At 53.8% G+C, this 72,089-nt stretch overlaps 2 protein-coding genes across 2 annotated transcripts in view; both read right to left on the bottom strand.

Moving 5' to 3' along the window:
- Positions 1–588, bottom strand: part of ATRX (ATRX chromatin remodeler) — an 82,245-nt gene extending 81,657 nt beyond the window's left edge. The window contains 1 exon segment of the mRNA XM_078881121.1: positions 524–588. Coding sequence (XP_078737247.1) covers positions 524–588 — 65 coding nt within the window.
- A 42,180-nt stretch (positions 589–42,768) lies between these two features.
- Positions 42,769–61,989, bottom strand: LOC144951002 (dolichyl-diphosphooligosaccharide--protein glycosyltransferase subunit TUSC3-like). Its single transcript, XM_078881223.1, has 10 exons — positions 61,847–61,989; positions 55,601–55,770; positions 52,636–52,753; positions 51,097–51,237; positions 50,025–50,165; positions 47,938–48,027; positions 47,044–47,107; positions 46,461–46,535; positions 44,168–44,258; positions 42,769–43,503 (listed from the first exon to the last, which is right to left on the bottom strand). The coding sequence occupies exons 1-10, from the start codon at positions 61,955–61,957 to the stop codon at positions 43,488–43,490; spliced, it is 1,017 nt and encodes a 338-aa protein (XP_078737349.1). The 5' UTR covers positions 61,958–61,989; the 3' UTR covers positions 42,769–43,487.
- Between the last annotated feature and the right edge of the window lie 10,100 nt (positions 61,990–72,089).

Raw genomic sequence — 72,089 nt, 5'->3', positions numbered from 1 at the left:
TCACCACCATAACCACGACCAACACTAATAACACTGCCAGACCATCATCTAATCACCCCTATCACCACTATCACCATCCCCACTAACCTCCGACGAATTCTACGGGAGCTGGCCCGGCAAGATTTGCCAAGAAGCAGCTTCCGAAGATTTCTACATCAAACTGGCAGGGCGGTCACCTTCCGAGGATTTCTTTTGGGGCTGGCCCGGCAAGATTTGCAGAGTGGCAGCTTCCGAAGATTTCTACATCAAACTGGCAGGTCGGTCACCTTCCGAGGATTTCTATGGGGGCTGGCCCCGCAAGATTTGGTGAGTGGCAGCTTCTGAGGATTACTACGTGGAGTTGGCACAGCGAGAACCTCCGAGGATTTATTTTGGAGCCGGCCCGGTAAGATTTGCTGAGGTGGGAGCTTCCGAGGATTTCCGAGGGCGGACGTGGTCACATTCGCAGCTTTCATGGGAGAGATTTCCCAAATTCGACCATCTGACATCGCGGTTTGCCAGATTTAATCACCGCATCAATCACGGCACTCGCACCTCCACCAAACGCCCCGCCGCCACCAGGAACACCGCCACCACTACAACCGCCATCACCGCATTGACAACAGCACCCACACTACCTCCACCACACCCCACCACCAGCAGCGACACCACCGTAACCGCCACCACAACATCATGGCACTCACACCTGAATCACACATCCCACCATCACCACCATTACTTCCAAAGGCAAAGATCCCCCCCTATAGCTTTAACCAGCTGTTGGAGCAAGTGCAGTTTGCGAGCACCTATAAAGGCCAGCACAGTGGACTCGCATGAAGAACCGTAGACTCGCACAGAGACCCATTGACTCGCACAGAAACACACAATCACAGAGAGTTTTAGACTCAAAGAGCCATAGACTCGCACAGAGACCCGAAGACCCGCACAGAGACCCACACTCACAGAGAGACTTGTAGACTCAAAGAGCCATAGACTCGCACAGAGACCCGTAGACTCACACTGAGACCCATTGACTCGCACAGAAACACTCACAGAGAGTCTTGTAGACTCAAAGAGCCATAGACTCGCACAGAGACCCGAAGACCCGCACAGAGACCCATTGACTCGCACAGAAACACACACTCACAGAGAGATTTGTAGACTCAAAGAGCCATAGACTCGCACAGAGACCCGAAGACCCGCACAGAGACCCATTGACTCGCACAGAAACACACTCACAGAGAGACTTGTAGACTCAGAGCCATAGACTCGCACAGAGACCCATTGACTCACACAGAAACACACACTCACAGAGAGTCTTGTAGACTCAAAGAGCCATAGACTCGCACAGAGACCGATAGACTCACACAGAAACACACACTCACAGAGAGTCTTGTAGACTCAAAGAGCCATAGACTCGCACAGAGACCGATAGACTCACACAGAAACACACACTCACAGAGAGTCTTGTAGACTCAAAGAGCCATAGACTCGCACAGAGACCCATTGACTCACACAGAAACACACACTCACAGAGAGTCTTGTAGACTCAAAGAGCCATAGACTCGCACAGAGACCGATAGACTCACACAGAGAGACCCATAGAGCCACAGGGACCCATAAACCGACAGAGACCCGTAGACCTGAGATCATAATACGTAACAACGATGGCGACTACAACTATGACGGTGAGGATGATGATGATGCTCACTGATGCCGACGACGACGACAACTACAACGACATCACCGAGCAACGGTGAAGACCACGGCGATGGCTAAAGGCGACAATAACGTTAACAATCACGACGCCAGAGTTGTGTTTTTTGTTTGCATTACGACTGCAGGTATTGTGGTCTATGCAAACATGACTCCTTGTAAAAAAAGGTGTCAGTTTTTTTGCCAGAGAGAAGGGTAAAAAAACAATTATCATATTTTTTCTTCTGGCAAATGAGGTTCCAATGGTGTAAATGCTTCACCCCGAGCTCTCATACTCTGATGGTGCATTGTCTTTGAGTTGTGCGCCTTTTGGCGTCATCTGGTCCAACACCACGTGAGACTAGGCTCTAAGGAAAGCTGTCTCGGGTGTGGACCAATCAACTTCAAGGACAGTGCATACAATATCAGAGTTGTGTTTTTTGTTTGCATTATGACTGCAGGTATTGTGGTCTATGCAAACATGACTCCTCGTAAAAAAAGGTGTCAGTTTTGTTGCCAGATAGAAGGGTAAAAAAACCAATTATCATATTTTTTACTGGCAAATGAGGTTCCAATGGTGAATTACAACGCCGTCCGACCGCCACGTGAACTCAAGACCTTCCGACCCACGCCCCCCCCCCACCACCTTCCCCACCATACGCCACTCACACCCACGATCATCGTGAGCGGGACGGACGTGCGGAATATAACAATTACGGAGTGAATGAGAGAACGAAACGGGGGGCGCGGTAAACCCCCAGGAATGACTGCGCGAGAATTATCAGAGCGGGTCCCTTGCGGCAAAAAGGCGGAGAAGCGCCGTGAGCGGCATTAGACGGCATCTCTCCTTCCTGCCGTTGACGATGTTGTTGCTGTGGTTATCATTTTATTATCGCCATTAACGCAGGTGCGGAGGGGAAAGGAGTCGCGGGGAGAGTAGAGGGGATTGAGGTCGCAAAAATGGGTAGTTTGTGTCGTTATCCAAGCGGACGGGTTCGTGTCGGAGGCACCGTGACGACAGAGAACCCTGGGTTCGAGACCTGAGCGTCTCTCTCTCTCTCAAAGGGTTCATAATGGCCGTGTTAAATGCTGGGTCAGCACTGCTGAGAACTATGAGTTCGAGACCTGGGTCTGGGTGTCTCTCTCTCTCTCAGAGGGTTCATAATGGCCGTGTTAAATGCTGGGTCAGCACTGCTGAGAACCCTGGGTTCGAGGCCTAGGTCTGGGTGTCTCTCTCGCTCTCTCTCAGAGGGTTCATAATGGCCGTGTCAGAGACACCGAGAGGACAGCACTGAGATTACGACCCTCAGTCGAAGGTCTACATGTCTCTCTCAAGAGAGGACGTGGCTCATAACGGCCGTGATGGAGACACTGAACCGGCAAGGTTACGAGTTCGAGTCCCGACTGAGCGAAAATTGAACTTGGGTCACCGGGTTCGAAATTCAGTGCGCTAATCACTGCGTCATCCGCCCACCATGAAGACAAAGATCCCCTACATTGCTTAACAGACTGTTGGGGCAAGTGCTGTTAGCGAGCAGTACCTATGAAGGCCGGCACGGCACACGAGCGGGTTTGGGTGGGAGGCCAGCACCACACCCGGCCACCTTTGTCTCCCCATTGCTGATGTTTGTACACACCACCGCAGGTACTCATTTCAGGCCGGGTTGACCAGAGGTCGCAATCGGGTACCCGATACCCGTACCCTACCCGATTCCCGGCTACCCGTACCCGGCTGGGTACGGGTGTACGGGTAGGCCGTGAGTCACCGGTGAGTCACCGTTTGTCACTCATTTCCCAACGTCTTGTCTCTTCTCACAATTCAAGTTCCTAGAATCAACCCACCCGCGCCTGCAACATGGCTTCATCCCAGAGGTCGCAATCAGGTACCCGATACCCGTACCCTACCCGTACCCGGCCGGGTACGGGTACCCGTTTGCGACCCTGGTGCGGCCGGGTACGGGTACGGGTAAGGAATCAAAACCCGTTTGCGACCTCTGTGTGTTGACCGAGCGCCGAGTCGACACAGACACACGGACGAACGCACGGGACAGGGCACACGGGACAGGGCACGACCATTCCTGCTGGGCAGAGCGATTGGCAAGAGTCAGCCCGCATCCTCCCGGTAAAAACTAACGCTACGGGAGATGTCGGCACAACGGTGAGCAGAGTTCTGAGACAGAGGAGAGTGGACGCAGAGGGGAGGGGGTGGGAGGTGAGGGGGGGTGTGAGGTGGGGGTGTTAGGGAGGTATGGAAGGGTCGAGGCGTGGACAGGAGCGTTGAAAGTTTAATGCGACGGGCGGGATCGAGCGTCAGCGGATATCGTCCCCGAGCGACGGAGCGAGCAGACGAGACGGACGTCGATAAGTTTGATTCCCGATCCGGGGTGGGAGCGGGGGTGGGGGAGGGCGAGGGGTGGGGTGGGCGAGGGGGGTGGGTGAGTTAACGACTCGTGATGGCGGTGATGGTAGTGATGGCGGTGATGGTAATGATGGTCGTGATGGTGAGGAACGGTAGTACAGCGGTTAGCGCGCCGCACGACAGCACACGAGGTGGTGGGTGGCCAGCACCACGCCCAGCCGCCTTTGTCTCCCCGGTGGTGATGTTCACACACCGCACCAGCTACTCATTTTAAGGCCGAGTCGGCTTAGGAGAGGCCCAGGACCGGTTCAGATAATCGTCGCCGGTCTTGGTGGCCGTGAGCGGGAGTCGAACTCGGCTCGCCGGGTCCGTAGCGCTGTACCGACCCGCACGCTCACCCCCCTGGTGCCAGGCCAGGTGCACTTGGAGGCCACGTGAAGTGATGACGGCTCGCCGACAGACCCAAGTGCCGTGGGGTTGACCGACTGGGATGACTGAGATGACTGGTAAGGTGCGCCAGGATGTGCCCCCCGTTACTCTGCCAACTTACCCACCCCACCCACCCCTCTGCAGAGGTCGCAACCGGGTACCCGATACCCGTACCCTACCTGATACCCGGCTACCCGTACCCAGCCGGGTACGGGTACCCGTTTGCGACCCTGGTGCGGCCGGGTACGGGTACGGGTAAGGAATCAAAACCCGTTTGCGACCTCTGCCCCTCTGCCCCCCCCAACCTCAAAAATATAATAAATAAATAATGGCTCACGGGGGGGGGGGGCGGAACCCGGCATTGGGGAGACGCGGCCGAGGATTTAGAATTTACGTCTCGTGTCACCGCTCCGAGCCCGCCCGCTACAATTAGCGCTGCCCATTACGCGTCTGTCGGAGTGCGGTGGCGGGCAGACGGGTAGTCGGGGGGGGGGGGGGGACGTCGCTGTTTAATTAGCGCCGCCGGTGATGAGAAACGGGGACGACGCGGTCACAGCAGTGCTACACGTGTGCGCGTTCAACGCAGTCCGCCCCCTGTAAACCACGCTGGATGCGCGTGCCTGTGTTGAGCTTCTTCCGCACCGCACGTAGCCAACCGTGTCAATCGGAGGTGCGATTATGAAAACAAGCCCCCCTGTAAAATTCTAGATTTGAAGCTTTCGTGACTGCAAGGATTCATGCGGTTGGGTTTTCTCGGTAAAGTCACGTGGGGTAGAAAATAAAATTTTAAAAATTTAAATTCATAAAAGTAATAATAGAATTAAATAAAATAATAAACACGACGTTTCGGAGGCAACGCAAGTCTCCGTCATCAGGTGGGACCGTCACAGCCAGATTTACTGTATCAAGATAAAAACCACTCTGAACGTCAAGTAAGATTTTCTTAGCTCGACGGAGCTCAAGCAAAATAAACGGAGTTCAGTAGCAGCACGGAAATTAGAAAAGTCCTTCAAATTTCGATTTAAAGCTTTCGTGACTGCAGGGATTCTACGTGACTTTACCGAAAGAACCAAGAAGATGAAAAGTCCTTCAAGCGCCGTTTTTTTTTAATTGTTCTCCAAGTTATTTTTGTTAACATGTACGCGTCTGGTCTTCTCTAGCGTGAGTCGCTAATAGCTGCGTAACGACGCGGGAGAGCGTCAATCGTACGGGAACAACTCTGCCAGAGCCACCGTGACCCCCACGTGACACACGGATGGACGTAGGCCTCGGCAAGGTAAGGTAAAAGTGTAAAAACGAGCCTACCTTTACCCCACCTTTTACCTTACCACAATACAATCACTCTACCCTACCTTTTACCCTTTAGCAGGTAAGGTAAAAGGTGAAAAGCAACGAGCCTACCTTTTACCCTACCACAATACAATCACTCTACCCTTACCTTTTACCCTTTAGCAGGTAAGGTAAAAGGTAAAAAGCAACGAGCCTACCTTTACCCTACCTTTTACCTTACCACAATACAATCACTCTACCCTTACCTTTTACCCTTTAGCAGGTAAGGTAAAAGGTGAAAAGCAACGAGCCTACCTTTTACCCCACCTTTTACCTTACCACAATACAATCACTCTACCCTACCTTTAAGGTAAAAGTGTAAAAAGCAACGAGCCTACCTTTTACCCTACCCTTTACCCTTACCCCTTGGCATGTCGACACCTTTACCCTTTTACCCGGTAAAAAGGGTACAATTACCTTACCTTGCCGAGGCCTAGATGGACGGACAGACATCTGTAGGGGTGAGTCGCTAACAGCTGCTTAACGACGCGGGAGCGTCAATCGTACGGGAACAACTCTGCCAGAGCCACCGTGACCCCACGTGACACACGGATGGACAGACAGACATCTCTAGGAGTGAGTCGCTAACAGCTGCGTAACGACACGCACACATACTCGTCACCAGTGGCGGTGGCAATCGAACCTCGGGTTTGCCGGAGGTCCGTAGCGCAGCGCATCGCAAACCGCTGCGCCACCGCTCCCCACTACACCGCCACTACCAGCACAACCATTGCGGTCACTGGATGGACACGTGGGGGGGGGGGTGGGTGGTGGGGGAAGGGTCGATATCTCTCTGTTGTTGTGTTTCTGCTCGCATTGACCCGCAGACACAACGCCCGCCCAGCCGTCTAATCAATTAGTGTCTGCGAGCAGAGGTGAGAGGTGAGCGGTGACAGGGTGAGGGGGTGAGGGGGGGGGGGGCGAGCGTGTGGGGTGACCCTCAATTAGTGGGGGCATGTCATTGCTCACTTGCACCATCTCACTCACTTGCTCGCTCTCCAACTCGCCAAACTAACAACCCGTTCATTCATTCGCCCGCTCACACACCTACCCAATCAGTCACTCACTCCATCTCTCGCCTCTCCTACTAAACCACCGAACACTCCCGCATACACCCCATTCATTAATTCATCGACTCACTCACCAAGCCACTCAACATATCCACTCACTCACTTACACACCCACTAGGGAACGCCATCCACTCCCTTCGCTTACTTCGTTCGCTCACCGACCCGCTCACCAACCCACTCACCAGCCCACTCACCAGCCCACTCACCAAGCCACTCACCAACTCACTCACCAGCCCACTCACCAACTCACTCACCAACCCACTCACCAGCCCACTCACCGGCCCACTCACCGGCCCACTCACCATATCACTCACCAACCCACTCACCATCTCACTCACCATCTCACTCACCAGCCCACTCACCAACCCACTCACCAACCCACTCACCGGTCCACTCACCAGCCCACTCACCAACCCACTCACCGGCTCACTGACCGGCTCACTCACCGGCTCACTCACCGACCCACTCACCAGCCCACTCACCAGCCCACTCACCAGCCCACTCACCAGCCCACTCACCAGCCCACTCACCAGCCCACTCACCAGCCCACTCACCAGCCCACTCACCAGCCCACTCACCAGCCCACTCACCAACCCACTCACCAGCCCACTCACCAGCCCAATCACCAGCCCACTCACCAACCCACTCACCGGCCCACTCACCAACCCACTCACTGCCGCTACCTTCGCACGGCCTTCCCACAATCCCAAAGGGGATGTGGGAAGGGGTGGTGGTGTGGGGGGTAGGGGGGGTTACCCACAATGCACCGGTTACACCCCCCAATGAAATCAAAGTGGGAGGACTAATTAATGAATCTATATATCCGGCGTTATAAAAATGCGTATTATTAATTGGGTTGACTGCCCCTTGCACGATCACTTTCACTCACATCCGGATGTGGATCTGACAGCCGGGCGCCGAGGAGAGGGAGGGCTGAAAGGAGGGAAAGAGGTGGGGGGAGGGAGAGAGGGTGGGGGTAGTAGGAAGAGGGGGGGAGGGAGAGAGGGTGGGGGTAGTAGGAAGAGGGGGGGAGGGAGAGAGGGTGGGGGGAAGGGAGAGAGGGTGGGGGTAGTAGGAAGAGAAGGGGGGAGGGAGAGAGGGTGGGGGGGGTAGTTGGAAGAGGGGGATCTGTAAGGTGGAAGTCGTTGATCACACGGCGATGATTTGGGTTTGATAACGGAGACCTCTGATAATAAATAAGCTTGTAGGAAAATGAGGTCAAGGCGCGGCACTGCAAGTGCTCGTTCGTGCCGCTGCCGGCGGACACCACTCTCCCAAACAAAGATAAAGACCCCCCGTGTAGCCTTAACAGACTGTAGGGGCAAGTGCTGTTAGCGAGCACCTATGAAGGCCGGAACGGTACACGAGGGGGTGGGTGGCCAGCACCACGCCCGACAGACTTTGTCTCCCCAGTGACGATGTTTACACACCGCACCAGGTACTCATTTGAGGCTGAGTCGACCTAGGGGAGGCCCGGGACCGGTTCAGATAATCGTCACTGGTGTTGGCCGTGAGCGGGAATCGAACCCGTGTCGCCGGGTTCATAGCGCAGCGTAGCGCTAACCGCTACACTAGCGCTCTCCCAAACACATGCGCACGCACAGACATGCGTGCGTGCGCACAAAAAACAAAGATCCCCCGCGTAGCCTTAACAGGCTGTTGGGGCAAGTGCTGTTAGCAAGTAGCAGCACGTATTAAGGTCAGCATGGCATATGAGGGAGTGGGTGGCCGGCACCACGCCCGCACGCCACACCAGGTACTCGTTTGAGGCCGAGTCGACCTAGGGGAGGCACCAGGACCGGTTCAGACAATCGGTTTCGAACTCGGGTCTCCTGCCGGGTTCGTCGTGCAGCGCGCTAACCGCTGCGCCACCGCTCATCGACAAAGATTCCCCAAAATCGCCTTAACGGACTTTTGGGGCAAGTGCTGTTAGCAATATTGCATTTTCAATAAAAACACACACAGACAGACACACACACACACAGACACACACACACAGACTGACACTCACAGACACACACACAGACACACACTCACAGACGAGCACCACTATTGATCGCTTGACCCCGATTAACACTTCGCTCTTACCGCCGCCCGTGACGGACGTCCGGTCTACCCCCACATCCACCGGGGGGGGCGGGGGGGGAGCGGAGGACATCACCACCACGACATCACACGGCAACCACACGGTACACACAGCACACACATTACACACATTACACACGGTACACACGGCAACCACACGGTACACACGGCACACACGGCACACACGGCACATATAGTACACACGGTACACACGGTACACACGGTACACACACACAAAGATCCCCCGTATAGCCTGAACACGCTGTTGGGACAAGCGCCGAAGGCCGGCACGGCACACAAGCCGGTAGAGGTGGCCAACACCACGCCCAGTCGCCTGTCTACCCGGTGGCGATGTTAACTACACATCGCACCAGGTACTCGTTTGAGGCTGAGTCGACCTCGGGGAGGCCCAGGACCGGTTCGGATACTAGTCACCGGCGTTAGCCGTGAGCGAGAATCGAACGACGGGCGGCCCCTGGCAGGTTAGCAGCACAGCGCGGGAACCGTTACGCTACCCAACTCCGCACACACACAGAGACCTCTCACAGAGACCTATAACAGAGATAACATTTCAATGTTATCTCCGTATATATGAAAGGCAAAGTTGTGAATGTGTGTGTCTGTTCAAAATGTTTAGCTTAAATTTCGACTTAAAGCTTTCGTGACTGCACGGATTCATCTTCGTGGTTCTTTCGGTAAAGTCAACACGTAGAAGGGAAATAATAAAATAATAAAAATAAAACAATAAAATACAATTCTCACGACGTTTCGGCCACAACGCAAGCAGCCGTCCTCAGGTGAAGAACAGGTCTGTCGGAAAGACAGCGTACTTCCCGACATGCAACAAACTTGAAATTTGCCATGTGGGTACTTTCCAGACTGTACACCATGCAAACATTATACAAATACACTTTTGTTTGTGGGGGGGGGGGGAGCTCAATAATGCATTGATTTTTTGCACAGCAAGTGAGCTGTGACGTCACATCTGTCACGTGACCCGCGCACGTGGAAGCGTAACGCATTGTGGTGTGGTGTAGTGGTTAGCGCTACGCTGCGCTACGAACCCGGCGACCCGAGTTCGATTCCCGCTCACGGCCACCACCGGTGACGATTATTTCAACCGCTCCTGGGCCTCCCCTAGGTCGACTCAGCCTCAAAACGAGTAACTGCTGTGGTGTGTGTGAACATCGCCACTGGGGAGACAAAGGCGGCCGGGCGCGGTGGATCCAAGTCCCGGGCGAAGCCGGGTGGTACGGCTAGCACACTCATATTTTAATTCCTATTTTCTAAATGTACATGCTATATTTAGATTTAAAGCTTTCGTGACTGCAGGGATTCATATTCTTGCTTCAAGCGTACGTACGCAGGTGGGGGGTGAGGGGTGTAAAAAGTACACGTGCATACAGCGAGGGGGGGGGAGGGGTCAGGTTTTGACAGATTGTTGCTACCTACTAAATGCATGGCCCCTAACGGAGAGTTGGGGGTGGGTGGGGGGCGAGAATTGGGGGTGACGCTCAGAGCTGGTGCCTTGCAAAATGTAATTTAGCGTTCCTGCGGAAGGGGGGATTACTGGCCAACCCTCATCATCATCCCTCATCCGATTCGCTCGCTGCTTCCATCTCTTTCCCGCTCTCTCTCCGATCGCTCGCTCTCTCCGTGCGTCTGTGTGCATCTCGCTCCACCTCTCTGCCTCTCTCCCCGATCGCTCTCTGTCTGTCTGTGCCACTCTCTCGCTCTCTGTGCGTCTCTCTGCCTCTCTCTCTCTCAGATCTCTCTGCCTCTCTCTCTCTGTGCCTCTCTCCTTATCTGTGTCTCTCTCTCCCCATCTCTCTGCCTCTCTCTCTGTGCCATTCCCCATCTCTGTGTGCCTCTCTATCCCCATCTCTCCCTTCCATCTCCTACTCCCCCCCCCCGCCGCTATTCTTATCTCACCCCCCTCCCCCCCCTCTCGCTCTCGAGTGATGGGCCCTGTGATTGGTGGCGTGGGGGTGCTGGCTGCGGTGGCGGTGATGGCGGCGTTGCGGGAGTGGTGGCACGGCGGTTAGCGCACTGCACTACGACCCCAGAGAAAACCGAGTTCGATTCCCGCTCACGGCCAACACCAGCGACGATAACACTGGTCACACACTTTTTCTGGCATAAGGTATTCCAACGGTCTTAAGGTACTTTTGGGGTGCCGATTCCAAATCTGGCCTCAGTTTTTGTCTATCACATCAGGTTTTTGAGATATAAAATATTGCATTTTCAATAAAAACTGCAGAAGAAAAATATTAAATGAATGTGGATATCTACATAAAATGATATTATAAACGCACGTATCCTAAAAATACAGCGCCGCATTTTAACACTAAAGCAGTCACCGACTCGCAACAACTTGCAATCACAAGTGACAGAGTTAATTTCGGGTAAAATCAATGAAAATGGGGTATGCCTATTGCATAAAAATGAGATGTGATGGTGCAAATCTGAGATCAGATTTGAAATCAGCACCCTGAAATTAGTCTAAAGTCCATGCGAGCCCAGTGTAATTATTCAATAGTGTACACACCGTGTGTGTCTTTGTGTGTGGGGAGCGGTAGTGTAGCGGTTAGCGCTACGAACCCGTCCACCCGAGTTCGATTCCCGCTCACTGCCACCAACACCAGTGACGATTATCTGAACCGGTCCTGGGCCTCCCCTAGGTCGACTCGGCCTCAAATCAGTACCTGGTGTAGCGGTGCGTAGCAAAACATCGTCACCGGGGAGACAAAGCGACCGTGCGTGGGTGCTTGCAACCCACCCCCTCGTGTGCCGTTCTGGCCTTAATAGGTGCTCGCTAACAGCAGTTGCCACAGCAGCCTGGTAAGGCTACATGGGGGGGTGGCAGCAGCAGCACGGTTGGCTACGTACGGTGCCAAAGAAGTTCAATGCACGTACGCACACACACAACAACAACCGCCATTCGCCACTAAGCAGCGGTGACATCACCACGACGCTTGTGCCAGGCCATGTGCACCTTGAGGCTGCCACGTGAAGTGTCGAACACCCGCTGGCAGGAGGTCACGGGGCAGACCCAGCAGGTGCCACGGGTCGACTGACCGAGATTACCGAGATGACTGGCTGATGCACACACACACACGCACGCACACACACACACGAACACACGCACACACACACACACGCGAACACGTACACACACACACAAACACGCCTCTCCTCTGGCTTCACTGTCAATTTTCACCACTGTCGTGATTTGTACCCCCACCGCGGTGATTTGGTGTCTCGCGGTTTTTTTTTTTGGGGGGGGGGGGGGCGACAAAGAGAGCGCCCTGATAAACGCGTCGCCCACTTTCATCTATTCGTATAATCTCCAGGGTGAGAACCCCACCCCATCCCAACACCCCACCCATCCCAAGCCCTCCCATCCCACCCCACCCCGACCCCACCCATCCCACACCCATCCCACACCCCACCCATCCCACCCCACCCATCCCACCCCACCCATCCCAACCCCACCCATCCCACCCCACCCCACCCATCCCACCCCACCCCAACCCCACCCATCCCACCCCTCCCATCCCACCCCACCCAACCACACCCATCCCACCCATCCCAACCCCACCACACCCATCCCACCCATCCCATCCCCACCCATTCCAACACCACCCATCCCACCCCACCCATCCCACCCCACCCCGACCCCACCCATCCCACCCCACCCATCCCACCCAACCACACCCATCCCCACCCATCCCATCCCCACCCAACCCCACCCCCACCCACTCAATCCCACTCAACCAAACCCCCACCCAACCCCAACGATACTGAAAGACACGGAAAGACGAGCGGAGCTGACGTATCGGCGATTTTCAATTGAGGGTTGAGCCGTAAGGCTTCGCAGGGCTCTGTACACCACCACGGTGAGATGTTAACTACCTCGCCCGGTACACAGGAGGGCGTGGGTTCGATCCCGACCCCTGTATAAATTTCGATTTAAAGCTTTCGTGACTGCAGGGATTCATCTTCTTGGTTCTTTCAGACGCTGTCTTCTCGACAGACCTGTTCTGCACCTGAGGACGGCTGCTTGCGTTGTGGCCGAAACGTCGTGAGAATTATTCTATAATGTTATATTTTTATTATTTTATTATTTCCCTTCTACGTGATTTTACCGAAAGAACCAAGAAGATGAATCCCTGCAGTCACGAAAGAAGCTTTAAATCGAAATTAGGTACTGGTCTTTAAATCTGTGGGACTGTGTACATCTATGGGTATCGGTAAGTCTCTGGGTTTCTCTGTGTGAGTTTATGGATCTCTTTGCGAATCTGTGGGTTATTACATGAGTCTATGCAATTCCGGTACATACATTGTATTTTATTATGTTTCATTTTTATTATTTTATTACTTCCATTCTACGTGACTTTACCGAAAGAACCAAGAAGACGGTTTTACTTTCCCCAAGCGGTTAACCAACCGGGGTGAGGCTAACCGCCACCAGGTTTAGGCGAAAGCAAATATATTTACAAGGGAAAGTAAATTAGCAGACGGGGCCCGACGTTGTGGTATTTACGGGCCCCTGGGAGCACCGGGCGAAGGAAAGGTGAGGGAGGTTAACGGGCTGCATCCCGCTATTTATACTCGGGATACATTATTAGGCCATTATTTTTGTTTGTGCGCAAGCGTGCGTGTGTGCGTGCGTGCGCGCGCGTGTGCGTGTGCGTGCACGCGCGCGTGTGTGTGTGTGCGTGAGAGCGCGCACGTGTGTGCGTGTGCGTGTGTGTGCGTGTGCGTGTGTGTGCGTGTGCGTGTGTTGCATGCAGGGAGCGGATGTGTAAAGGTGAGCGGCGCTACGAACCCACCGACCCGAGTTCGATTCCCACTCACAACAAGGTTAAACCGCTAACCATTCTTGCAACCGGTAACCGATTCCAGTGGAACGCGAGGACCGCAAAGAACGCACCGATGGTACGAACTGCACGACGGCAGGCCCAAGTCACCGCGCGGTACGTCCGCTCCACTCGGCGCAACCGGTCGCAACCGGTTTTTAGGGAGCGTCGTTCCCTGGGCAGCGTGGGTCAGAGGGTCGATTCAGGTGACGTTGGGTTCTTAATTACAGTCACGGTGGGGTGCTGGTGTAGAGTGGGGGGGGGGGGGTGCAGGGTGGAGGGCCTACTAACGAACCATTCCAATCAGCGATAATTGGCTCAACGGAAGCGTCGATGGGAAATCGTTGGCCTAACGAGAGTGGCGGCGGCCGGGACGCGATGCCGACCGGAGCCCGTTTCTCACGGCCGCCGTTAGCCCCCCACTCCCCCAGCCCCCAACCCCCCATCCCCCCCCGCTTCTAAGTGTCAATGTCTAGAGTGCGTGACGTTGGTGGCGCACAACAAGATGGGAGCCACTCAATGCGAGGCATTGAATTTGAGAGCCGAGATGGCGGCGATGGCGGGGAGAGGAGTGACGAGCGGGATGGGCGAGCCATCGAGCGTGTGAGCAGGTGAGGAGGCGAGTGAGAAGGTGAGCGAGCGAGTGAGTGAGCGCTGAGCGAGTGAGCGGGCGAGAAAGTGAGCGGGCGAGTGAGTGAGAAGGTGAGCGAGCGAGGTGAGCGAGTGAGTGAGTGAGAAGGTGAGCGAGCGAGAAGGTGAGCGCTGAGCGAGTGAGCGGGCGAGAAAGGGAGGTGAGCAGGTGAGAGAGTAAGCTAGCAGGTGAGCAAGTGAGCACGTAAGCGAGCGAGGTGAGCGAGTGAGGCCAGTGAGAAGGCGAGCGCGTGAGCGAGCCAGGTGAGCGAGCGCGTGAAAGAGCGCGTGAGCGAGTGAGTAAGCAAGTAAGCGACAAGGTGAGTGAGCGGGCGAGCAAGCGAGAAGGTGAGCGAGTGAACGAGCGAGAAGGCGAGCGAACGAGTGAGCGCTGAGCGAGTGAGCAGGTGAGAAAGGGAGAAGGTGAGCGAGCGAGTAAGCTAGCAGGTGAGCAAGTGAGCACGTAAGCGAGCGAGGTGAGCGAGCGAGTGAGCGAATAAGTGACAAGGTGAGTGAGCGGGCGAGCGAGCAAGCAAGCGAGAAGGTGAGCGAGTGAGCGAGTAAGCGAGAAGGTGAGCGAGAAGGCCAGCGAGAAGGTGAGTGAGCGAGCGAGGCGAGCGAAGTGAGCGAGCAAACGACAAGGTGAGCGAGTGAGTGAGCGAGTAAGCGACAAGTCGAGCGAGTCAGTGAGCGAGCGAGAAGATGAGGGAGCCAGTGAGTAAACGAGCCGGTTAGCGACGGAGCGGGTGACGGAGTGGACGGGCGAGCAGAGGGAGGCACGGCCGGCTTTGTGCATTGCAGAGACAAATGGGTGTTTGCTTGTTTTCCCATCGAGCGCCAGAGTCGTGGGAGCGAGACACGGGGAGGGAGACGCAGAGAGGCACGGGGAGGGAGACGTGGGGGAGGGAGACGCGGGGAGAGAGATGCAGGGAGGCATGGGGAAGGAGACGCAGAGAGACGTGGGGAAGGAGCAACCGGAAGAGAGATGCAGGGATGGAGACGGGGGGAGGCATGGGGAAGAAGCAGCCGGAAGAGAGATGCAGGGAGAGAGACGCGGGGAGGGAGACGCGGGGCAGAGACGGGGGGGGAGGGAGACGCGGGGAGGCATGGGGAAGGAGCAGCCGGAAGAGAGATGCAGGGAGGGAGATGGGGGGAGGGAGACGCGGAGAGGGAGACGCGGGGAGGCATGGGGAAGAAGCAGCCGGAAGAGAGATGCAGGGAGAGAGACGCGGGGAGGGAGACGCGGGGCAGAGACGGGGGGGGGAGGGAGACGCGGGGAGGCATGGGGAAGGAGCAGCCGGAAGAGAGATGCAGGGAGGGAGACGGGGGGGAGAGAGACGCGGGGAGGGAGACGCGGGGCAGAGACGGGGGGGGGGAGGGAGACGCGGGGAGGGAGATGCGGGGGACACACGGAGTGAGACACGGGGCTGCCCTCGTTCACACCGTGCCCACCGCTACCGTCACCACTGCCCACTGTTGGGGCGATTGATAATTATTAAAAAGTGTACACACCGTGTGTGTCTTTGTGTGTCTGTGTGTGGTGCTGGTCGGGCGTGGTGCTGGCCACCCACCCCCTCATGTACCGTTCTGGCCTTCATAGGTGCTCGCTAACAGCACTTGCCCCCGCTCACCTCATTCCGCTGTGAATTCGCCGCCTGGTGGAAAATATCTTATTACGTTTGCGATCTCAGCTGAAACGCACCCCGTGACATTTTACTGTCCTTCATGTTTTTATTGCTCCCGTCTTCTCGCTCTCCCTGCCTCTCTCCCTCCTCTCCTCCTCTCTCTCCTCTCCCTCCTCTCCCTCCTCTCCCTCCTCTCCCTCCTCTCCCTCCTCTCTCTCCTCTCTCTCCTCTCTCTCCTCTCTCTCCTCTCTCTCCTCTCTCTCCTCTCTCTCCTCTCTCTCCTCTCTCTCCTCTCTCTCCTCTCTCTCCTCTCTCTCCTCTCTCTCCTCTCTCTCCCTGATCGCTCTCCCTCGCTCTCCCTCGCTCTCCCTGCCTCTCTCCCTGATCTCTCTCCCTGCCTCTCTCCCTGCCTCTCTCCCCTGCCTCTCTCCCTGCCTCTCTCCCCTGCCTCTCTCCCCTGCCTCTCTCCCCTGCCTCTCTCCCTGCCTCTCTCCCTGCCTCTCTCCCCTGCCTCTCTCCCCTGCCTCTCTCCCCTGCCTCTCTCCCCTGCCTCTCTCCCCTGCCTCTCTCTCCCTGCCTCTCTCCCCTGCCTCTCTCCCCTGCCTCTCTCCCTGCCTCTCTCCCCTGCCTCCTCTCCCTGCCTCTCTCCCCTGCCTCTCTCCCTGCCTCTCTCCCCTGCCTCTCTCCCCTGCCTCTCTCCCCTGCCTCTCTCCCCTGCCTCTCTCCCCTGCCTCTCTCCCCTGCCTCTCTCCCCTGCCTCTCTCCCTGCCTCTCTCCCCTGCCTCTCTCCCCTGCCTCTCTCCCCTGCCTCTCTCCCCTGCCTCTCTCCCCTGCCTCTCTCCCCTGCCTCTCTCCCCTGCCTCTCTCCCCTGCCTCTCTCCCCTGCCTCTCTCCCCTGCCTCTCTCCCCTGCCTCTCTCCCCTGCCTCTCTCCCCTGCCTCTCTCCCCTGCCTCTCTCCCCTGCCTCTCTCCCCTGCCTCTCTCCCCTGCCTCTCTCCCCTGCCTCTCTCCCCTGCCTCTCTCCCCTGCCTCTCTCCCCTGCCTCTCTCCCCTGCCTCTCTCCCTGCCTCTCTCCCCTGCCTCTCTCCCCTGCCTCTCTCCCCTGCCTCTCTCCCCTGCCTCTCTCCCCTGCCTCTCTCCCCTGCCTCTCTCCCCTGCCTCTCTCCCCTGCCTCTCTCTCCCTCATCTCTCCCCTGTCGCTCTCCCTGATCTCTCTCCCCCCTCTCTCCCCCCTCCCTCCCCCTTCTCTCTCCCCTCTCTCCCACCGGTCCTCCCTTCTCTCTTTAATCTCTCCTCCCACTCTCTCTCTGTCTCCCTCTCTCTCCACCTCCCTCATTCACAATCCCCTCCCGAGGCCCTTTTTTGGGAATTGTTGAAAAGGGTCAGGTAAGGTCACGTGACCCCAGAGGAGAAAGAGTGAATGCACCAATTACTTTTTGAGTCATTCATTCACTCATTCACTCGCTGACATGAACACCACCGCCCCGCACAGAGACCCACAGTAAATTTAAACTATTTTTTAGCAGGTAAGGTCCCACTGAGCTACATAGCTCTTTCTCAAAGGTGACGAAGTGGCTTATAATGTGGACATTTATAGCAGCCAAATACTTTAAACGCATGTTGATGCGCAACGCGGATGGAAAAACCGGAGGACCCGGAGAAAGAATCCACGCTACCATGGGGAGAGAGACACGCAAACTCCAAATATACAACAGCCGTACCCGGCCGTACCCGTACCCTACTCGTATCCGGCCGGGTACAGGTACGGGTAGGGTACGGGTACCCGATTGCAGGCACGGGTGGGTTGATTCTAGGAACTTGAATTGTGAGAAGAGACAAGACGTTGGGAAATGAGTGACAAACGATGACTCACCAGTGACTCACGGCCTACCCGTACCCGGCCGCACCAGGGTCGCAAACGGGTACCCGTACCCGGCCGGGTACGGGTAGCCGGGTATCGGGTAGGGTACGGGTAACCGGGTATCGGGTAGGGTAGCCGGGTATCGGGTAGGGGTATCGGGTAGGGTGCGGGTATCGGGTAGGGTACGGTATCGGGTACCCGGTTGCGACCTCTGGCACATACGCTCCCGTCGAATTTCCAAACGGGGGCGGGCGGGCGTCGCCGCTCTTGACGGATAATCGCCATCGACGGAATATAATATCGATCAAACATCTGCCAGCGGTCGGCAATTATAAGGGGGGGGTCCGAGATGACGGGGCTCATGGCGTTTCGTCCATATCTTATCAAACCCAGCGCCCCACCACCCTCCCGTGCGTGTGTCACACACGCAGAGGGCTCTCGGCTTCCCGCGATCGAACTCGTCGCTCCTTTGACTTTGGTCGGTAAGGTGAGAGAGAGGTGGGGAGAGGTGGGGAGAGAGAGGGGAGAGAGGTGGAGAGAGGTGGGGAGAGAGAGGTGGGGAGAGGGGGAGAGAGGTGGGGAGAGAGAGCGGGGAAGATGGGGGTTGAGATGATGTGTTTATCTAGGACAAAAATTAAATTTGATTTTTATAAACATATGAGATTACAATGATCCACAGACTTAATAATGCACATAGACACCCACAGATGAACACAGAGACTAACATAGAGACACAAATAGGCACACACACAGCAACATATGCTTACAGAGAGCAAAATATGAAGAACCACCGTCTAATAGAGACCCAGGCAAACGCAAAGACCCAGAGACATATATACATAAAGATCCACAGAATAGCATAAGAGACCCATAGACATACACAGATCAAAACTCACAGAGAACCCAAAGACTCACACAGAGACCCACAGACTCACACAGAGACCCACAGACTCACACAGAGACCCACAGACTCACACAGAGACCCACAGACTCACACAGAGACCCACAGACTCACACAGAGACCCACAGACTCACACAGAGACCCACAGACTCACACAGAGACCCACAGACTCACACAGAGACCCACAGACTCACACATAGACCCACGGACTCACACATAGACCCACGGACTCACACAGAGACCCACGGACTCACACAGAGACCCACGGACTCACACAGAGACCCACGGACTCACACAGAGACCCACGGACTCACACAGAGACCCACGGACTCACACAGAGACCCATAGACTCACACAGAGACCCATAGAGTTACATACACCCATAGACTTGACTTCGACTTTGGACGGCCGGGTGAGCGAGTGAGTGGGTGAGCGAGTGAGTGAGTGAGCGTGCAAGCGAGGGCGGGTGGGCGGGGGAGGGCGAGAGAGAAAGAGGGAGAGAGGAGAGGGGGAGAAATGTAGAGAAAATGGGGTTGCGGTGGAATTACGTTGATAAATTAAATGCACGCAACATGGGAAGACAGTCACTTAAGCGAGCCTCTCGGGTCTGTCAGGGTGAGGGATTGTACGGGGCAATGCGAGCATGTGTGCATTCAAATGTACGTACCGGAATTGCATAGACTCATGTAATAACCCACAGATTCGCAAAGAGATCCATAGACTCACACAGAGAAACCCAGAGACTTACCGATACCCATAGATGTACACAGTCCCACAGACTTAAAAGACCAGTACCTTTTTTCGATTTAAAGCTTCTTTCGTGACTGCAGGGATTCATCTTCTTGGTTGTTTCGGTAAAGTCACGTAGAAGGGAAATAATAAAATAATAAAAATAAAACATAATAGAATAATTCTCACGACGTTTCGGCCACAACGCAAGCAGCCCTCCTCAGGTGAAGAACAGGTCTGTCGGAAAGACAGCGTCTGAATGAACCCATTTATTTAATATTTTTCATTAATTCAGACGCTGTCTTTCCGACAGACCTGTTCTTCACCTGAGGACGGTTGCTTGCGTTGTGGCCGAAACGTCGTGAGAATTGTATTCTATAATGTTTTATTTGTATTATTTTATTATTTCCCTTCTACGTGACTTTACCGAAAGAACCAAGAAGACCAGTACCTACAGAGATCCGTAAGACTTCAAGAGTCCCATAGGCTTACGCAGAGACTCACGGGACATAAATAATAAGACCTCGATTTGGAGGCACATCCGCCGGCAGTGGCATGAGCGGGAAATTGCGGGGCTTAACCTTTACCATCAAGGTGACTCTCCGTTCTTTCCCTCCCTCTCCCTCTCTCAGGCTGATGACATGTCAATCAGCCCTTGTATATTTAATAACAAATATTGACAAACATTTTCACGATCGCCCACCCCACTCATCCATCCACCCGCCCACAAATCCACTAACCCACCACGGCCACCCACCCACCATACATCGGCCCACAAAATCACCAACCCACCCACACACTCACTCACCCACACACCCGACAACACACTCACCCACCTATACACCAATACACTCACCCACCCATTAAAACATTCACTCACTCATACAACCACTCACTTACACACCCGCTCACTCACTAAATAACCCACCAACTCACCCGCTCAATCACCCACTCACTCACTCACCCACCCACCAGTCCACTCACTCACTCACCCCACCCCCGCCAGTCCACTCACACACTAAATAACCCACCAACTCACCCGCTCAATCACCCACCCGCTCACTCAGCCACCCACTCAGCAAACCCATCAGTCCACTCACTCACCCCACCCCTGCCAGCCCACTCACACACTAAATAACCCACCAACTCACCCGCTCAATCACCCACCCGCTCACTCAGCCACCCACTCAGCCACCCACCCAGCCCCCCGTCAGTCCACTCACTCACCCGCTCACCCCACCCTCGCCAGCCCGCTCAATCACCCACCCACCCACACACCCCACGAGCCAGCTAAGCGATATCTAAATAAACGATGCGTGCGAGAACACGAATCGATGGGAAATTAAACCAAAGCGCGCGACAAAAACAATCACAGCTTAAAAGGAATCGGCTATTTGTTAAAAAGACGCCTTTCTCCCCCCCCCCACCTCTCTCTCGCTTTTTACTTTTTCAGCGGTGGCAAGGCGGGGAGAGAAAAAAAGCACAGACCCGTTGTGTTTGTTTGTTCTTTCTTCTAGCGCACGCAGAATTACCCCGGGGCTTTCAAGCGTGTCGCTTCGCCAATCGAAGAGAGGTCCAGGTACCACCACCCCCCCCCCACCACACACACACAGTACCAAGCAGTACATATGTTCTTGGTTCTTTCGGTAAAGTCACGTAGAAGGGAAGTGATAAAATAATAAAAAATAATAAAAAATATTACGTTTTATTTTTATTATTTTATCACTTCCCTTCTACGTGACTTTACCGAAAGAACCAAGAAGATGAATCCCTGCAGTCACGAAAGCTTTAAATCGAAATTCAAGCAGTACATAATCAACGTTTTTGGGTTTAGATCGCGTTACTTATAAATGTGTCGTAACCCTCCACCACCCGACACGGCCAATCAGCAAAAAAAGTGTCACGTTGACAAAAGACAAAATAGTTCACAGCTTTAGCCCACCGGTGTGTTGAAGCGTGAAACCACAACATTTACAAATTTTGAGTAGCACGACGTTTCGCTGGTAATTGCATCCAGCATCTTCGGGCAATTCGCCAGAATGGTGAGGCTCTGCTCTGTCTCCCGTTCTTATATAGAGCAGCAGCAGCAGCATGGTGAAGTCATCATCAACTCATCAGGTGCAACAATTTTGGTGGTGGAGGATTACGACACATTTATAAATAACGCGTTCTAAACCCAAAAACGTTCATTATGAATAATATTGGTCGCGAAAGCTTGCCACGTGTTTTACCAAGCAGTAACCAAAACCCCTCTCCGCCCGCGAGCTCCCGCTACTCACGAAAAGGTCGCTCACCACCCCGCCCCATCACGAGTACAGAGTTCGTGTAGGGGGGGAGGGCGGCCTTTTACGTTGTTGGCGAGCGAATGTTTTGGACACCGTTTCCTGGGGCTCCCCTAAACCCCTAGGTCGACTCAGCCTTAACCGAGTCACTCCACGCGCGTGCATCCTTACTTGCAGCGTGACTGTCCAGGCCTCCGCTAGGTAGACTCAGCCTTAACCCAGCCACTCCACGTGTGTGTGTATCCTTACTCGTATCCTTGTCCGTATATCCTTAGACGCACCCCGACTCTCCGGGCCTCCTCTAGGTCGACTCGACCTTAACCGAATCATTCCACGCGTGCGTACACGTACCCGCACCCCGACTTTCTGGGCCTCCTCTAGGTCGACTCAGCCTTAACCGGGAAACTCCACATGCGCGTCTTTTGTACTGCATTGTTTTGCTGTTGTTTGTGTGCGTGTTGTTGTTTGTGTGCGTGTTGTTGTTTGTGTGCGTGTTGTTGTTTGTGTGCGTGTTGTTGTTTGTGTGCGTGTTGTTGTTTGTGTGCGTGTTGTTGTTTGTGTGCGTGTTGTTGTTTGTGTGCGTGTTGTTGTTTGTGTGCGTGTTGTTGTTTGTGTGCGTGTTGTTGTTTGTGTGCGTGTTGTTGTTTGTGTGCGTGTTGTTGTTTGTGTGCGTGTTGTTGTTTGTGTGCGTGTTGTTGTTTGTGTGCGTGTTGTTGTTTGTGTGCGTGTTGTTGTTTGTGTGCGTGTTGTTGTTTGTGTGCGTGTTGTTGTTTGTGTGCGTGTTGTTGTTTGTGTGCGTGTTGTTGTTTGTGTGCGTGTTGTTGTTTGTGTGCGTGTTGTTGTTTGTGTGCGTGTTGTTGTTTGTGTGCGTGTTGTTGTTTGTGTGCGTGTTGTTGTTTGTGTGCGTGTTGTTGTTTGTGTGCGTGTTGTTGTTTGTGTGCGTGTTGTTGTTTGTGTGCGTGTTGTTGTTTGTGTGCGTGTTGTTGTTTGTGTGCGTGTTGTTGTTTGTGTGCGTGTTGTTGTTTGTGTACGTGTTGTTGTTTGTGTGCGTGTTGTTGTTTGTGTGCGTGTTGTTGTTTGTGTGCGTGTTGTTGTTTGTGTGCGTGTTGTTGTTTGTGTACGTGTTGTTGTTTGTGTGTGTGTTGTTGTTTGAGGGTGTGTTGTTGTTTGTGTGTGTGTTGTTGTTTGTGTGCGTGTTGTTGTTTGCTGCGGAAGTAACTTGCCGACCCACCACATGCTCGACATCGGTGGACAAAGAGCTTTGCAGCTCTTCTGATTCTGCATCCTTTACCTGCGCAGTGCACCAATCGCCGTGACGTCCCGGACCTCCCTTCACTCCCTCCTCCTCCTCCACCTCCTCCTTCACTTCCTCCTCGGAACTCTGGACCTCGGAAGGCATCACGCTTCTCATCCTGGACCGCCTCAGGCTCCACCACCACCGTGCCTGCAAACCACAAACACAAAGATGAGTTTACGGGTCTGTGTGAGTCTATGGGTCTCTGTGCGCGAGTCTACGGGTCTCTGTGCGAGTCTACGGGTCTCTGTGCGAGTCTACGGGTCTCTGTGCGAGTCCACGGGTCTCTGTGCGAGTCCACGGGTCTCTGTGCGAGTCTACGGGTCTCTGTGCGAGTCTAAGGGTCTCTGTGCGAGTCTATGGGTCTCTGTGCGAGTCTATGGGTCTCTGTGCGAGTCTATGGGTCTCTGTGCGAGTCTACGGGTCTCTATTGGAGTTTATGGGTCTCTGTGTGAGTCTATGGGTCTCTATACAAGTCTATGGGTCTGTGTGGGAGTCTGAGACCCCGGTGTAATCGCTGCGGTTGAGGCTAAAACCTGAATTGAAACTCAGTATCTCAGCGGTGTGATCTCAGTGTCTCTGACACGGCCTTTATGAACCCCCTGGGAGATGGAGACAGACACCTAGACCCAGGATCCGAACCCATGGCTCTCCGCAATGCTGGCTCAACGTCTCTCCGTGCCTGATGAGATAACATTGAACAAACTCTCTCTCCCTCTCACCTTCTCTCTCTCTCAACCCCTCCAGCCCTATCCCCCTCTCTCTTACCCCATCTTATTACCCCCCCTCCTCCATTTCAACTTCTGATTCTCGCTCTCTTCCACTCTTTTTTTCATTTATTTAAACTTTGCTTTATGTAAACCCCCACCTCTCGGTCACCCTCTCGGTCACCCTCTCGGTCACCCTCTCGGTCACCCTCTCGGTCACCCTCTCGGTCACCCTCTCGGTCACCCTCTCGGTCACCCTCTCGGTCACCCTCTCGGTCACCCTCTTGGTCACCCTCTCGGTCACCCTCTCGCTTTCTCTGCCCCCCTCTCACCTTCTTTCTCTCCCCTCCGTTGCACTATCATTTGTGATAGCCACTTCACTTCTGACAAAGAGCTACGTAGCTCAGTGGGGCCTTATTGGTAACAAAAATATATAAAAATAAAAATGTCCCTCTCTCCCTTTGCAATCTGTCTGATTCCCCCACCCATCCCCCCTCTCACTTTCCTTCTCTTGGATATCTCTCTCTGCCCTTGCGCTCGCTTTCATCCCCAGCCCATCTCTCTCCCTCTCACTTTGCCACACTCCAATCAATCAATCGCTCCTCTTATTCGAATTCGTTATTTTCCGTTGCTCTCTTTCATCCACGCGCTCTCGCTAATGGCAGAACCATGACACAGAGACCCGTAAACTCATACGGAGACCTGTAAACTCGCACAGAGACCCATAGACTCTCACAGAGACCTGTAGACTCTCACGGAGACGCGTAGACTCATCACACAAAGACTGTAAGACTCAACAGAGATCCATAGACTCACACAGAGAGCCGTAGACTCACACAGAGATCCATAGACTCACACAGATAGTCCGTAGACTTACAGAGATCCACAGTTTCAGAGATCCAGAGACTCAGAGATCCACAGACTCAGAGATCCACAGACTTACACAGAGATCCAGACTCACACAGAGATCCGTAGACTCACACAGAGATCCAGTCTCAGAGTTCCAGACTCACACAGGGATCCACAGACTCGCACAGACCCATAGACTCACACATAGACCCACAGACTCACACAGAGATCCACAGACTCGCACAGAGACCCACAGAGAGACCCCACACTGCAGAACCAATCTTGAATCTCACCTTCAGGAAGTTCCGAGACATCCATGGAGGCATCAGCGGAATCTTCCGCCTCCTCCTCCTCCTCCTCCTCCGCTGGTCTCTCCTTGTCCCTCCTCCTCCTTCCTCCTCCTCCTCCTCGCCCTCCAACCATGCCCACTCGCCCCTTAGATCCACCACCACCACCACCGCCACCACCACCACGGTCGTTACCACTGTCGTCATCATCATCCACCTCTTGTCCGTCCTCAACATCGTCGTTGTCATCGTCGTCGTTGTTGTTGTTGCCTTGGTCTTTGTTCCTGGCGTCTTCATCTTCGGCCAGATCGTCGTCGTTGTTGTCCTCATCGGAAGCGACGACCTTCACGACGTGCGTGGGCTTCCTAGAGCGGGAGGGAACGGGTGAAGCGAGGGTTTGCCGGTTCGAATCCGGCGTCCCGCCCCGGTTATAACCGCGGTTCGGGCGTAACTAGACGGAAACAAAATTCTATGTTCACCCGTAACGCCGCGTGTCGTTTTTCATAACGCGAATTGGATACAACGCGACGATGAATGTATTACAGATGTAATGTGAGGTTATATCCGGGTCGTTGACGGATTACAACGGGGAGAGAAAGAGACGCAAACTCCAAATATACAGCAGCAGGCATCGTCAGGGTCGGGATCGAACCCACGACCTCCTGTAGACCAGGCGAGGTAGTTAACATCTCACCACGGAGAGAGAGAGAGAGACACGCAAACTCCAAATACACAGCAGCAGGCATCGTCAGGGTCGGGATCAAACCCACAACCTCCTGTAGACCAGGCGAGGTAGTTAACATCTCACCACGGGGAGAGAAAGAGACACGCAAACTCCAAATATACAGCAGGCGTCAGGGTCGGTGTGGCACCCACGACCTCCTGTAGACCTGGCGAGGCCGTTAACATCTCGCCACTGTGTCGTCACCTAAGATCTCATCGGGACACGATCCCCATCATCGGTGAGTTACTCCGGCAGGCGAGGCTGCGTTGGCTGGGTTACGTAGCCCACATGCTCAGCCACGGCATTTCCCAAGCAGCTTCTGTTCGGCCAGATAGATGGGGCTTAACCGGCCCAGCGTGGGCTGCAGAGGAGATAACGCACAGACGGCTGTGGAGCTGAACGAACTTGCCAGCGGGCGGGCGGTACTAGCGGCAGAGGTGGGACAAAGTCATTGTTATGCAAGTCCAAGTCGAGTAGCAAGTCATCAAATTCATGACTCGAGTCTGACTCGAGTCCAAGTCACATGACTCGAGTCCACATCTCAGAGGTGGGACAAAGTCATTGTTATGCAAGTCCAAGTCGAGTCGCAAGTCATCAAATTCATGACTCGAGTCTGACTCGAGTCCAAGTCACATGACTCGAGTCCACACCTCTGACTAGCGGTGTCAAGATCGGCCTCTGTGAAGGAGGAGGCTCGTGAAGGACGCTACTGGGCAGTTGGAGGCAGTCGCCCTCCAACAATAACGGAGGGCGGAGGAGCGACGCTCACAACAACGAGCGGAGCGCCGGGTGGATAAAGCACGGCAAGTTGGTACAGTAGGGGGCACAGGTGGTGCATCAGCCAGTCATCTCGGTCATCTCGGTCAGTCGACCCGTGGCACCTGCTGGGTCTGCCCCGTGACCTCTTGCCAGCAGCGAGCCTTCCACACTCCAAGACTAACCACACGTGGCCTGCTGCTCAACTAGGTCGACTCAGCCAGAACTGAACACACGGTCAGGCCTTCATCTAGGTCGACTCAGCCAGAAGTGAACACACGGTCAGGCCATCCCCTAGGTCCACTCAGCCAGAACTGAACACACGGTCAGGCCTTCCCCTAGGTCCACTCAGCCAGAACTGAACACACGGTCAGGCCTTCCTCTAGGTAGACTCAGCCAGAACTGAACACCCGGTCAGGCCTTCCTCTAGGTCGACTCAGCCAGAAGTGAACACACGGTCAGGCCATCCCCTAGGTCCACTCAGCCAGAACTCAACACACGGTCAGGCCTTCCCCTAGGTCCACTCAGCCAGAACTGAACACACGGTCAGGCCTTCCTCTAGGTAGACTCAGCCAGAACTGCACATCCGGTCAGGCCTCCCTCTAGATCTACTCAGCCAGAACTGAACACAAGGTCAGGCCTTCCTCTAGGTAAACTCAGCCAGAACTGAACACGCGGTCAGGCCATCCTCTAGGTAAACTCAGCCAGAAGTGAACACCCGGTCAGGCCTTCTTCTAGGTCGACTCAGCCAGAACTGAACACTTGGTCAGGCCCTCCTCTAGGTCGACTCAGCCAGAACTGAACACTCGGTCAGGCCCTCCTCTAGGCAGACTCAGCCAGAACTGAACACTCGGTCAGGCCGTCCCCTAGGTCGATTCAGCCAGAAGTGAACAACCCCACCCACCCCGCGGGTGTGAGTGGCGCTTGCTGTATAATTAACGATAAATTATAGCGTTAGGAAATATTCCTCCCGCGCCGGCCGACAGGCAATTAAGGCTCAGCTCGTTAACGAGTTAAAATATTAATAGGGCCGCAGACGTTCAATAATTAACGAGGATGTAGGAGAGGCCCCCACCGATGCATTGGGGGGGGGTGGGGGGAGGGGGGGTGTGGGGGGGAGGGGGTGTGGGGGGAGGGGGTGTGGGGGGGAGGGGGTGTGGGGGGAGGGGGGGGTGTGGGGGGAGGGGGGGTGTGGGGGGGAGGGGGGTGTGGGGGGAGGGGGTGTGGGGGGAGGTCGGATTTTTTTATTCAGAAGCCGCGGTGGTGAGATGTTAACCACCTCTCCTGGTATGCAGGAGGTCATGGGTTCGATCCCGATAGAGAGAGAGACAAAGAGAGACAGAGAGAGACAAACAGAGAGAGAGACAGAGAGAGAGACAGAGAGAGAGAGACACAGAGAGAGACAGAGGAAGAGACAAAGAGAGAGACAGAGACAAAGAGATGCAGAGAGAGAGACACAGAGAGAGAAACACAGAGAGAGACAGAGAGAAACACAGAGAGAGACACAGAGAGACAAAGAGATACAAAGAGAGACAGACAGGGAGAGACAGACAGACAGAGACAGACAGACAGACAGAGACAGACAGACAGACAGACAGACAGACAGAGACAGACAGAGAGAGACAGAGAGACACAGACAGAGAGAGACACAGAGACACAGACAGAGAGAGACAGACAGAGACAGACAGAGAGAGACACAGAGACACAGACAGAGAGAGACAGACAGAGACAGACAGAGAGAGACACAGAGACAGAGAGAGATGGTGAATCTTGTGATTTAAGTCTCGTACCTTCGTGAGCGCGAGGGACCGGCCTGTGGACTGGGAGAACTTGTATCCTGCATCACAAAGAGAGCAGACGCAACTTTGTTATTGTGGTCGTTATAACACAGAACACACAACATTATAACACTCACACACACCATTATAAACACACAACACTCACCATTATAAAGCGCGCGCGGGTTAGCGCGTGTCGAGAAGCTACCGGCAGCATCGCGATGCCTCATTTCAGCGGTGACGCTACGCCGACGTGGCGGCTAGACCGCTCATCCCTACCTCGCGCTCATTCCTACTCATCCAAACGCTCCGATTCTTCTTTGGGTAAAGTCACGTAGATGGAAAAAAGAATAAGAAGAAAACACGACGTATCGGCCGCTATTTTTTCTACCCCACGTGACTGATGCCAATAAATAATAAAATAATTATACAAACTTTCTAAAATTATTCTCACGACGTTTCGGCCACAACGCAAGCAGCCGTCCTCAGGTGAAGAACAGGGCTGTCGGGAAGACAGCGTCATTCTTTCCCTTCTACGTGACTTTACCGAAAGAACCAAGAAGATGAATCCCTGCAGTCTCCAAAGCTTTAAATCGAAATTTTAAAATGTTCTAGAAGCATCCAGCAGCATCCCGATGCCGTGTTGTGCCATGTCGCCCAGCCGAGGCGGCCGCTACAACCGCTCATTCCTTCTCACGCGACGTCTCTCCGTCAGAGGTCGCAAACGGGTTTTGATTCCTTACCCCTCGTACCCGTACCCGGCCGCACCAGGGTCGCAAACGGGTACCCGTACCCTACCCGTACCTGGCCGGGTACGGGTAGGGTACGGGTATCGGGTACCCGATTGTGACCTCTGGGATGAAGCCATGTTGCAGGCGCGGGTGGGTTGAGTCTAGGAACTTGAATTGTGAGAAGAGACAAGACGTTGGGAAATGAGTGACAAACGGTTACTCACCAGTGACTCACGGCCTACCCGTACCCTACCCGTACCCGGCCGGGTATCGGGTAGGGTATGGGTATCGGGTACCCGTACCCGGCCGGGTATGGGTAGCCGAGTATCAGGTAGGGTACGGGTATCGGGTACCCGGTTGCGACCTCTGCTCTCCGTTCACTCGAACGCGCTGCGCCATCCGCGTTATAACAAGTGCCTTCCCCGATACGTTCAGCGCGTTGTGTCATCCGTTTCGCGTCCGCCTTATCAAGAGTGGCGCCTTGCCCGACACGTTGCATCACCCACTTCGCGATGCGCAAACGACGCGGCATTCTAGGAGAACAAAAATGGGCCTTATTGTCGTTTTGTTTTGCGCGAACCCCTGGTCTGGCTTGACAGCGAGGGCCGGTGGAGTGCAGACAACGCAACAGCGGAGTGGGGCTCACCTTGTCTCTCGTCTTGTCCGCAAGAGACGGCGTCTTCGCGTCGGCGTGAGCCTCCTCCTCGTTGCCGTCTACGAAGAGAGAATGCGCACGTCATCATCGTCGTCGTCGTCGTCGTCACGCTCTCATCGTTATTATCATCACCACCACCTCTCATCACCATCACCCTCATGAAAATCATCATCACCACCATATCATCATCACCACCATATCATCATCACCACCATATCATCATCACCACCATATCATCATCACCACCACCCTCTCATCATCACCATCACCATTTTATCATCCCCACCACCACCCTCTAATCAAAATCATCATCATCACCATCACCATCGTATCATCCCCACCTACCCCCCCTCATCACCATCACCACCAACTTCTAATCACCATCCTCTCATCACCATCACCACCACTACCACTACCCTCTCATCACCACCAACCTGGTCATCACCACCACCACTACCACTACCCTCTCATCATCATTACCATCACCCTCATCAGAATCATCATTATCATAACCACCATCTCATCATCATTACCACCACCCTTTCATCATCACCATTACCACCACCCTCTCATCAAAATCATCATCATCACCACCATCTCATCATTACCACCACCGTCTCATCAAAATCATCACCATCACCATTGTATCATCCCCACCACCACCACCCTCTCATCATTTTCACCACCACCCTCCTCTTCGCCCTCATCTCTGCCTGCCGCTCATCTCCAGCCGTGACCCCCCCCCACCGTCCCCCCCCCCAGCCAGAGGTCGCAACCGGGTACCCGATACCCGTACCCTACCCGATACCCGGCTACCCGTACCCGGCCGGGTACGGGTACCCGTTTGCGACCCTGGTGCGGCCGGGTACGGGTAGGTCGTGAGTCACCGGTGAGTCACCGTTTGTCACTCATTTCCCAACGTCTTGTCTCTTCTCACAATTCAAGTTCCTAGAATCAACCCACCCGCGCCTGCAACATGGCTTCATCCCAGAGGTCGCAATCGGGTACCCGATACCCGTACCCTACCCGTACCCGGCTGGGTACGGGTAGGGTACGGGTACGGCCGGGTACGGGTAAGGAATCAAAACCCGTTTGCGACCTCTACCCCCAGCCCTGCTTTGTCAGTCTTGGAGAATTCCATCCAGGAATCCCATCCCATATTCCATTCTCTATTCCCCATTCATTACCTTCAATGACTCTGCTCACCCTTTCCCATGGTGCGCCAAGGGTAGTAAGTTTTTTTTCTATTACGATTATCATAATCACGACTTGCGCCGCTTAAAATATATAGCGTGCGTGCACGCGGCTGCACTTACGACGTAAAATAATCCAATTAAGAAAACGGCACAATCTCTTATTGAGCATCGTAGTAGTAGTCGGTACAATAACACCATAAACCTACAAGATTAGCTTTTATCTTTTTAGTGCAAATAAAGAAACTTTAAGGCCACTTAAATCCGAGCAGATTGGGCTTGTTTACACAATACGGGCGCGCGAGAGTGCCATAAAACCCCGGCTATTGGCACACGGCACGCACCACACCACCACGCACGGCACCACGCACGGCACCACGCACGGCACCACGCACGGCACCACGCACGGCACCACGCACGGCACCACGCACGGCACCACGCACGGCACCACGCACGGCACCACGCACGGCACCACGCACGGCACCACGCACGGCACCACGCACGGCACCACGCACGGCACCACGCACGGCACCACGCACGGCACCACGCACGGCACCACGCACGGCAGCGCAGCCAGACCAGTAGCAAGCACCGTGCATATACCACCTTGTCCTCAAGATGAGTAACAATCATAATCATCATTATTTCAAGCAGTAGCAGCAGCAGCAGTCGATCCGCTGCTGGATGAAGGCCCTCCCCTTCCCCCGATCCCACCGGCACCTCCACTTTCGCACGGCACGCGCTAAAAACTAAACTGTCAACTTAGTTTTTTTAGCAGGTGTAAGAACCATCACTGAGCACTTTGTCATGTCATAGGCGACCTGGCCATCACAAATGGTAGATCAAAGAAGTGGCTTATCATCATCAAGTGGATTTTTTTTACAGCCAAATAACTCCAAAACCCGTGGTGACGTTGACTCAAAACGTGGAAGGGAAAAACTGGAGGACCCGGAGAAGAATCCACGCGACCACGGGGAGAGAGAGAGCGTGTTACGGAAACTACAAATATACAGCAGCAGGCGTCAGGTTCGGGTTTGAACCCACGACCTCCTGTAGACCAGGCGAGGTAGTCAACATCTCACCACGGAGAGAGACACGCAAACTCCAAATATACAGCAGCAGGCATCGTCAGGTTCGGGATCGAACCCACGACCTCCTGTAGACCAGGCGAGGTAGTCAACATCTCACCACGGGGAGAGACACGCAAACTCCAAATATACAGCAGCAGGCATCGTCAGGTTCGGGATCGAACCCACGACCTCCTGTATACCAGGCGAGGTAGTTAACATCTCACCACGGGGAGAGACACGCAAACTCCAAATATACAGCAGGCATCGTCAGGGTCAGGATCAAACCCACGACCTCCTGTATACAAGGCGAGGTAGTTAACATTTCCTAGCCACCGTGGCTGATTTCATTGTGACTCCATCTCCTCCCCAGATAGTCCTCACCGACATTGGCTTGAGTTGGAAAATCTAATTCAGGTCATCGCTGGGTACGTAGCAGAAATGCGCTGACCAGGACGCCACCACGCCACCCCAGGGCTTAGCTCAACTTATTTTGCTTACACAAAGACAAAGATCCCCCGTGTAGCCTTAATAAACTATTGGGGCAAGTGCTGTTAGCGGGTAGCACCTATGAAGGCCGGCACGCACACGAGGGGGTGGGTGGCCAGCACCACGCCCGACCGCCTTTGTCTCCCCAGTGGCGATGTTTACCACACACCGCACCAGGTACTCATTTGAGGCTGAGTCGACCTAGGGGAGGCCCAGGACCGGTTCAGATAATCGTCACCGAGGTTGGCCGTGAGCGGGAATCGAACCCGGGTCGCCAGGTTCGTAGCGCAGCGTAGCGCTAACCGTTACACTACCGCTCACCACACACACAGACAACCGCATCGGCATTGCAACAACAACATCACAACCGGTGACCAAAGACCAATTTATACCGTGAGCCACTTTCTGCTTTCCAATATCCCCAGCGGCGCTGAGATCCAAATTGAAAAGGAACTCCGTTAAAAGCCTCGACGGGAGGGGAATAGAAGACGCGCGAGTGTGTGTGCGAGTGTGCGCATGCATGAGTGTGCGCGTGTGTGTGCGTGCGAGTGTGTGCGTGCGTGCGTGTGTGCGCATGCGTGCGTGTGTGCGTATGCGTGTGTGCGCATGCGTGAGTGCGCGTGCGTGTGTGTGCATGCGTGAGTGTGTGCATGTGTGTGCGTGAGTGTGTGTGTGCGCGCATGCGTGAGTGAGCGTGTGTGCAGGAGGCTCGTGAAGGACGCTACTGGGCAGATACAGGCAGCCACCGTATGCCCAATCAGCTTCTGTTTGGCCAGAAAGAAAAAATGGGGCTAAACGGGGCGCAAGCACGTGCTGGAGAAGAGACGGACTGACACGGTACGGGAGGATGTGGAGCTGATTGGGCTTGCCGGTGACCGATGCCAGCGGTGTCAAGATCGGCCTCTGTGGAGGAGGAGGCTCGTGAAGGACGCTGCTGGTCAGTTGGGAGGCAGTCGCCCTCCAATAACAACAGAGGGCGGAGGAGCGACGCTCGCAACAACGAGCGGAGCGCCGGGCGGATTTGGTGACACAGCTGATTCATCTGCCAGTCATCTCAGTCAGCCGACCCACGGCGCCTGCAGGGGCTGTCCCGTGACTTCCTGATGAGGAGGCCTCCACGCTTTGCGTGATGGCCTCAAAGTGCACCTAGCCTGGCACAACCGCTGTGGTGCCGATACCGGCATTAAATGGTTGTTGTTGTACCTGAGGGGAGCAACCCATGAATGTCGGCACAGCAAACAAGGGGGTATGTGATGCAGCCAATACCCCACCCAGCCATCTTTCTTTCCCCGGTGCGCTGATGTTTAATACGCACTCCACAATGTGAACTCATTTGAGGTTCAGTCGACCCAGGGGAGGCCCAGGGCCAGTTCAAATAATCGTCACTGGTGTTGGCCGTGAGTGGGAGTTGAATTCAGAGCACCGGGTTCGTAGCGCAGTTTGCGAACCTCTGTGCCACCACTCCCCACAACAGAGACAAAGATCTGCGTATAATGTTTGCATGGTGTACAGTCTGGAAAGAATCCAAATGGCAAATTTCAAGTGTGTTGCATGTCGGGAAGTAGGCTAAACATTTTGAACAGACACACATAATCACAACTTTGCCTTTTATATCTATGGAGATGACTTGTAGCTTTCGTGACTGCAGGAATTCATATTCTTTGGGTCTTTCGGTAAAGTCGCGCAGATTGATGCAAATGAATAAAAAATAATAAAGATAAAATAAACAAAAAACTACGACGTTTCTATCACAAACTACAACAACACAAGCGATCGAAACGTTGTAGTTTGTTTATTTTATTATTTGTATTAACGTGTTCCTATCTACGTGTGTTTGCATGTTCATCACAAGCACCGTGCGTGGTTACTGCAGTAACCCGATTCCTTGAAAAAGGTTTAAATTTGGTGTTTTAACATCTTAACACCACCTGTTTTATTGCCAGAATAGGTTAAACCTATTCTTATTTTTTCGTATTATCACAATATACTACTTGTTTGTATACAATGAAATCACAAATATTATTTTAATTCATAGGCCTGCCCTTGCCTAGATCGCCTGCCTGGTTTGAGTGACCTCTTACGGCTGTCCATTCAGGCAAGAGTGGAGGGCGGGAGTCATGTTCTGGGCCTACCAATCACTCGTTTATAAATGAACACATTCATGGGCCATATTTGACTGAAAAGGCTCTGGCCTTGATGCAAACCAGAGCAAGGAGGTATTAACCCCTCAAATGATCTTCTCACTGGCTCATCAACCCATAAACATTTGCTCACTCACCCACCCACCTACCCACAAAGTCACTCAAACCACGAACTCATCCACTCACTCAGCCACCGGCCCACTGACTCATTCGCCCGAGCACACTCACCGCCTCGTCTAGCTCAACCACCCACCCACCAACTCGTGCACTTACCCAAGAACCTACCACTCACCAACTCACTCAGCCACCAAACCTACAAACTCAACCACCAACCCATTCATTTACTCACTCACACACCGACTCCCCCCCCCACCTACTCACTCATCCACTGACTCAAGCATCAATGCACAGAATCACTCCATCACCCACTCCTTCAGTAAACCACTTGCCAAACGCCTCACTCAGTCGCTCAACCACCTACTCACCGACTAACTCACTCACCGACTCGCCCACCCATTAAACTCAGACTCACTCATTCACCTACCCACTCAACTACCTTATCACCCACTCACCCAATGAATCGCCCAACCACGAACATCTAAATCACCTACCCACAAACTCACTCATTCACCTACCCACTCAACTACCTTGTCACCCACTCACTCAATGAATCGCCCAACCACGAACATCTAAATCACCTACCCACAAACTCACTCATTCACCTACCCACTCAACTACCTTATCACCCACTCACTCAATGAACCGCCCAACCACGAACATCTAAATCACCTACCCACAAACTCACTCATTCACCTACCCACTCAACTACCTTGTCACCCACTCACTCAATGACCCGCCCAACCACGAACATCTAAATCACCTACCCACAAACTCACTCATTCACCTACCCACTCAACTACCTTGTCACCCACTCATTCAATGAACCGCCCAACCACGAACATCTAAATCACCTACCCACAAACTCACTCATTCACCTACCCACTCAACTACCTTATCACCAACTCACCCAATGAACCGCCCAACCACGAACATCTAAATCACCTACCCACAAACTCACTCATTCACCTACCCACTCAACTACCTTGTCACCCACTCATTCAATGAACCGCCCAACCACGAACATCTAAATCACCTACCCACAAACTCACTCATTCACCTACCCACTCAACTACCTGTCCCACTCACACAATGAACCGCCCAACCACGAACATCTAAATCACAGACCCACAAACTCACTCGCATGCTTACCCACTCGATCATTTACTCACCGACCTCACCCAAACACTCACTAAATCACGAATACACTCACTAAGCCTCCTACCTCCCAACTAAGTCACTCAACCGCGCAATCACTCGACTACCTTGCAATCAACTCACTCGTTCACTTAACGAGTAGCTCAACAGCTTATCAAATCGCCTACACACCAACTAACTCGCTCGCTCACTTACCTCCTCTCTCAACGACCTTATCATCAAATCATTCACTCACTCGTAATAATAATAACGACGATGATGTCAACTTGCAACATGCCGCACAGTACTCGCTCACTCTCGTAGAGAGAGAACGACTCCGAGGTGACAGGAGGAACCAGACGAGCGGAAAGGCGGCATCCATGCGCTGAGCTGGCACGACATTTTTCCTCCCCCAAGCTCTGTGGTCCTCTATATATATAGGAATTATCGGCCAAGTAAACACATTCCTCCTACTGGTAGGAACGTTGGGTTGCTTGGTCAATGGCCTGCAGGGTCAACGGCGGCGTGGTGTATTCCGCAAATATGCCCGACTGTGAGGGCGGGCACAAGCCGGCGTGAGTAGGTGAAACGTTGAGTTTTATAAGGGCACCACGGGGTGACCAGCCCCTCCCCACCCAGCCCCTCTCCACCTTCCCCACCCAGCCCCTCCCCACCCTCCCCTCCCCACCCAACCCCACCCTCCCCACCCAGCCCCTCCCCACCCAACCCCACCCTCCCCACCCAGCCCCTCCCCACCCAGCCCCTCCCTCCCCACCCAGCCCCTCCCCACCCAGCCCCTCCCCACCCAGCCCCTCCCTCCCCACCAACAGCCCCTCCCTCCCCACCCAGCCCCTCCCCACCCAGCCCCTCCCCACCCAGCCCCTCCCTCCCCACCAACAGCCCCTCCCTCCCCACCCAGCCCCTCCCTGCACGACGGACGGACAGACACAATAATCCCCTGTGGGCTGGTGTAACCAGGAGGTTCCTACCAGCATCAGCGTTTTTGTGCAGGAGGAAACCGAAGCACCCGGAAAGCGCCCGTACGTGCAAGGGAGCAACGCTCGATCTCATACAGCTCGAACAGACGGGAGCCCACATTTGCTCTACGGCATTCTCCTGGCGAAGTCAGGGTACGGGCTCCTCATCGATGCCCACGGGAAGATGGGGAGCTTCGTGACGTTTGTGTACGGGTGATCCAACAACCCCGGCTACTGCCGCCACGCGCGTAGCCACCGCTCACCCACTCAACAACGCCCGCCATTAGCCACTAAGTGATGGTGACGTCTCCACGACGCTTGTGCCAGGCCAGGTGCACTTTGAGGCCACGTGAAGTGTCGAAGGCTCGCTGACAGGAGGTCACGGGACAGACCCAGGTGCCATGGGTCGACTGAGATGACCAGCTGTGCCCCCCCTCTACTGTGACAACACGCTGCATTTTAGCCGCCCGGCGCTCCGCTCGTTGTTGTGAGCGTCGCTCCTCTGCCCTCCGTTGTTGTGTGGAGGGCGACTGCCTCCAACTGCCCAGCAGCGTCCTTCACGAGCCTCCTCCATCCATCCACTCACTCACCTACCTACCTACCTACCCAATTAACTCACCTCCCCATTCAGCCGCTCGCTCACCCACCACCAGCTCACACACTCACCGGAGCCCATGATTTCTGCCTCCGCCTCTTCCTCGCCGACCGACTGAGTCATGAAGTCCTGCAGCTTCTGCACCAGGGAGTCGAGCTTCTTACTGCAAGCGCACAGAGACACAAAGATAAAATGCCCTCCCCCACCATGTAACCTCAGACTGTTCGGGGCAAGTGCTATTCGCGAGTAGCACCTATGAAGGCCGGCACATCGCACGAGGTGGTGGGCGGAGAGCACCACGCCCGGCCGCCTTTGTCTCCCCAGTGGTGATGTTTACATGCCGCACCGGGTACCAGAGGTCGCAATCGGGTACCCGATACCCATACCCTACCCGATGGCCGGGTACGGGTACCCGTTTGCGACCCTGGTGGGGCCGGGTACGGGTACGGATAGGCCGTGAGTCACTGGTGAGTAACCGTTTGTCACTCATTTCGGGTAGGGTACGGGTAGGGAACGGGTACCCGTTCCCTACCTAGCCGGGTACGGGTACCCATTTGCGACCCTGGTGCGGCCGGGTACGGGTACGGGTAAGGAATCAAAACCCGTTTGCGACCTCTGCTGAGATGACACAAAGACACCCCGCTTAGGATGAACAGACTGTTGGGGCAAGTGCTGTTGGTGAGCACCTATGAAGGCCGGCACGGCACACGAGGGGGTGGGTGGCCAGCACCACGCCCGGCCGCCTTTGTCTCCCCAGTGGCGATGTTTACACACCGCATCGCGTATTCATTTAAGGTCGAGGCGACCCACAATTGGGGAACAAATACTGTTCCCGAACACCCATGAAGGCCGGCACGTGTCACACGAGTGTGGCGAGTGGTTTGTATGCCAGCAACAGCCCCGGTCGCCTTTGTCTCCCCCCCCTCCCCACCCCAGTGACGATGTTGAGTACAGTGCATAACCGCAACAAGTTGAGGTGGAGTCCATCCCCGCTCTACACGCTACTCACTCCACACGCTACTCTACTCACTGTACACTCCTCACGTTACACACTGTACACTCCTCACGTTACACACTGTACACACTGCACACTCCACACGTTACACACTGTACACTCCTCACGTTACACACTGTACACACTGCACACTCCACACGTTACAAACTGTACACTCCTCACGTTACACACTGTACACACTGCACACTCCACACGTTACAAACTGTACACTCCTCACGTTACACACTGTACACACTGCACACTCCACACGTTACAAACTGTACACCCCACACGCTACACACTGTACACACCACACGCTACACACTGTACACACGTTACACTCCACACGTTACACTGTACACTCCACACGTTACACACTGTACACTCCACGCGTTACACACTGTACACTCCACGCGTTACACACTGTACACTCCACACGCTACACTGTACACACCACATGTTACACACTGTACACACTCCACTCGTTACACACTGTACACGCTACTCACTGTACACGCCACATGTTACACACTGTACACGCTACACTGTACACACTACTCGCTACACACTGTACTCCACACGTTACACACTGTACACTCCACACGCTACTCACTCCTCACGTGCTCACGCCAGCAACTGCACATGCAGCGATCCACTCACGTTACAGGCACACAACACAACGCACTCGTAGCGGCGATTACAAAGCGGGCGGAAATTACGGACACGATATATTGCAATTAACTTACAGAAGTTAACCTATATCGTTAATATGTATGCACACACACACGCGCACGTAGCAATTGCAATGGCGTTGACAAGACACCCAACACGCACATTCAACGTTAAATTAACCAAAATATAACAAAAATCCCCACAAAGGGTGACGTCACTCGCCCTTGCAATTCCCACCCCGCACGCGCTTTCCGCGCGACCCCATTGGCCGCGGCCGCGTCACGTGGGGCCCGGTACACCAATGGGGAAATGCGCGCGCGCGCTCGTCCGCTTATCCGCTCTAGCATTTTCGAGCAGTGGGCCCCAATTTCCCCCCCCTCACCGATGAAATTTTTTTTTGTTTCTTGAGGCAAAATTCTTTTAATTTTTTTACAACAAAAATTCCGTGAAGAGTGTGCGTGGAAGAGTTTAACAAAATAAAATTGATTGTCGTACAATTGCCGATCGATCGACCGTTCGACGACGACCGCTAAAAAAAAAAACCACACAATTCAACGCGGCCGCACTTAAAAGGCTCCGTGAAATCCTTCTAGGCCCACGCGTGTAGGCGGGAAGATTTCACGGCTCGCACGGGACCAACACGGCAGCAGTGTGGGACAAGAACAGCCGCATAGGACGACGACGACGACGACAACAACGGGCTTACAAAACAAATGTTATTACCTTTTTCGTTTGGTCGCCATAACGGCGCCGGCTTTCCCGCCCGCGCCTCCTCCTCCCTCCTCCTCCTCCTCGCCTCCTCCCTCCGCCACGGGCTTCTTTGTTTGTTTCCCAGTCTCCGTTGTTTTGTTTGTTTGTTGTTGTTGTTGTTGTAATCGTCGTCGCGTCCGTCTTTGTCTTTCTCTCGCTCTCTCTCCCGTCTGGTTTCAGAGATGGACGCTGCGCGGGTTTTTTTTTGGGGGGGGGGGGGGACGAGGGGGGCGGGGCTCTCACGCGTCACTTCCGTGCGGGTGTCGTCACTTCCCCCGCCTGGTGTGACGTAGCAGCGCGTGTTTATATACGAGAGGGAGGGGTGGTGGGGGGGGTGGTTGGTGGTGATGGGGGGTGATGGTGGGGGGGTGATGGGAGGTAATGACAGCGGAGTCAGTAGTGAGTGTGAAGGGACTGGTGGCCAGAGGTGGGACAAAGTCATTGTTATGCAAGTCCAAGTCGAGTCGCAAGTCATCAAATTCATGACTCGAGTCTGACTCGAGTCCAAGTCACATGACTCGAGTCCACATCTCATAGGTGGGACAAAGTCATTGTTATGCAAGTCCAAGTCGAGTCGCAAGTCATCAAATTCATGACTCGAGTCTGACTCGAGTCCAAGTCACATGACTCGAGTCCACACCTCTGCTGGTGGCCACGGGAGGTAATGACAGGGGAGTCAGCCTGCAGTGCGAGTGGACTGGTGGCCACGGGAGGTAATGACACGGGAGTCAGCCTGCAGTATTAATGGACTGGTGGCTACGGGAATGATCGAGAAGGGAGCGTGGCCAGGTGACGGAAGAGGACGGTGGAGTTTGCCGGCAGAGCGAGCGGTCTAGAACCAGCGAGAAAGTTCGGGAATGGGGGCGTGGCCTCGGACCGTATAGAAGGGGGAGATGCGCGGGAGACTTGGGCCTGTTGCCGTGGGGGTCTCCGCCTGTCGGAGTGTGACCACGTGGCTCCTTGATAAAGAAAACCTTCCCAGTACAAGCGCGGCGAAGTCGTCTTGACACCGATATAATCATCTGGCAGTTCGCCAGCATCGGTGCAAGCGAGTCTGATGACTCTGCTGATCAAGTTTTTCAAGTTTAATTTATTAGGTAGAGCCCTGTGAGCCATTCGGCTCTTGAATCGGGTGCAACCGCAACAAACAAAAAAACATGAACAAGAAAACATCTTAAAGTGAAATAAAAATAAAATAAAAATCACGACGTTTCGGAGGCAACACAAGCTTCCGTTGATACAGGTGGAACAGTCACAGCACGATTGCTGTATCAAGTGATACACTTGATACAGCAATCGTGCTGTGACTGTTCCACCTGAAGACGGAAGCTTGTGTTGCCTCCGAAACGTCGTTATTTTTATTTTATTTGTATTTACTTTTATTAATTTAATTTTTTTACCTACGTGACTTTACCGAAAAAACCTAAGAATATGAATCCTTGCAGTCACGAAAGCTTCAAATCTAGAATCTTAAAGTGACTAAGTGCAAACAGAAAATCCAAGAAAAGACAGCAAAATATTGCAGAAAAAGCACCGTACTGTACACCAACGCTGATGAGACACCAAATGTCAGAACTGGTCCAAAGTTGTGCTTGTGTTGCACCAGTGATACTGGTAGGAACCGCCAGGTTCCACCAGCGCACAGGGGATTATTGTGTCCGTCCGTCGTGCAGGGAGGGGCTGGGTGGGGCTGGGTGGGGATGGGAGGGTGGGGAGGGGCTGGGTGGGGAGGGTGGGAAGGGTGGGGAGGGGCTGGGTGGGGAGGGTGGGGCTGGGTGGGGGGTGGGAGGGGTAGGGCTGGGTGAGGAGGGGCTGGTCACCCCGTGGTGCCCTTATAAAACTCAACGTTTAACCTACTCACGCCGGCTTGTGCCCGCCCTCACAGTCGGCCATATTTGCGGAATACACCACGCCGCCGTTGACCCTGCAGGCCATTGACCGAGCAACCCAACGTTCCTACCAGCTCCCTCCGCAGCAGGAATGTGTTAATGGGGCTTCACGGTGGCTAGATGTTGACTACCTCTCCTGGTATACAGGTCGTGGGTTCGATCCCGACCCTGACGCCTGCTGCTGTATATTTGGAGTTTGCGTGTCTCTCTCTCCGTGGTGAGATGTTGACTACCTCGCCTGGTCTACAGGAGGCCGTGGGTTGAACCCAGACCCTGTCGCCTGCTGCTGTATATTTGGAGTTTGCGTGTCTCTCTCTCTCTCTCCGTGGCAGTCGCGTGGATTTTTCTCCAGGCCCCCCCCCCCCCCCCCCCAGTTTTCCCCTCCACACCTAAAATGAACGCGCGTTCAGAGCATTTGCATGCTATACATTTCCACGCGACGATAAGCCACTTCTCGCTCAGCTCTAATTTGTAGCCGGGACGCTTCTGAAAGAAAGAGCTACAGTGGAGAAGCCGCGTCGCGGTTAGCGCTACGAACCCAGCGAGCCGAGTTCGATACCCGCTCACGGTCTACACCAGTGACGATTATCTGAACAGGGTCCTGGGCCTCCCCTAGGTCGACTCGGCCTCAAATGAGTACTTGGTGAACATCGCCACTGGGGAGATAGAGGCGGTCGGGCGTGGTGCTGGCCACCCACCCCCTCGTGTACTGTTCCGGCCTTCATAGGTGCTCGCTAACAGCACTTGCCCCTACAGTCTGTTAAGGCTACATGGGGGATCTTTGTCTTTATCTTTGTGGGTTTGGCCACCCACCCCCTCGTGTGCCGTGCCGGCCTTCATAGGTGCTCGATAACAGCACTTGCCCCAATAGTCTGTTAAGGCTACACGGGGGATCTTTGTCTTTATCTTTGTGGGTTTGGCCACCCACCCCCTCGTGTGCCGTGCCGGCATTCATAGGTGCTCGCTAACAGCACTTGCCCCAATAGTCTGCTAAGGCTACAAGGGGGACCTTTGGTGCCTTTGTCGAGTAAATAAGATGCACTCCCTGGGAGATGAGGCCACGTGTCTCTTGCAGGATGCGAGAATGCACAAATATTCTTAAATACATTTGTAAGTTGACGACAGAGGTGTGGGAGGGAGTAGGCAGATCGTCTGGTCGTTTATTTTGTTGCACAACTCATACAAAGAAAACCGAGGAAATAATTATAAAACATTACACGCTCCGCTCACTCGAACCGTGACTACTACGAGGATGGAGATGATGATGGAGATGATGATGGAGATGATGAGGATGGAGATGATGATGATGATGATGATGGAGATGATGATGATGATGGAGATGATGACGGAGATGATGATGATGATGATGATGGAGATGATGATGGAGATGACTGATGATGATGGAGATGACTGATGATGATGATGGAGATGACGATGATGATGGAGATGACTGATGATGAGGATGGAGATGATGACGGAGATGATGTTGATGTTTATTGAAGAAAATAGAGAATCACATTGACGATCTTTCCAAAAAGCATCCTGGTTCAGTTTTCCCCTCCAGTGATGGGGAGCGCGCGGTGATGATGAGGTTGACGATGATAGGGATGGTAATGATGACGAAGATGATGACCGTCGCAAGATGACGTTGATGATGATGTTGATGAGCGCGACGTTTATATGATTGTTGACAATATTAACGGTGATAACGAAAATGTTGATGACGATGATGACAATAACGATGTTGCTGTCAATGATGTTGTTGATGACGATGATGTTGTTGTTGATGACGATGATGATGTTGACGATGTTACTTCCATCATCTTTCCTCCATTCACCAATGCCATCTTCACTTTATAAGAAAGCTGAGAAAATGAGACACAAACATCGCCACTGGGTCAGACAAGGAATTAATCCGTTGTACACGACTTCTAGACTCACACAGAGACCCACGGACTCACACGGAGACCCACAGACTCACACGGAGAGCCACAGACTCACACGGAGAGCCACAGACTCAGACAGAGACCCAGACTCGCACAGAGACCCATACTCACAGAGACACACATACTCACAGAGACACACAGACTCACACAGAGACCCACAGGCTCGCACAGAGAGCCACATGCTCGCACAGAGACCCACAGGCTCGCACAGAGACCCACAGACTCGCACAGAGACCCACAGACTCGCACAGAGACCCACAGACACACAGAAACCCACAGACTCGCACAGAGACCCACAGACTCGCACAGAGACCCACAGACTCGCACAGAGACCCACAGACTCACAGAGACCCACAGACTCACACAGAGACCCACAGACTCACAGAGACCCACAGACTCGCACAGAGACCCACAGAGACCCACAGACTCGCACAGAGACCCAGAGACTCACAGAGACCCACAGACTCGCACAGAGACCCACAGACACACAGAGACCCACAGACTCGCACAAAGACCCACAGACTCGCACAGAGACCCACAGACACACACAGAGACCCACAGACTCACACAGAGACCCACTCACCTGTATGGGTACCCGTGGTACTTGGAACGGAAGATGGAGAGGAGGAAGCTGAAGAAGAAAACGACGAGACCCAGGCCTACGAGACACAGGACTGACAACAACAACAACATCGTCGTCAACATTCACATCAAAAGCATCAACATCATGATGGTGATGCTGGTTCTGTTGATGCTGCTGTTGATGCTGTTGTTGATGCTACTGCTGTTGATACTACTGCTGCTGTTGATGTGACTGCTGTTGTTGCTGCTGCTGTTGCTACTGCTGATGTTGCTGCTACTGCTGTTGTTGATGCTACTGCTGTTGATGCTACTGCTGTTGCTGCTACTGCTGTTGCTGCTACTGCGACTGCTGTTGTTGATGCTGCTGTTGCTGCTGCTACTGCTGTTGCTGCTACTGCGACTGCTGTTGTTGATGCTGCTGTTGCTGCTGCTACTGCTGTTGCTGCTACTGCTGTTGTTGATGCTGCTGCTGTTGTTGATGCTGCTACTGCTGTTGTTGATGCTGCTGTTGCTGCTGCTACTGCTGTTGCTGCTACTGCGACTGCTGTTGTTGATGCTGCTGCTGTTGTTGATGCTGCTGTTGTTGTTGATGCTACTGCTGTTGCTGCTACTGCGACTGCTGTTGCTGATGCTACTGCTGATGTTGCTGCGACTGCTGTTGATGCTGCTGCTGTTGTTGTTGATGCTTCTGCTGATGCTGCTGCTGTTGTTGATGCCGTTAACGCCGCTGCTGCTTCTGGTGTGACCCAAGCGGTCCCCTGGCTGCTGAATAATTCAGAGCGAGTAATCGCCGCGACAGCGACGATGGCGCTTGCTGCTGCTGCTGCTGATCGTGACCCCACCGTCTCATCGCGGCGCTCCGTGGGCTCAGCCAATTAGCGGCGAGCTCGTTAGCGAGCGCTGGGCTGATGGTGTTGGCTCATCGAGCCTCATCAATGGCGCGGTGATGGTGATCACCGGGCAGTAGTGGTGGCGATTGCGTGGCGGTGGTGATGGTGGTGGTGATGATGATGGTGGTGGTGATTGGGTCATGGTGGTGGTGGTGATGGTGGTGATGATGGTGGTGGCGATGATGGTGGTGGCGATGATGATTGTGGCGATGATGGTGGTGGTGATGGTGGTGATGAGGATGGTGGTGATGGTAATGGTGATAGAGGTGGTAGTAGTGGTGATGATGATGGTGGTGATGATGGTGGTCGTGGTAGTGGTGGTGATGATTGGGTGATGGTGGTGATGTTATTACGAGTGGCTTGTGTACATCCATGCCTCACTATTTCATTCAATCACTTTGCTAAACCACTCGCCCTTACTGCCAATCACCCCACCCACCCCCACCCCACCCACACCAAGACCCCACTCACACCCCCACTCACTCACACCCCCACTCACACCACACCCCCACTCACTCACACCCCCACTCACTCACACCCCCACTCACTCACACCCCCACTCACACCACACCCCCACTCACACCCCCACTCACTCACCCACTCACACCCCCACTCACACCCCCACTCACTCACCCACTCACACCACACCCCCACTCACACCCCCACTCACACCCCCACTCACACCACACCCCCACTCACACCCCCACTCACTCACACCCCCACTCACACCCCCACTCACACCCCCACTCCAACCACCCCCCACTCACACCCCCACTCACACCACACCACCCACACCACACCACCCACACCACACACACCACACCCCCACCCCCCACTCACTCACACCCCCACTCACACCCCCACTCACTCACACCCCCACTCACTCACACCCCCACTCACTCACACCCCCACTCACACCCCCACTCACACACCCCCACTCACTCACACACCCACCCACACCCCCCACTCACACCCAACCACGCCACCCAACAACCCCACCCACACCCCCCACTCACTCACACCCACACCACCCAACACCCCCACCCACACGCCCCACTCACACCCCCACTCACACCCCCACTCACACCCCCACTCACACCCCCACCCACACGCCCCACTCACACCAACACCACCCAAACCAACCCCCACACGCCCCACTCACACCCCCACTCACACCCCCACTCACACATCCCCACTCACTCACACACCCACCCACACCCCCCACTCACACCCAACCACGCCACCCAACAACCCCACCCACACCCCCCACTCACTCACACCCACACCACCCAACACCCCCACCCACACGCCCCACTCACACCCCTACTCACACCCCCACTCACACCCCCACACCCACACCACACAACACACCACCCACACGCCCCACCCACACCCCCCACTCACTCTTGCGTTTGCCGATGTCCCCGTCGGGAGCCGCCGAGTCGTGCAGGAGGACGACCCCCAGGGTGATCGCCACGTCTGCGCCCATCGTCAAGGCTCACGCGACAACCCCGACGAGACTCACGCGACAACCCCGCTAGACTCACGCGACAACCCCAACGAGACTCACGCGACAACCCCGATGAGACTCACGCCAGCACCACGCCCGGCCGCCTTTGTCTCCCCAGTGGCGATGTTTACACACAGCACTATGTACTCATTTGAGGCCGAGTCGACCTAGGGGAGGCCCGGGACCGGTTCAGATAATCGTCGCTGTTGGTGTTGGCCGTGAGCGGGAATCGAATCCGAGTCGCCCCCCACGCACACACACACACGCACGCACACACGCACGCGCACACACGCACGCACGCACACACGCTCGCACACGCACGCACACACGCACACGCACACACGCACACACACACACACACACGCACACACACACACGCACACACGCACACGCGCACACACACGCACACACACAACAGAAAGGCACCCCCGGGTCTGGGATCGAACCCAGGCCCCTTGCTGGACGGGTCAAGGATACTGAGGAGGATGACGATGTGAGTCTCAGCCACGAACTGCGCCTGGCTGCTGCCGTGGATGTACGCCTGCCAGGAGGAGAGACCCACAGACTCATCACACAGAGACCCACAGACTCACACAGAGATCCACAGACTCACACAGACTCACACAGAGACCCACAGACACACACAGAGACCCACAGACTCACACAGAGACCCACAGACTCACACAGAGACCCACAGACTCACACAGAGACCCACAGACTCACACAGAGACCCACAGACTCAGACAGAGACCCACAGACTCACACAGAGACCCACAGACTAACACAGAGACCCACAGACTCACACAGAGACCCACAGACTCACACAGAGACCCACAGACTCACACAGAGACCCGTAGACTCACACAGAGACCTATAGACTCACACAGAGACCCATAGACTCACACAGAGACCCACAGACTCACACAGACACACAGACTCAGAGACACACAGACTCACACAGACTCACACAGAGACCCACAGACTCACACAGACACACAGACTCAGAGACACAGACTCACACAGAGACCCACAGACTCACACAGAGACCCACAGACTCACACAGAGACCCACAGACTCACACAGACACACAGACTCAGAGACACACAGACTCACACAGAGACCCACAGACTCACACAGACACACAGACTCAGAGACACAGACTCACACAGAGACCCACAGACTCACACAGAGACCCACAGACTCACACAGAGACCCCCACAGACTCACACAGAGACCCCCACAGACTCACACAGAGACCCACAGACTCCACTGAGCCTCATCTCCAGCAGTCACTTAAAGCGCGAGCGAGTCTGAAGCCACGTCCTTCAGGAGGGTCCTGCCACCCTGGGGCGACGGGCGTTTGGCACGTACCACCTGTCCCGTCTGGGGGTTCTTGTGGGCGTACGGAGGTCCGCGGATGTGGTTCCACATCTGCCCGGAGGTCATGGCGAACACGACGCACTGCCCAACGCACACACGCACACATAGTACACACACACATTGTATACGCACACATTGTATACACACACACATTGTACACACACACACATTGTACACACACACACACATTGTACACACACACACACATTGTACACACACACACACATTGTACACACACACACACATTGTACACACACACACATTGTACACACACACACATTGTACACACACACACACATTGTATACACACACACATTGTATACACACACACATTGTACACACACATTGTATACACACACACTGTATACACACACACACATTGTATATGCACACACACATTGTATACACACACACATTGTATACACACATTGTACACACACATTGTATACACACACACTGTATACACACACACATTGTACACACACACACATTGTATACACACATTGTACACACACATTGTATACACACACACTGTATACACACACACTGTATACACACACACATTGTATACACACACACATTGTATACACACATTGTACACACACATTGTACACACACATTGTACACACACACACTGTATACACACACACACATTGTATATGCACACACACATTGTACACACACACACATTGTATACACACACACATTGTACACACACATTGTATACACACACACTGTATACACACACACACATTGTATATACACACACACATTGTATATGCACACACACATTGTATACACACACACATTGTATACACACACACATTGTATACACACACACATTGTATACACACACACATTGTATACACACACACATTGTATACACACACACATTGTACACACACACACACATTGTACACACACACACACATTGTATACGCACACACACATTGTACACACACACACACATTGTATACGCACACACACATTGTACACACACACACACATTGTATACGCACACACACATTGTACACACACACACACATTGTATACGCACACACACGCACACATTGTATACGCACACACATGCGCACGTGCGCACACATACACACCGTCATACACACACAGAGCTGAGGTTGATGATCACAATTCAGAAGCTTCTACTGCTGATGATGATGACAAATCTGCTAACCATGACGCTGCTGCTGTTGCTGCTGCTGCCAATTGCTGATGATGATACTCCTGCTGATGATGATACTCCTATTGCTACTGATGGTACGACTGATGCTCATGACAATGCTGACACAGACGATGACAATTCTGCTGACTACTCTGCTCCTGCTGCTGCTGCAGTTGCTACTGCTGCTGATGATGCTGCTGCTGATGATGCTGCTGCTGATGATACTCCTGCTGATGATGATACTACCGCTGCTGATGATGCTGATGATGCTGCTGCTGCTGCTGCTGCTACTGCTGCTGATGATGCTGCTGCTGCTGATGATGCTGATGATGCTGCTGATGCTGCTGCTGCAGTTGCTACTGCTGCTGATGATGCTGCTGCTGATGATGCTGCTGCTGATGATACTCCTGCTGATGATGATACTACCGCTGCTGATGATGCTGATGATGCTGCTGCTGCTGCTACTGCTGCTGATGATGCTGCTGCTGATGATGCTGCTGCTGATGATACTCCTGCTGATGATGATACTACCGCTGCTGATGATGCTGATGATGCTGCTGCTGCTGCTACTGCTGCTGATGATGCTGCTGCTGCTGCTACTGCTGCTGATGATGCTGCTGCTGATGATGCTGCTGCTGATGATGCTGCTGATGATGATGCTGCTGCTGCTGCTGCTACTGCTGCTGATGCTCCTGCTGCTGCTCCTGCTGCTGATGATGATGATCCTGCTCCTGCTGCTGCAGTTGCTGCTGCTGCTGCTGATAATGATGCTGCTGATGATGCTGCTGATGATGCTGCTGCTGCTGATGCTGCTGCAGCGGCTACTGCTACTGATGATGCTGCTGCTGATGATGCTGCTGCTGATAATGCTGCTGCTGCTGCTGCTGCTGCGCCTCACCAGTGCGGCGACGGCCCAGCCGGTCTTGTTGTACAGGAAGTCCAGGTTGTTGCGTCTCAGGAAGAGCAGCCCCCCAACCAGCGACATGAGCAGCATCAGCGCCACTGCCCCCGAGTAGTTGGGGGGGCGGAACACGCGGATCTGGGGGGAGGGGCGGGGGAGGGGCGGGGGAGGGGGGGAGGGAGGGAGCGGGGGAGGGGGGAGGGAGCGGGGGAGGGAGGGAGGGGGGGGAGGCGGAGGGGGGGAGGAAGGGAGGGGCGGGGGAGGGGGGGAGGGAGGGAGGGAGGGGGGGAGGGAGGGGGGGAGGGAGGGAGGGAGGGAGGGGGGGAGGGAGGGAGGGAGGGAGCGGGGGAGGGGGGAGGGAGCGGGGGAGCGGGGGAGCGGGGGAGGGGGGGAGGAAGGGGCGGGGGAGGGGGAGAGACAAAGCAAGACCGATCGCGGGGTTGAGATGGGGCACCGGGATGGTGAGATGTTAACTACCTCGCCTGGTCTACAGGAGGTCGTGGGTTCTATCCCGACCCTGACGATGCCTGCTGCTGTATATTTGGAGTTTGCTTGTCTCTCTCATCATCATCACGGTGGCTAGGAGATGTTAACTACCTCGCCTGGTCTACAGGAGGTCGTGGGTTCGATCCCGACCCTGACGATGCCTGCTGCTGTATATTTGGAGTTTGCGCGTCTCTCTCTCTCATCATCATCACCGATCGATAACGATCAATAACGGATCGGGGCAAGATCGCCGATCAACAACATATCGGGGTGGGTGGGTTGGGTGGTGGGGTTGATCACCGATCGATATCGATCAATAGCGGATCGGGGCAAGATCGCCGATCAACGACAGATCGGGGTGGGGTGGGTTGGGTGGTGTTGATCACCGATCGATATCGATCAATAGCGGATCGGGGCAAGATCGCCGATCAACGACAGATCGGGGTGGGGTGGGTTGGGTAGTGTTGATCACCGATCGATATCGATCAATACCGGATCGGGGCAAGATCGCCGATCAACGACAGAGGGTGGGTGGGGGGGTTGATCACTGATCGATATCGATCGATAACGGATGCTTCCTCACCGTGACCTCGCTGCGGTCGCTGATCCACTTGGCCAGCTGCTCGGCCATGATGCCGTTGCGCTGGAGGTCAAAGGTGTCGGCTCGCTTGGGGCGGCCCTTGGCCGGGAAGTGCATGAAGGTGGGGGCCGAGTTCATGTTCAGCTGCACCGAGGGGGGGGGGAGATAAGGGGGGTTAAGGGGGAGAAAAGGGGGAGATAATGGAAAGATGAGAAGGAGAAAAGGGGGAGAAAAGGGGGAGAAAATGGGGAGAAAAGGGGGAGTTCATGGGGAGAAAAGGGGGAGAAAATGGGAAGAAAAGGGGGAGATAATGGGAAAAGGGGGAAAAAATGGGAAGAAAAGGGGGGAAAAAAGGGGGAAAAAAGGGGGAGATAATGGTGAGAAAAGGGGGAGATAATGGGGAGAAAAGGGGGAGATAATGGGAAGAAAAGGGGGAGATAATGGGGAAAAAGGGGGGAGAAAAGGGGGAGATAATGGGAAGAAAAGGGGGAGAAAAGGGGGAGATAATGGGAAGAAAAGGGGGAGATAAGGGGGAGATAAGGGGGAGAAAATGGGGAGAACAGGGGGAGAACAGGGGGAGAAAAGGGGGAGAAAAGGGGGAGATAATGGGGAGAAAAGGGGGAGAAAAGGGGGAGAAAAGGGGGCGATAAGGGGGAGAAATGGGGAGAAAGGGGGAGAAAAGGGGGAGAAAAGGGGGAGAAAAGGGGGAGTTAAGGGGGAGAAAAGGGGGAGTTAAGGGGGAGATAAGGAAGAGACAAGGGGGAGACAAGGGGGAGATAAGGGGGAGACTCGGGGGACACGTGGGGTGACGCGGGGGAGACGTGGAGAGATAAGGGGAGACAATTGGGAGACAATGGGGAGACGGAGGGATGCGGGGGAGATAAGGGGGAGATGTGGTGAGATGCGGGGACACACGGGGATACGATGTGGGTACGTGACATGGGGGTATATGGGGAGACGAGGGGGGAGATAGAGAAAGAGAGAGACACGATAGAGCCGATGTTGTTCTAGAGCAAGGGAGTGGTTTAGTTGGTGAGCGAGTGGGTCGGAGAGCGGTTGAACGGACGAGCGAGCAGTTGATCGAGCGGGCGAGCGAGCAGTTGAGCGGGCCTGCGAGCGGATGAGCGAGCGAGTGGTTGAGCGGGCGAGCGGGTGGTTGAGCGGGCGAGCGAGCGGATGAGCGAGCGAGTGGTTGAGCGGGCGAGCGAGCGGTTGAGCGGGCGAACGAGAGGATGAGCGAGCGAGTGGTTGAGCGGGAGAGCGAGCGGTTGAGCGGGCGAGCGGATGAGCGGGCGAGCGGTTGAGCGAGCGAGCGGTTGAGCGGGCGGGCGAGCGGTTGAGCGGGGGAGCGAGCAGTTGAGCGAGCAGTTGAGCGAGCAGTTGAGCGAGCAGTTGAGCGGGCGAGCGAGCGGTTGAGCGGGCGAGCGAGCGGTTGAGCGGGCGAGCGAACGGTTGAGCGGTTGAGCAGGCGAGCGGTTGAGCGGGCGAGCAAGCGGTTGAGCGGGCGGGCGAGCGGGGCGAGCGAAGTGAGCGAGCCCGAACCTGCTGGAAGACGTCCGAGCCCTCGTCAAAGTCCACCATGGCGAAGTAGAGTCGGCTGGAGTAGGACCCCGAATACCGCCACGAGTTTGCCAGGATCTGGAACTCCTCGTTGGCGTGCCTTCACCACGCCGCAGCAGCAACAACAACATCAACAACAGCGGTGGTGGTGGTGGTGGTGGTGGCGGTGGAGGTGGAGGAGGAAGAGAAACCACCACGGCATTTCGTTTTTAGGGAACCTTTGCACGCAGGTATCGGACTGGATATTAACGCACGCTCTCCCACGCTCACCAACACTCTCCGACACTCTCCCACACCCTCCGACACTCGTGCACACCCTAAGACACCCACCCACACCCTACCACAATCACCCACATCCTCACACACTCACCTACACCCACCCACCCACCCACCCCCACACCCTCACACACTCACATCCTCCCACACTCACCAACACTCTCCGACACTCTCCCACACCCTCCGACACTCGTGCACACCCTAAGACACCCACCCACACCCTACCACAATCACCCACATCCTCACACACTCACCTACACCCACCCACCCACCCCCACACCCTCACACACGCACATCCTCCCACGCTCACCAACACTCTCCGACACTCTCCCACACCCTCCGACACTCGTGCACACCCTAAGACACCCACCCACACCCTACCACAATCACCCACATCCTCACACACTCACCTACACCCACCCACCCACCCCCACACCCTCACACACGCACATCCTCCCACGCTCACCAACACTCTCCGACACTCTCCCACACCCTCCGACACTCGTGCACACCCTAAGACACCCACCCACACCCTACCACAATCACCCACATCCTCACACACTCACCTTACACCCACCCACACACCCACCCCCACACCCTCACACACTCACATCCTCCCACACTCACCAACACTCTCCGACACTCTCCCACACCCTCCGACACTCGTGCACACCCTAAGACACCCACCCACACCCTACCACAATCACCCACATCCTCACACACTCACCTACACCCACCCACCCACCCACCCCCACACCCTCACACACTCACATCCTCCCACACTCACCAACACTCTCCGACACTCTCCCACACCCTCCGACACTCGTGCACACCCTAAGACACCCACCCACACCCTACCACAATCACCCACATCCTCACACACTCACCTACACCCACCCACCCCCACACCCTCACACACGCACATCCTCCCACGCTCACCAACACTCTCCGACACTCTCCCACACCCTCCGACACTCGTGCACACCCTAAGACACCCACCCACACCCTACCACAACCACCCACATCCTCACACACTCACCTACACCCACCCACCCACCCCCACACCCTCACACACTCACATCCTCCCACACTCACCAACACTCTCCGACACTCTCCCACACCCTCCGACACTCGTGCACACCCTAAGACACCCACCCACACCCTACCACAACCACCCACATCCTCACACACTCACCTACACCCACCCACCCACCCCCACACCCTCACACACTCACATCCTCCCACGCTCACCAACACTCTCCGACACTCTCCCACACCCTCCGACACTCGTGCACACCCTAAGACACCCACCCACACCCTACCACAACCACCCACATCCTCACACACTCACCTACACCCACCCACCCACCCCAAACCCTCACACACGCACATCCTCCCACACTCACCAACACTCTCCGACACTCTCCCACACCCTCCGACACTCGTGCACACCCTAAGACACCCACCCACACCCTACCACAATCACCCACATCCTCCCACAATCACCCACAATCACCCACCCACACCCTCACACACCCACCCACACCCTACCACAATCACCCACCCACACCCTACCACACCCTACCACACTCACCTACACCCACCCACCCCCACACCCTCACACACTCACATCCTCCCACACTCACCTACACCCACCCACCCCCTCCCACACCCACCCACACCCACCCACATCCTCCCACACACTCACCTATACCCTCAGACACACACCCACCCACAATCACCCACACTCTCACACACCCACCCACACTCTCACACCCTCAGACACACACCCACCCACCCACACCCTCACACACCCACCCATATCCTCACACACTCACCCACCCACACCCTCACACACCCACCCACACTCACCCACCCACATCCTCACACACTCACCCACCCACATCCTCACACACTCACCCACCCACATCCTCACACACCCACCAACCCACATCCTCACACACTCACCCACACCCTCACACACTCACCCACATCCTCACACACTCACCCACCCACACCCTCACACACCCACCCACCCACCCACCCACACCCTCACACACTCACCCACCCACATCCTCCCACACTCACCCACCCACACCCTCACACACCCACCCACACCCTCACACACCCACCCACCCACCCACACCCTACCACAATCACCCACCCACATCCTCACACAATCACCCACCCACCCCCTCACACACCCACCCACACCCTACCACAATCACCCACCCACACCCTACCACACCCTACCACACTCACCTACACCCACCCACCCCCACACCCTCACACACTCACATCCTCCCACACTCACCTACACCCACCCACCCCCTCCCACACCCACCCACCCACATCCTCCCACACTCTCACACACTCACCTATACCCTCAGACACACACCCACCCACAATCACCCACACTCTCACACACCCACCCACACTCTCACACCCTCAGACACACACCCACCCACCCACACCCTCACACACCCACCCACACTCTCACACACCCACCCACCCCCTCCCACCCCCTCCAACACCCACCCACAATCACCCACATCCTCCCACACTTACCCAGTCTCCCCTCCCCCAAGTCCCCCTTTCACACAAATCACAACAACACTGTTCACCCCCCCACCCCACCCTCCCCCCTCCCTCCCCCCGTCCCCTGTCGTACTTGCAGACCCCGCACTGCCTCTGAGGCTCGAGGGCCGTGAACATGATGACCACCGAGTAGTTCCGCGGCGGCGCCTTCACGTAGCGCCGGAACTTGTCCCCGTTGAGGCGGATGACCGAGCGTCGCACCGTCCACTCCATCAGCTGCTGCACCTTCTCCGACATCAGCACCTGCAGCGGCGGCATCATCAGCAGCAGCGTCATCATCAGCAGCAGCGTCATCATCAGCAGCAGCGTCATCATAATCAGCAGCGTCATCATCAGCAGCAGCGTCATCAGTAGCGTCATCGTCAGCAGCAGCGTCATCATCAGCAGCATCAGCAGCAGCGGCGTCATTAGCAGCGTCATCATCATCAGCATCATCATCATCAGCAGCATCGTCATCATAATCAGCATCGTCATCATAATCAGCAGCGTCATCATAAGCAGCAGCGTCATCATCAGCAGCAGCATCATCATCAGCAGTAGCGTCATGATAATCAGCAGCGTCATCATCATCATCAGCATCATCATCAGCAGTAGCGTCATCATAATCAGCAGCGTCATCATCAACAGCAGCATCGTCATCAGCATCAACGGCGGCATCAAAATAATGAACACCAATATCATCACTGGCAGCAGATTCATCATCAGCTGCAGCAGCATCATCATCATTAGCAGCAATCATCATCAGCATCAATATAACCATTACCATCATTATCACGATGACCAGATGCTGGCTTTTCAACATAAGCACATGTATCATCAGCATCAGCAGCAGCAGCGTGTCTTTTGAACTTCTTTCGCACTGTACGTAGCCAACCGTATCAGGAGAAGGACAATACACTATGGGTCTATGTGTGAGTCTATGGGTCTCTGTGTGAGTCTATGGGTCTCTGTGTGAGTCTATGGGTCTATGAGTCTATGGGTCTCTGTGTGAGTCTATGGGTCTCTGTGTGAGTCTATGGGTCTCTGTGTGAGTCTATGGGTCTCTGTGTGAGTCTATGGGCCTCTGTGTGAGTCTATGGGTCTCTGTGTGAGTCTATGGGTCTATGAGTCTATGGGTCTCTGTGTGAGTCTATGGGTCTCTGTGTGAGTCTATGGGTCTCTGTGTGAGTCTATGGGTCTATGAGTCTATGGGTCTCTGTGTGAGTCTATGGGTCTCTGTGTGAGTCTATGGGTCTCTGTGTGAGTCTATGGGTCTCTGTGTGAGTCTATGGGTCTCTGTGTGAGTCTATGGGTCTATGAGTCTATGGGTCTCTGTGTGAGTCTATGGGTCTCTGTGTGAGTCTATGGGTCTCTGTGTGAGTCTATGGGTCTCTGTGTGAGTCTATGGGCCTCTGTGTGAGTCTATGGGTCTCTGTGTGAGTCTATGGGTCTATGAGTCTATGGGTCTCTGTGTGAGTCTATGGGTCTCTGTGTGAGTCTATGGGTCTCTGTGTGAGTCTATGGGTCTATGAGTCTATGGGTCTCTGTGTGAGTCTATGGGTCTATGAGTCTATGGGTCTCTGTGTGAGTCTATGGGTCTCTGTGTGAGTCTATGGGTCTCTGTGTGAGTCTATGGGTCTATGAGTCTATGGGTCTCTGTGTGAGTCTATGGGTCTCTGTGTGAGTCTATGGGTCTCTGTGTGAGTCTATGGGCCTCTGTGTGAGTCTATGGGTCTCTGTGTGAGTCTGTGGCTCTCTGTGTTAGTCTATGGGTCTCTGTGCGAGTCTACGGGTCTCTGTGTGAGTCTACGGGTCTCTGTGTGAGTGTATGGGTCTCTGTGTGAGTCTACGGGTCTCTGTGTGAGTCTATGGGTCTCTGTGTGAGTCTGTGGGTCTCTGTGTGAGTCTGTGGGTCTCTGTGTGAGTCTGTGGGTCTCTGTGTGAGTCTACGGGTCTCTGTGCGAGTCTACGGGTCTCTGTGCGAGTCTATGGGTCTCTGTGTGAGTCTATGGGTCTCTGTGCGAGTCAGTGAGTGGGTCTCTGTGCGAGACAGTGGGTCTCTGTGTGAGTCTATGGGTCTCTGTTTTGAGTCTATGGGTCTCTGTATGTGTCTATGGGTCTCTGTGTGAGTCTATGGTTCTCTGTGTGAGTCTATGGGTCTCTGTGTGAGTCTATGGGCCTCTGTGTGAGTCTATGGGTCTCTGTGTGAGTCTATGGGTCTCTGTGCGAGTCTATGGGTCTCTGTGTGAGTCTATGGGTCTCTGTGCGAGTCTATGGGTCTATGAGTCTATGGGTCTCTGTGTGAGTCTATGGTTCTCTGTGTGAGTCTATGGGTCTCTGTGTGAGTCTGTGGGTCTCTGTGTGAGTCTGTGGCTCTCTGTGTTAGTCTGTGGGTCTCTGTGTGAGTCTACGGGTCTCTGTGCGAGTCTACGGGTCTCTGTGCGAGTCTACGGGTCTCTGTGCGAGTCTACGGGTCTCTGTGTGAGTCTACGGGTCTCTGTGTGAGTCTATGGGTCTCTGTGTGAGTCTATGGGTCTCTGTGTGAGTCTATGGGTCTCTGTGTGAGTCTATGGGTCTATGTGTGAGTCTACGGGTCTCTGTGTGAGTCTACGGGTCTCTGTGTGAGTCTACGGGTCTCTGTGTGAGTCGATGGGTCTCTGTGTGAGTCGATGGGTCTCTGTGCGAGTCTATGGGTCTCTGTGCGAGTCTATGGGTCTATGTGTGAGTCTATGGGTCTCTGTGTAAGTCTATGGGTCTCGGTGTGAGTCTATGGGTCTCTGTGTGAGTCTACGGGTCTCTGTGTGAGTCTACGGGTCTCTGTGTGAGTCTATGGGTCTCTGTGTGAGTCTATGGGTCTCTGTGTGAGTCTATGGGTCTCTGTGCGAGTCAGTGGGTCTCTGTGTGAGTCTATGGGTCTGCGTGTGAGTCTATGGGTCTCTGTGTGAGTCTATGGGTCTCTGTGCGAGTCTAAGGGTCTGCGTGTGAGTCTACGGGTCTCTGTGTGAGTCTATGGGTCTCTGTGTGAGTCTATGGGTCTCTGTGTGAGTCTACGGGTCTCTGTGCGAGTCTATGGGTCTGTGTGCGAGTCAGTGAGTCTCTGTGTGAGTCTATGGCTCTCTGTGCGAGTCTACGGGTCTCTGTGTGAGTCTATGGGTCTCTGTGCGAGTCTATGGGTCTCTGTGCGAGTCAGTGGGTCTCTGTGTGAGTCTATGGGTCTCTGTGTGAGTCTATGGGTCTCTGTGCGAGTCTACGGGTCTCTGTGTGAGTCTATGGGTCTCTGTGCGAGTCTATGGGTCTCTGTGCGAGTCAGTGGGTCTCTGTGTGAGTCTATGGGTCTCTGTGTGAGTCAGTGGGTCTCTGTGTGAGTCTATGGGTCTGCGTGTGAGTCTATGGGTCTCTGTGTGAGTCTATGGGTCTCTGTGCGAGTCTAAGGGTCTGCGTGTGAGTCTACGGGTCTCTGTGTGAGTCTATGGGTCTCTGTGTGAGTCTATGGGTCTCTGTGTGAGTCTATGGGTCTCTGTGTGAGTCTACGGGTCTCTGTGCGAGTCTATGGGTCTCTGTGCGAGTCAGTGAGTCTCTGTGTGAGTCTATGGCTCTCTGTGCGAGTCTACGGGTCTCTGTGTGAGTCTACGGGTCTCTGTGTGAGTCTACGGGTCTCTGTGTGAGTCTATGGGTCTCTGTGTGAGTCTATGGGTCTCTGTGTGAGTCTATGGGTCTGTGTGAGTCTATGGGTCTCTGTGCGAGTCAGTGGGTCTCTGTGTGAGTCTACGGGTCTCTGTGCGAGTCTATGGGTCTCTGTGTGAGTCTACGGGTCTCTGTGTGAGTCTACGGGTCTCTGTGTGAGTTTATGGGTCTCTGTGCGAATCTAAGGGTCTCTGTGTGAGTCTACGGGTCTCTGTGTGAGTCTACGGGTCTCTGTGTGAGTTTATGGGTCTCTGTGCGAGTCTAAGGGTCTCTGTGTGAGTCTATGGGTCTCTGTGTGAGTCTACGGGTCTCTGTGTGAGTTTATGGGTCTCTGTGTGAGTCTATGGGTCTCTGTGTGAGTCTACGGGTCTCTGTGTGAGTCTATGGGTCTCTGTGTGAGTCTACGGGTCTCTGTGTGAGTCTACGGGTCTCTGTGTGAGTCTATGGGTCTCTGTGTGAGTCTATGGGTCTCTGCGTGTGAGTCTATGGGTCTCTGTGTGAGTCTATGGGTCTCTGTGTGAGTCTACGGGTCTCTGTGCGAGTCTATGGGTCTCTGTGTGAGTCTACGGGTCTCTGTGCGAGTCAGTGGGTCTCTGTGCGAGTCTAAGGGTCTCTGTGCGAGTCAGTGGGTCTCTGTGTGAGTCTATGGGTCTCTGTGCGAGTCTACGGGTCTCTGTGTGAGTCTACGGGTCTCTGTGTGAGTTTATGGGTCTCTGTGTGAGTCTACGGGTCTCTGTGCGAGTCTATGGGTCTCTGTGCGAGTCTATGGGTCTCTGTGCGAGTCTAAGGGTCTCTGTGCGAGTCTATGGGTCTCTGTGCGAGTCTATGGGTCTCTGTGCGAGTCTATGGGTCTCTGTGCGAGTCTATGGGTCTCTGTGCGAGTCAGTGGGTCTCTGTGTGAGTCTATGGGTCTCTGTGTGAGTCTACGGGTCTCTGTGTGAGTTTATGGGTCTCTGTGTGAGTCTACGGGTCTCTGTGCGAGTCTATGGGTCTCTGTGCGAGTCTATGGGTCTCTGTGCGAGTCTATGGGTCTCTGTGCGAGTCTAAGGGTCTCTGTGCGAGTCTATGGGTCTCTGTGCGAGTCTATGGGTCTCTGTGCGAGTCTATGGGTCTCTGTGCGAGTCTAAGGGTCTCTGTGCGAGTCTAAGGGTCTCTGTTCGAGTCTATGGGTCTCTGTGCGAGTCTATGGGTCTCTGTGCGAGTCTATGGGTCTCTGTGCGAGTCTATGGGTCTCTGTGTGAGTCTACGGGTCTCTGTGCGAGTCAGTGGGTCTCTGTGCGAGTCTAAGGGTCTCTGTGCGAGTCAGTGGGTCTCTGTGTGAGTCTATGGGTCTCTGTGCGAGTCTACGGGTCTCTGTGTGAGTCTACGGGTCTCTGTGTGAGTTTATGGGTCTCTGTGTGAATCTACGGGTCTCTGTGTGAGTTTATGGGTCTCTGTGTGAGTCTACGGGTCTCTGTGTGAGTTTATGGGTCTCTGTGTGAGTCTACGGGTCTCTGTGCGAGTCTAAGGGTCTCTGTGCGAGTCTATGGGTCTCTGTGCGAGTCTATGGGTCTCTGTGCGAGTCTATGGGTCTCTGTGCGAGTCTATGGGTCTCTGTGTGAGTCTATGGTCTCTGTGTGAGTCTATGGGTCTCTGTGTGAGTCTATGGGTCTCTGTGTGAGTCTATGGGTCTCTGTGTGAGTCTATGGTCTCTGTGTGAGTCTATGGGTCTCTGTGCGAGTCTATGGGTCTCTGTGTGAGTCTATGGTCTCTGTGTGAGTCTATGGGTCTCTGTGTGAGTCTATGGATCTCTGTGTGAGTCTATGGGTCTCTGTGTGAGTCTATGGGTCTCTGTGCGAGTCTATGGGTCTCTGTGTGAGTCTATGGTCTCTGTGTGAGTCTATGGGTCTCTGTGTGAGTCTATGGGTCTCTGTGTGAGTCTATGGGTCTCTGTGTGAGTCTACGGGTCTCTGTGTGAGTCTACGGGTCTCTGTGTGAGTCTATGGGTCTCTGTGCGAGTCTATGGGTCTCTGTGTGAGTCTATGGGTCTCTGTGTGAGTCTACGGGTCTCTGTGTGAGTCTACGGGTCTCTGTGTGAGTCTACGGGTCTCTGTGTGAGTCTACGGGTCTCTGTGTGAGTCTATGGGTCTCTGTGTGAGTCTATGAACAAAGATGTCCCGTGTAGCCTGTAACAGACTGTTGGGGCAAGTGCTGTGAGTAGCAGCAGTATCTATGAAGGCCGGAACTGTGGCAGGAATTCATATTCTTTGGGTCTGTCGGTGAAGTCACGTAGATAGGTTCAAAGAAAATACCTCGTAGTTTTTTAAAACAATTTTTTGTTATTTTATTTGAACCAATCGACGATGACTTTACCGACAGACCCAAAGATATCCAACTCATATTGATAGAAACCCAAGAAATTCGCCGCTGACGTTTCATATTCCCCAACGCAGATAGGCGGAAAGCGTCGGCGCCGACCAATCGCGGCGCTCCCCGCGTTCCGCCTCGACCAATCACGACCGAGGACCCGGACTAAGCGGACTACGTTATGCAAACGCGCGCCGAGAAGCGCGGCCTACTGCAGGCTGCGTTCAGGACATCTCGCGCTCAACGTTTTTTGTTGTAAATTTAGAAAAACAACAACAAAACTTCAGTTTAGCGGCTCGCGCTCCGTCACCTCTTTGGTCTTTTGCGCGGCGCCCGGCGTCGAGAGGGAGCAGAGGACGCAGACGACGAAGAGGGGCAGGAGCAGCTGCGGTAGCAGCAGCCTGGAGCGTGCGGCCGCCATCTTGGGTAGGGAAAGTCACTTTCCCCTGCCCACTCCGCACCGTGCGCGGCTCTCATTGGTCGGGAGCCGCACACGTGATGCGGGCGACAGATGGAGCGAGGCGATTGGTGGTTGGGTCAGTGATGTCGTTTCGCAGTTTAGCAATTTTAGTGATATGAGAATGTTTTTTTAAAATAAAAATTGTTCTTTTAAAAATGTTCAAACACCAAACTGAAACCTTTTATCATACATTATATATAAAAATATAATATATATTTTTTTTTTAAAAATATATATATTATATTGTAATATATATTACATTTATAAAAATAAAATATTTTATATTATATTTTTTATAAATATTAAAGCAATTATATTATATTTTAATAAATAGAAATATAAAAATAGAAATAATATTTTATATTTATATGTTATATATAAATAAAACATTTATATATTATATATAAATAAAACATATTGTATATTTATATATAAATATTAAATATTTAGAAATATTATGTTTTGATAAATATATTCTTATATTTGTTATACTGTGAAAGGGAGGTCACTTTAAAGTTTTTCGTGTCGATTATCCGAATCGTCGTTCTTAAAAAAAAACGATGGGATTTCCAAATTGTTCGTTATCGTTTTAAAATAAAATAAAATGTTTGTTGTTTTTGTTTTATGAATTGATTTCGCGGTGAGGTGTGGGAAGCTGTAAGCCCCAGACTACTTTGGGCTCGCCTTCCCATCAACCGGAGGCGAGGAGTGGTGGTCGTGGTTACTCATGCCCCCACCGACGACGAACATCCATGGAGGGATGCAGGCAAGGCCGATGAGTCAGATGCCTTCTATGACCTCCTGTCACAGGTGCTGGCTAAAGTGGCCACTCGGGATAGAGTCATCTTGTTGGGTGACTTCAATGCCCGAGTTGGTCATGATGCTGGCACCTGGTCTGGAGTGATTGGAAGGCATGGGCCAGATCAGCTCAATAACAACGGTAGAAGGCTGCTAGATTTTTGTGCAGCCCATGGGCTTGTAATTACCAACACGCTGTTCTGGCATCGTCGCATCCACACAACATCATGGATGCATGCCGGGTCCAAGCAAGAACATCTACTGGACTACATAGCAGAGGTGGGACAAAGTCATTGTTATGCAAGTCCAAGTCGAGTCGCAAGTCATCAAATTCATGACTCGAGTCTGACTCGAGTCCAAGTCACATGACTCGAGTCCACATCTCATAGGTGGGACAAAGTCATTGTTATGCAAGTCCAAGTCGAGTCGCAAGTCATCAAATTCATGACTCGAGTCTGACTCGAGTCCAAGTCACATGACTCGAGTCCACACCTCTGCTACATAGTGACGGAACAGCGGATGCGGGCCCATGTCCTTGACACCAGGACCTACCGTGGAGCTGATCTGCCCACTGACCATCGACTTGTCATCTGTAAGATGCGCCTGCCATTCTTCCACTCCGGTGGTGGGTGTACACCCAGGACCCCATTCAAACCCATCGTGGCATGGTCTCAGCTAGCTGATGAAAGTGGCAAGTGAGAATTTCATCGTCGCTTGCGGCTGGGGTTGGCATCGTCCCCCTCTCCTCCTGATGTCGATGGTAAATTGGCGAGGTTTAGGACTGTGACTCATGCAGCTGCAATGGCTGCTTTGGGTACGCGTTCCAGACCTCCCCAGAGACCCTGGCTGACAGAGGAGGTGTTCAGGTTAGTTGAGAAAAAGCGACACTTGGGTTTGACACCTCACTCTGGGATCGGGCTGGACAATTTTGGGGACAATCTCTAATTGGGATTTTTCTCACAGATATTTCGATTTGATTTGCGATTAAACATTTTTTTAAGTCAAGCTTCAGTTCAATATTCGCTGTGTAATAGATTTCAAAGGTGCGATGGAGCAGCATAACCACATGATACCATCAAAATATGAACTGCTCTGTATATTCGAATGCAAGGGTGAAAACGTAAAAGATATGAATTGCTTTCAACATGTATTTATTAAAATGTTTTCATTTAAATAGAACATCAGGGGACCTCCTTTGCCAGAGTGTGTTTATTGTTTGTGTAATGGGTTCCGGAGGCACTTGAAGAGGCAACTTCTTTATTACAATACAACACTCTTCTTCTTGGTTCTTTCGGTAAAGTCACGTAGAAGGGAAGTAATAAAATAATAAAAATAAAACATAATAAAATTATTCTCACGACGTTTCGGCCACAACGCAAGCAGCCGTCCTCAGGTGAAGAACAGGTCTGTCGGAAAGACAGCGTCCTAATGAAAAAGAAAAAATCCAGATGTTTTATTTTTCGATTTAAAGCTTTCGTGACTGCAGGGATTCATCTTCTTGGTTCTTTCAGTAAAGTCACGTAGAAGGGAAGTAATAAAATAACAAAAATAAAACATAATAAAATTATTCTCACGACGTTTCGGCCACAACGCAAGCAGCCGTCCTCGGGTGAAGACCAGGTCCGTCGAGGCGACAGAGTCTGAATGAAACAGCACACGAGCTTGGAGCACATATATATATAAGCTGGGCGCCTTGACAAAGGAATTTGCATATCAAGAGGAATTTAGCATATTTAGCATATTTATTTTATTACTTCCCTTCTACGTGACTTTACCGAAAGAACCAAGAAGATGAATCCCTGCAGTCACGAAAGCTTTAAATCAAAATGTAACACTCCAACAGTCCTGATACTCTGTTACAGCCTAGGTACAAAGCCTAGGTACACAGCCTAGATACACAGCCTAGATACACAGCCTAGGTACACAGCCTAGATACACAGCCTAGGTACACAGCCTAGGTACACAGCCTAGCGACGCAGCCTAGGTACACAGCCTAGGTACACAGCCTAGGTACACAGCCTAGGTACACAGCCTAGGTACACAGCCTAGATACACAGCCTAGGTACACAGCCTAGGTACACTACTCTGGCTACGCTCTGGGGTCCTCCGGCTACAATTACCCTAGGGGAGGCTACCTGACCCGACCGAGCCAAGGTGCGGGTCTGGACTCTGTCTTCCTCGGAACTCGCCCTCACAAGGACGTAGAGCCGGGAGTCCCAGAGTCCCACCACTGGCCCTCACAGCGTCCCGGCCCTTACAAGGACAAGCGGGACGAGGGGGTCCAGGGTCCTAAGCTGGCTGGCTGGCGGGTCTTGGGTCTTGGGCTGCGACTGGCCCCGATCGGCCAGGGAGCGGCCCTTTTATGCCTCGTCCCCAACGAGGGGTGGGGTTGTGTGCGCCCCCAGATATCCCACAGAGCACACACAGCCCCCCCCCCGTTGGTGGCGCCAAGGTGCTTAGCTGTCTGGGGTGCCTGGGATCCTAGCGCCTGGCGCCAAGGGGCTTATCTGTCAAGGATCCCAGAGCCCCCAGCAGCCCCTCCCCTCTTATGGCACTACATTTGTATTCTGACCACAAGCATTGTGGTTAATGCAGTGACATGATTCCTTGTAAAAGGTTTCAGTTTGGTGTTTATCTTAACACAACTGGTTTAAAGTTTTCGTGACTGCAGGGATTCATATTCTTGATTGTTTCGGTAAAGTCACGTAGAAGGGAAATAAGTAAATAATAAAATATTAAACTATAAAAAATTCTCACGACATTTCGACTGCAACACCCGATGATGATTGCTCGTGTTGCAGTCGAAACGTCGTGAGAATGTTTTATTGTTTTATATTTTTATTATTTTATTATTTCACTTCTATGTGACTTTACCGAAATAACCAAGAATATCCTAACACAGCTGTTTTGTTGCCAGATAAAATGGGAAAACCTATTAACTGAAATAAAACAATCAAACATAGAACAATTGTTAAATTAAATAAATAAAGTTATAATACATGATAAAACAATCCCAATAAGAAAGTAAAAGGACTTTTCAAATCGCAAAAAATCGCAGCCTTTGCCATTTACTAATCGCATTGTTTCAAATTGCGATTGATCGATTTGAAATCGATCAATCGTTCGAGACCTCGCTCTGGGGGGTCTCTGTCTCAGGGGGTTCATAGTGGTCGTGTCGAAAACGCATAAGCCGGCACTGCCGAGAATAAAGCATTCCTGCGGAGGGAGCTGGTAGGAACACGTTGGGTTGCTCGGTCAATGGCCTGCAGGGTCAACGGCGGCGTGGTGTATTCCGCAAATATGGCCGACTGTGAGGGCGGGCACAAGCCGGCGTGAGTAGGTTAAACGTTGAGTTTTATAAGGGCACCACGGGGTGAGCAGCCTCTCCCCACCCAGCCCCACCCCTCCCACCCCCCACCCAGCCGCACCCTCCCCACCCAGCCCCTCCACACCCTCCCCACCCAGCCCCTCCCCACCCTCCCCACCCAGCCCCACCCTGCCCCACCCTGCCCCTCCCCACCCTCCCCTCCCCACCCAGCCCCACCCTCCCCACCCAGCCCCTCCCTGCACGACGGACACAATAATCCCCTGTGGGCTGGTGTAACCAGGAGGTTCCTCCTAGTATGAAGTTCAAGTTCCGTATCTGGGTGTCTCTCAGTGGGTTTATGGAGAGAGATTGGAGAGAGAGAGAGCGAGGGGTGGGAGGAGGAGAGAGAGGGTGGGGGGGGATAAGGGGAGAGAGCTCGGAGGGGTTCAGAGGGAAGTGAGAGAGGATGGGAGGGAGAGGGCAGAGAGAGGAGAGAGAGGGGAGAGAGGGGAGAGAGAGGAGATCATTTAAAAAAAGGGTGGGGGGCAAATAAAGCAAAGCATTTGAAAAAAACGAAATGATGAACGAAGCAAAGTGCCGACTACACCGAGCATCTTCTTGTTTCCTCTGATCGTAAAAAAAAGGACACTGACACTCACTGACAAGACAAAGATCCCCCGTATAGCCTTAACAGACTGTAGGGGCAAGTGCTGTTAGCGAGCACCTATGAAGGCCGGAACGGTACACGAACGAGGGGGTGGGTGGCCAGCACCACGCCCGACCGCCTTTGTCTCCCCAGTGGCGATGTTTATACACCGCACCAGGTACTCATTTTAGGCTGAGTCGACCTAGGGGAGGCCCAGGACCGGTTCAGATAATCGTCACCGGGGTTGGCCGTGAGCGGGAATCGAACCCGGGTCGCCAGGTTCGTAGCGCAGCGTTGCGTTAACCTCTACACTACCGCTCACCACACACACAGACAACCGCATCGGCATTGCAACAACAACAACAACATCACAACCGGTGACCAAAGACCAATTTATACCGTGAGCCACTTTCTGCTCACTGACACACACTGACACACACACACTGACACACACACTGACACACACACACTGACGCACACACACTGACACACACTGACGCACACACACTGACACACACTGACGCACACTGACACACACACACTGACGCACACACACTGACGCACACACACTGACACACACACACTGACACACACACACTGACGCACACACACTGACACACACACTGACACACACACACTGACACACACACACTGACGCACACACACTGACACACACTGACGCACACACACTGACGCACACACACTGATGTCGATGATGTTCGAGTGTTTTTTCGGGTGGGGTTTCTTTTTGACTTTGAGAAACAAATGACAAAAAAAGGAGAGAGTGAGAGGGGTGGGAGAATGCATGGATCGAGACTGGGGAGAAGGACACGGATGGGAGTGAGGGGAGAGGGAGAGAGGCGAGTGTGAAAGGGGAGAGAGAGAGCGAGAGAGGAGAGAGAGAGGGAGGAGAGAGGGAGGGAGGGGGAGAGATTAGCTGGGTGCTCTGTCGGGCTCAAACGCTGCGCGCTCATCCCGAGAACGGAGCTGAGGACACAGGGAGACACACGGAGACAGAGAGACACAGAAACGTGGAGACCACACACATACAGACACACAAGCAAAGAGACACACAGCATATACACAATAGCTCACACACACACACACGGAGAGACATACAGACACACAGAATCACAGAGACACACAACATATACACAATAGCTAACACACACACACACGGAGAGACATACAGACACACAGAATCACAGAGACACACAACATATACACAATAGCTAACACACACACACACTGTGATACATACAGACACACAGAATCACAGAGACACGGGGAGACACACAGGTACACACAGACACATATACAATAGATAACACACATACATAACAGAGTGAGACACACACAGACACACACTGGCTCACACACATCCATAGCACAGAGAGACAGGGAGACACACACACACAGAGACAGGGAGACACACACAATAGCTCACACACACACATCCATAGCACACACACAGAGACAGAGAGACGCACACAGACTCACACACACACAATAGTTCACACACACAGAGACAGGGAGACACACACACACACAGACACACTCACAATAGCTCTCACACACACACAGAGAAACACGCAGAGACACACACACAATAGCTCTCACAGACACACACAGAGACACACACACACACAATAGCTCACACACACACATCCATAGCACACACACACACAGACAGGGAGACCTCACACACACACAGACACACACACAGACACACACACAATAGCTCACACACACACACACAGACACACACACACACAGACACACACACAATAGCTCACACACACACAGACACACACACAATAGCTCACACACACACATCCATAGCACACACACACACAGACAGGGAGACCTCACACACACACAATAGCACACACACAGACACACACACAGACACACAGACACACACAGAGACACACACACACAGACACACACAATAGCTCACACACACATCCATAACACACACACAGGGAGACCTCACGCACACACATAGCTCACACAAACACACACACAGACACACACAATAGCACACACACAGACACACACACAGACACACACACAGACACACACAATAGCACACACACAGACACACACACACAGACACACACACAGACACACACAATAGCACACACACAGACACACACACAGACACACACACAGACACACACACACAGACACACACAATAGCACACACACACAGAGACACACACACACAGACACACACAATAGCACACACACAGACACACACAATAGCACACACACAGACACACACACAATAGCTCTCTCACACACACACACAGAGTGGGGGGCACGGGCAAGTCACACAGACAGGCTGAGACCCCCCCCTCCGGTCATCGCATCCGCCCATCGCCCTCACGGTGCCGGCAGCGACGGTGGCGATGGTGACGGAGAGCGCACGACTGAGATGCTGCTGCTGATGCTGATGATGGTGGTGGCGATGTTGATGGCGATGGTGATGATGATGATGATGGCGATGGGATGTTGGTGACGATGTTGGGATGTGTCGCCTTTCGTTTGAGATGCAAGCCCCCCCGGGTTATGGTCAGACTCGCTAAAGGTAAGCCGCCGTGCCACATGCAGCCGTGTTGTGAAGACGCGTGCACATTACGTGTACGCAGAGACGTGTACGTACAGATGTGTACGTACACAAATGTGTACGTACAGATGTGTACGTACGGATGTGTACGTAAAGATGTGTACGTAAAGACGCGTACACAATGTGTACGTACAGATGTGTACGTACAGATGTGTACGTAAAGATGTGTATGCAAAGACGCGTACACAATGTGTACGTACAGCTGTGTACGTACAGATACGTTCGCACAAATGTGTTCGCACACATGTGTACGTACGGATGTGTACGTACGGATGTGTACGTACAGATGTGTACGTAAAGATGTGTTCGCACAAATGTGTACGTACAGATGTGTACGTAAAGATGCGTACATACAAACGCGTACGTACAGATGTGTACGTAAAGATGCGTACGTACACATTTGTACGTACATATGTGTACGTACAGATGTGTACGTACAGATGTGTACGTACAGATGCGTACGTAAAGATGCGTACATACAAACGCGTACGTACAGATGCGTACGGAAATATGTGTACACACAAATGTGTACGCATGGATGTGTACAGAGACACGGATCTCCCCTACCGACCCGTGTAGCCGTAACAGACTGTAGGGGCAAGTGCTGTTAGCGAGCACCTATGAAGGCCGGCACGGCACACGAGGGGGGGGGGGGGTGGCCAGCACCACGCCCGGCCGCCTTTGTCTCCCCAGTGGCGATGTTTACTACACACCGCACCGGGTACCCATTTGAGGCTGAGTCGACCTAGGGGAGATGCCCAGGACCGGTTCAGATAATCGTCGCCGGTGTTGGCCGTGAGCGGGAATCGAACCCGGGTCGCCGGGTTCGTAGCGCAGCATAGCGCTGATCGCTTCAGAACTACATGCTACGCACACGCGTGTACATGCATGTACTTGCACATGCATGCGTATCCATGCAGAGACTCACATCCATAGGCAGAAATGCAGAGCACATGCACACGTGTACATGCATACACACATGTGTACATGCATACGTATTCTTACATGCATGTATAATGTATTAATATGCGTGCATTCAGATACCCACACTTATAAAATAGCCCATGCACACACACACACAGATATGTGCCTACATACATGCATGCATATGTACATACACACAACTATATAATACACACACACAGGCATTTAGATACTAACACCCACAATACAGCAATGCAGAGCAAATTCATACACACACGCGTACACACATATACACACAAAGACAAAGGTCCCCCGTGTAGCCTGTAACAGGCTGTAGGGGCAAGTGCTGTTAGCGAGCAGCACTTATGAAGGCTACCGGCACGGCACACGAGGGGGTGGGTGGCCAGCACCACGCCCGGCCGCCTTTGTCTCCCCAGTGGCGATGTTTAGACACCGCACCAGGTACTCATTTAATGCGGAGCCGACCTAGGGGAGGCCCAGGACCGGTTCAGATAATCGTCACCGGTGGTGTTGGCCGTGAGCGGGAATCGAACTCGGGTCACCTGGTTCGTAGCGCAGCGTAGCGCTAACCACTGCGCCACCACTCCCTACTATCATGCCCACCCACTCACTCACCCCCTCACTCACCCACTCACTCACTCACCCCCTCACTCACCCCCTCACTCACCCACTCACTCACTCACCCACTCACTCACCGACTCTCTCACCCACTCACTCACTCACCCACTCACTCACCCCCTCACTCACCCACTGACTCACTCACTCAATCACTCACCCACTCACTCATCCCCTCACTCACTCACCCCCTCACTCACTCACTCACCCACTCACTCACCCCCTCACTCACCCACTCACTCACCCGCTCACGCACTCACCCCCTCACTCACCCACTCACTCACTCACCCACTCACTCACCCACTCACTCACCCCCTCACTCACCCCCTCACTCACTCACCCACTCACTCACCCCCTCACTCACCCCCTCACTCACTCACCCACTCACCCACTCACTCACTCACCCACTCACTCACCCCCTCACTCACCAACTCACTCACCCCCTCACCCACTCACTCACTCACCCCCTCACCCACTCACTCACTCACCCACTCACTCACCCACTCACTCACCCACTCACCCACTCACCCCCTCACCCACTCACCCCCTCACTCACCCCCTCACTCACCCACTCACTCACCCACTCACTCACCCCCTCACTCACTCACCCCCTCACTCACCCCCTCACTCACCCACTCACTCACCCACTCACTCACCCACTCACTTACCCCCTCACTCACTCACTCACCCCCTCACTCACTCACCCACTCACTCACCCACTCACTCACCCCCTCACTCACTCACTCACCCCTCACTCACCCCCTCACTCACCCCCTCACTCACCCCCTCACTCACCCACTCACTCACTCACCCACTCACTCACCGACTCTCTCACCCACTCACTCACTCACTCACCCACTCACTCACCCACCCACTCACTCACCCCCTCACTCACCCACTGACTCACTCACTCAATCACTCACCCACTCACTCATCCCCTCACTCACTCACCCCCTCACTCACTCACTCACCCACTCACTCACCCCCTCACTCACCCACTCACTCACACACTCACGCACTCACCCCCTCACTCACCCACTCACTCACTCACTCACCCACTCACTCACCCACTCACTCACCCCCTCCCTCACTCACCCCCTCACTCACTCACCCACTCACTCACCCCCTCACTCACCCCCTCACTCACTCA

This window comes from Lampetra fluviatilis, chromosome 60 (assembly GCF_964198595.1).
Source record: "Lampetra fluviatilis chromosome 60, kcLamFluv1.1, whole genome shotgun sequence".
Taxonomy (NCBI): domain Eukaryota; kingdom Metazoa; phylum Chordata; class Hyperoartia; order Petromyzontiformes; family Petromyzontidae; genus Lampetra; species Lampetra fluviatilis.
The sequence above is the reverse complement of the archived record's forward strand: the minus strand, read 5'-3'. Positions and strand labels throughout refer to the sequence as shown.

What these genes read in the sequence shown, in the direction of transcription:
- LOC144951002 (XM_078881223.1), bottom strand. Translation starts at nt 61,957, where the DNA reads ATGGCGGCCGCACGCTCCAGGCTGCTGCTACCGCAGCTGCTCCTGCCC. An exon ending in GCTCGGACGTCTTCCAGCAG is followed by an intron (nt 51,238 to 52,635) that starts GTTCGGGCTCGC and finishes CCCTCGGTGCAG; the next exon opens with CTGAACATGAACTCGGCCCC. An exon ending in ACCCCCAGACGGGACAGGTG is followed by an intron (nt 47,108 to 47,937) that starts GTACGTGCCAAA and finishes TCCTCCTGGCAG; the next exon opens with GCGTACATCCACGGCAGCAG.